The sequence below is a fragment of the Schistocerca americana genome, unplaced genomic scaffold (assembly GCF_021461395.2).
Source record: "Schistocerca americana isolate TAMUIC-IGC-003095 unplaced genomic scaffold, iqSchAmer2.1 HiC_scaffold_13, whole genome shotgun sequence".
NCBI classification, from domain to species: domain Eukaryota; kingdom Metazoa; phylum Arthropoda; class Insecta; order Orthoptera; family Acrididae; genus Schistocerca; species Schistocerca americana.
The window spans coordinates 22141765-22213853 of record NW_025725371.1 but is presented as its reverse complement, the minus strand read 5'-3'; positions in this window follow the sequence as shown (position 1 = coordinate 22213853).

The following is a 72089-nucleotide window of genomic DNA, read 5'->3' as shown; positions in this document are numbered from 1 at the left end:
TCGGTGCTTTGAGCATTCCCTGTGAGACCAGTATTAGTTTCCGATATACCACTGCAGGTTCAATGTATTTCTTGGACATACGCATTGACGATGAAACACAGAAATCACATCGGAATTAAATACAAAAGGCACAATGCCGCCTTACGTACATGAATAGAGACTCTTCTTACAGACGGTGCTTTGAGCATTCCCTGTGAGACCAGTATTAGTTTCCGATACACCACTGCAGGATCAATGTATTCCTTAGACATACACACTGACGAAGAAACACTGAAATTACATTGGAATTAAATACAAAAGGCACAATGCCACCATAAGTGCAAGAATAGAGACTCCTCTTACAGTCGGTGCTTTGAGCATTCCCTGTGAGACCAGTATTAGTTTCCGATACACCACTGCAGGTACAATGTATTCCTTGTACCTTCACATTGACGATGAAACACAGAAATCGCATCGGAATTAAATGCAAAAGGCACAATTCCGCCTTATGTACAAGAATAGAGACCCTTCTTACAGTAGGTGCTTTGAGCATTGCCTAAGAGACCAGTATTAGTTTCCGATACACCACTGCAGGTTCAGTGTATTCCTTGGACATACACATTGACGATGAAACACAGAAATCGCATCGGAATGAAATACAAAATGCACAATGCCGCCTTATGTACAAGAATAGAGACTTTTCTTACAGTCGGTGCTTTGAGCATTCCCTGTGAGACCAGTATTAGTTTCTGATGCACCACTGCAGGTTCAATGTATTCCTTAGACATACACATTGACGATGAATCACTGAAATTACATCGGAATTAAATACAAAAGTCACAATGCCGCCATACGTGCATGAATAGAGTCTCTTCTTACAGTCGGTGCTTTGAGCATTCCCTGTGAGACCAGTATTAGTTTCCGATATACCACTGCTGGTTCAATGTATTCCTTGGAACTTCACATTGACGATGAAACACAGAAATCGAATCGGAATTAAATACAAAAGGCACAATGCCGCTTTAAGTACAAGAATAGAGACGCTTCTTACAGTCGGTTCTTTGAGCAATCCCTGTGAGACCGGTATTAGTTTCCGATACACCACTGCAGGTGCAATGTATTCCTTAGACATACACATTGACAATGAAACACAGAAATCGCATCGGAATTAAACACAAAAGGCACAATGCCGCCATAAGTGCCAGAATAGAGACCCTTCTTACAGTCGGTGCTTTGAGCATTCCCTGTGAGACCAGTATTAGATTCCGATACACCTCAGCAGGTACAATGTATTCCTTGGAACTTCACATTGACGATGAAACACAGAAATCGCATCGGAATTAAATACAAAAGGCACAATGCCGCTTTAAGTACAAGAATAGAGACTCTTCTTACAGTCGGTGCTTTGAGCATTCTCTTTGAGACCAGTATTGGTTTCCGATACACCACTGCAGGTTCAATGTATTCCTTGGAACATCACATTGACGATGAAACACAGAAATCGCATCGGAATTAAATACAAAAGGCACAATGCCGCTTTAAGTACAAGAATTGAGACTCTTCCTACAGTCGATGCTTTGAGCATTCCCTGTGAGACCAGTATTAGCTTCCGATACACCACTGCAGGTTCATTGGATTCCTTGGACATACGCATTGACGATGAAACGCAGAAATCGCCTCGGAATTAATACAAAAGGGACAATGCCGCCTTACGTACAAGAATAAAGACTCTTCTTACAGACGGTGCTTTGAGCATTCCCTGTGAGACCAGTATTAGTTTCCGATACACCACTGCAGGATCAATGTATTCCTTATACATACACATTGACGAAGAAACACTGAAATTACATTGGAATTAAATACAAAAGGCACAATGCCACCATAAGTGCAAGAATAGAGACTCCTCTTACAGTCGGTGCTTTGAGCATTCCCTGTGATACCAGTATTAGTTTCCGATACACCACTGCTGGTACAATGAATTCCTTGTACCTTCACATTGACGATGAAACACAGAAATCGCATCGGAATTAAATGCAAAAGGCACAATGCCGCCTTAAGTACAAGAATAGAGACTCTTCTTACAGTCGGTGCTTTGAGCATTGCCTAAGAGACCAGTATTAGTTTCCGATACACCACTGCATGTTCAGTGTATTCCTTGGACATACACATTGACGATGAAACACAGAAATCGCATCGGAATGAAATACAAAAGGCACAATGCCGCCTTACGTACAAGAATAGAGACTTTTCTTACAGTCGGTGCTTTGAGCAGTCCCTGTGAGACCAGTATTAGTTTCTGATGCACCACTGCAGGTTCAATGTATTCCTTAGACATACACATTGAAAATGAAACACTGAAATTACATCGGAATTAAATACAAAAGTCACAATGCCGCCATAAGTGCAAGAACATAGACTCTTCTTACAGTCGGTGCTTTGAGCATTCCCTGCGAGACCAGTACTAGTTTCCGATACACCACTGCAGGTACAATGTATTCCTTGGTCCTTCACATTGACGATGGAACACAGAAATGGCATCGGAATTAGATACAAATGGCACAATGCCGCCTTAAGTACAAGAATAGAGACTCTTCTTACAGTCGGTGCTTTGAGCATTCCCTGTGAAACCAGTATTAGCTTCCGATACACCACTGCAGATTCCATGTATTCCTAGGACATACACATTGACGATGAAACACTGAAATTACATCGGAATTTAATACAAAAGGAACAATGCCGCCGTAAGTGCAAGAAGAATGAGACTTCTTAGAGTCTGTGCTTTGATCCTTTCCTGTGAGACCAGTATTAGTTTCCGATACACCACTGCAGGTGCAATGTATTCCTTGGACCTTCACATTGATAATGAAACACAGAAATCGCATTGGAATTAAATACAAAAGGCATAATGCCGCCTTAAGTACAAGAATAGTGACTCTTCTTACAGTCGGTGTTTTGAGCTTTCCCTGTGAGACCAGTACTAGTTTCCGACACACCACTGCAGGTTCAATGTATTCCTTAGACATACACATTGACGATGAATCACTGAAATTACACCGGAATTAAATACAAAAGGCACAATGCCGCCATACGTGCATGAATAGAGACTCTTCTTACAGCCGGTGCTTTGAGCTTTCCCTGTGAGACCAGTTTTAGTTTCCGATACACCACTCCAGGTTCAATGTATTCCTTGGACATACTCATTGACGATGAAACACCGAAATTACATCGGAATTAAATACAAAAGGAACAATGCCGCCTTAACTGCAAGATGAGTGAGACATCTTAGAGTCTGTGCTTTGATCCTTTCCTGTGAGACCAGTATTAGTTTCCGATACACCACTGCAGGTTCAATGTATTCCTTGGACCTTCGCATTGACGGTGAAACACAGAAATCGCATCGGTATTAAATACAAAAGGCACAATGCCGCCTTAAGTACAGGAATAGAATCTCTTCTTACAGTCGGTGCTTTGAGCATTCCCTGTGAGACCAGTAATAGTTTCCGATATACCACTGCAGGTTCGAAGTATTCCTTGGAACTTCACATTGACGATGAAACACAGAAATCGCATCGGAATTAAATACAAAAGGCACAATGCCGCTTTAAGTACAAGAATAGAGACTCTTCTTACAGTCGGTGCTTTGAGCAATCCCTGTGAGACCGGTATTAGTTTCCGATACACCACTGCAGGTGCAATGTATTCCTTAGACATACACATTGACAATGAAACACAGAAATCGCATCGGAATTAAACACAAAAGGCACAATGCCGCCATAAGTGCCAGAATAGAGACCCTTCTTACAGTCGGTGCTTTGAGCATTCCCTGTGAGACCAGTATTAGATTCCGATACACCTCAGCAGGTACAATGTATTCCTTGGAACTTCACATTGACGATGAAACACAGAAATCGCATCAGAATTAAATACAAAAGGCACAATGCCGCCTTTCGTACAAGAATAGAGACTCTTCTTACAGTCGGTGCTTTGAGCATTCCCTGTGAGACCAGTATTAGTTTCCGATACACCACTCCAGGTTCAATGTATTCCTTGGACATACTCATTGACGATGAAACACTGAAATTACATCGGAATTAAATACAAAAGGAACAATGCCGCCTTAACTGCAAGATGAGTGAGACTTCTTAGAGTCTGTGCTTTGATCCTTTCCTGTGAGCCCAGTATTAGTTTCCGATACACCACTGCAGATTCAATGTATTCCTTGGACCTTCGCATTGACGATGAAACACAGAAATCGCATCGGAATTAAATACAAAAGGCACAATGCCGCCTTAAGTACAGGAATAGAGACTCTTCTTACAGTCGGTGCTTTGAGCATTCCCTGTGAGACCAGTATTAGTTTCCGATACACCACACCAATTTCAAAGTATTCCTTGGACATACTCATTGACGATGGAACACTGAAATTACATCGGAATTAAATTCAAAAGGAACAATGCCGCCTTAACGGCAAGATAAGTGAGACTTCTTAGAGTCTGTGCTTTGATCCTTTCCTGTGAGACCAGTATTAGTTTCCGATACACCACTGCAGGTTCAATGTATTCCTTGGACCTTCGCGTTGACGATGAAACACAGAAATTGCATCGGAATTAAATACAAAAGGCACAATGCCGCCTTAAGTACAGGAATAGAGACTCTTCTTACAGTCGGTGCTTTGAGCATTCCCTGTGAGACCAGTATTAGTTTCCGATATACCACTGCAGGTTCAATGTATTCCTTGGACATACGCATTGACGATGAAACACAGGAATCGCATCGGAATTAAATACAAAAGGCACAATGCCGCCTTAAGTACAAGAATTGAGACTCTTCCTACAGTCGATGCTTTGAGCATTCCCTGTGAGACCAGTATTAGTTTCCGATACACCACTGCAGGTTCAATGGATTCCTTGGACATACGCATTGACGATGAAACACAGAAATCGCCTCGGAATTAATACAAAAGCCACAATGCCGCAATAAGCACAAGAATTGAGACACTTCTTACAGTCGGTGCTTTGAGCATTTCCTGTGAGACCAGTATTAGTTTCCGATACACCACTGCAGGTTCAATGTATTCCTTAGACACACACATTGACGATGAAACACTGAAATTACATTGGAATTAAATACAAAAGGCACAATGCCACCATAAGTGCAAGTATAGAGACTCCTCTTACAGTCGGTGCTTTGAGCATTCCCTGTGAGATCAGTATTAGTTTCCGATACACCACTGCAGGTACAATGTATTCCTTGTACCTTCACATTGACGATGAAACACAGAAATCGCATCGGAATTAAATACAAAAGGCACAATGCCGCCTTAAGTACAGGAATAGAGACTCTTCTTACAGTCGGTGCTTTGAGCATTCCCTGTGAGACCAGTATTAGTTTCCGATACACCACACCAATTTCAAAGTATTCCTTGGACATACTCATTGACGATGGAACACTGAAATTACATCGGAATTAAATTCAAAAGGAACAATGCCGCCTTAACGGCAAGATAAGTGAGGCTTCTTAGAGACTGTGCTTTGATCCTTTCCTGTGAGACCAGTATTAGTTTCCGATACACCACTCAAGGTTCAATGTATTCCTTAGACATACACATTGACGATGAAACACTGATATTACATCGGAATTAAATACAAATGGCACAATGCCGCCATAAGTGCAAGAATAGAGACTCCTCTTACAGTCGGTGCTTTGAGCATTCCCTGTGAGACCAATATTAGTTTCCGATACACCACTGCAGGTACAATGTATTCCTTGTACCTACGCATTGACGATGAAACACAGAATTTGCATCGGAATTAAATACTAAAGGCATAATGCAGCCTTCAGTACAAGAATAGAGTCTCTTCTTACAGTCGGTGCTATGAGCATTTCCTGTGAGACCAGTTTCAGTTTCCGATACACAACTGCAGGTTCAATGTATTGCTTGGACATACAAATTGACGATGAAACACAGAAATCGCATCGGAATTAAATACAAAAGGCACAATGCCGCCTTAAGTACAAGAATAGAGACTCTTCTTACAGTCGGTGCTTTGAGCATTCCCTGTGAGACCAGTATTAGTTTCTGATACACCACTGCTGGTTCAATGTATTCCTTGGACATACGCATTGCCGATGACACACATAAATCGCATCTGAATTAAATACAAAAGGCACAATGCCGCCTTACGTACAAGAATAGAGACTCTTCTTACAGTCGGTGCTTTGAGCATTCCCTGTGAGACCAGTATTAGTTTCCGATACACCACTGCAGGTTCAATGTATTCCTTAGACATTCACATTGGCGATGAAACATTGAAATTACATCGGAATTAAATACAAATATCACAATGCCGCCATAAGTGCAAGAATAGAGACTCCTCTTACGGTCGGTGCTTTGAGCATTTCCTGTGAGACCAGTATTAGTTTCCGATACTCCACTGCAGGTACAATGTATTCCTTGTACCTTCACATTCACGAGGAAACACAGAAATCGCATCGGAATTAAATACAAAAGGCACAATGCCGCCTTTCGTACAAGAATAGAGACTCTTCTTACAGTCGGTGCTTTGAGCATTCCCTGTGAGACCAGTATTAGTTTCCGATACACCACTCCAGGTTCAATGTATTCCTTGGACATACTCATTGACGATGAAACACTGAAATTACATCGGAATTAAATACAAAAGGAACAATGCCGCCTTAACTGCAAGATGAGTGAGACTTCTTAGAGTCTGTGCTTTGATCCTTTCCTGTGAGACCAGTATTAGTTTCCGATACACCACTGCAGCTTCAATGTATTCCTTGGACCTTCGCGTTGACGATGAAACACAGAAATTGCATCGGAATTAAATACAAAAGGCACAATGCCGCCTTAAGTACAGGAATAGAGACTCTTCTTACAGTCGGTGCTTTGAGCATTCCCTGTGAGACCAGTATTAGTTTCCGATATACCACTGCAGGTTCAATGTATTCCTTGGACATACGCATTGACGATGAAACACAGGAATCGCATCGGAATTAAATACAAAAGGCACAATGCCGCCTTAAGTACAAGAATTGAGACTCTTCCTACAGTCGATGCTTTGAGCATTCCCTGTGAGACCAGTATTAGTTTCCGATACACCACTGCAGGTTCAATGGATTCCTTGGACATACGCATTGACGATGAAACACAGATATCGCCTCGGAATTAATACAAAAGCCACAATGCCGCAATAAGCACAAGAATTGAGACACTTCTTACAGTCGGTGCTTTGAGCATTTCCTGTGAGACCAGTATTAGTTTCCGATACACCACTGCAGGTTCAATGTATTCCTTAGACACACACATTGACGATGAAACACTGAAATTACATTGGAATTAAATACAAAAGGCACAATGCCACCATAAGTGCAAGAATAGAGACTCCTCTTACAGTCGGTGCTTTGAGCATTCCTTGTGAGACCAATATTAGTTTCCGATACACCACTGCAGGTACAATGTATTCCTTGTACCTTCACATTGAGGATGAAACACAGAATTTGCATCGGAATTAAATACTAAAGGCATAATGCCGCCTTCAGTACAAGAATAGAGTCTCTTCTTACAGTCGGTGCTTAGAGCATTTCCTGTGAGACCAGTATTAGTTTCCGATACACCACTGCAGGTTCAATGCATTGCTTGGACATACTCATTGACGATGAAACACTGAAATTACATCGGAATTAAATACAAAAGGAACAATGCCGCCTTAACGGCAAGATGAGTAAGACTTCTTAAGGTGTGTGCTTTGATCCTTTCCTGTGAGACCAGTATTAGTTTCCGATACACCACTGCAGGTTCAATGTATTCCTTGGACCTTCGCATTGACAATGAAACACAGAAATCGAATCGGAACTAAATACAAAAGGCACAATGCCGCAATAAGTACAAGAATAGAGACTCTTCTTACAGTCGGTGCTTTGAGCATTCCCTGTGAGACCAGTATTAGATTCCGATACACCTCAGCAGGTACAATGTATTCCTTGGAACTTCACATTGACGATGAAACACAGAAATCGCATCGCAATTAAATACAAAAGGCACAATGCCGCCTTCAGTACAAGAATTGAGACTCTTCCTACAGTCGATGCTTTGAGCATTCCCTGTGAGACCAGTATTAGCTTCGGATACACCACTGCAGGTTCAATGGATTCCTTGGACATACGCATTGACGATGGAACACAGAAATCGCTTCGGAATTAATACAAAAGGGACAATGCCGCCTTACGTACAAGAATAAAGACTCTTCTTACAGACGGTGCTTTGAGCATTCCCTGTGAGACCAGTATTAGTTTCCGATACACCACTGCAGGATCAATGTATTCCTTATACATACCCATTGACGAAGAAACACTGAAATAACATTGGAATTAAATAAAAAAGGCACAATGCCACCATAAGTGCAAGAATAGAGACTCCTCTTACAGTCGGTGCTTTGAGCATTCCTGTGAGACCAGTATTAGTTTCCGATACACCACTACTGGTACAATGTATTCCTTGTACCTTCACATTGACGATGAAACACAGAAATCGCATCGGAATTAAATGCAAAAGGCACAATGCCGCCTTAAGTACAAGAATAGAGACTCTTCTTACAGTCGGTGCTTTGAGCATTGCCTAAGAGACCAGTATTAGTTTCCGATACACCACTGAAGGTTCAGTGTATTCCTTGGACATACACATTGACGATGAAACACAGAAATAGCATCGGAATGAAATACAAAATGCACAATGCCGCCTTACGTACAAGAATAGAGACTTTTCTTACAGTCGGTGCTTTGAGCATTCCCTGTGAGACCAGTATTAGTTTCTGATGCACCACTGCAGGTTCAATGTATTCCTTAGACATACACATTGAAAATGAAACACTGAAATTACATCGGAATTAAATACAAAAGACACAATGCCGCCATAAGTGCAAGAACATAGACTCTTCTTACAGTCGGTGCTTTGAGCATTCCCTGCGAGAACAGTACTAGTTTCCGATACACCACTGCAGGTACAATGTATTCCTTGGACCTTCACATTGACGATGGAACACAGAAATGGCATCGGAATTAGATACAAACGGCACAATGCCGCCTTAAGTACAAGAATAGAGACTCTTCTTACAGTCGGTGCTTTGAGCATTCCCTGTGAAACCAGTATTAGCTTCCGATACACCACTGCAGATTCCATGTATTCCTAGGACATACACTTTGACGATAAAGCACTGAAATTACATCGGAATTTAATACAAAAGGAACAATGCCGCCGTAAGTGCAAGAAGAATGAGACTTCTTAGAGTCTGTGCTTTGATCCTTTCCTGTGAGACCAGTATTAGTTTCCGATACACTGCTGCAGGTGCAATGTATTCCTTGGACCTTCACATTGATGATGAAACACAGAAATCGCATTGGAATTAAATACAAAAGGCATAATGCCGCCTTAAGTACAAGAATAGTGACTCCTCTTACAGTCGGTGTTTTGAGCTTTCCCTGTGAGACCAGTACTAGTTTCCGACACACCACTGCAGGTTCAATGTATTCCTTAGACATACACATTGACGATGAATCACTGAAATTACATCGGAATTAAATACAAAAGGAACAATGCCGCCTTAACTGCAAGATGAGTGAGACATCTTAGAGTCTGTGCTTTGATCCTTTCCTGTGAGACCAGAATTAGTTTCCGATACACCACTGCAGGTTCAATGTATTCCTTGGACCTTCGCATTGACGGTGAAACACAGAAATCGCATCGGAATTAAATACAAAAGGCACAATGCCGCCTTAAGTACAGGAATAGAGACTCTTCTTACAGTCGGTGCTTTGAGCATTCCCTGTGAGACCAGTATTAGTTTCCGATATACCACTGCAGGTTCGATGTATTCCTTGGAACTTCACATTGACGATGAAAAACAGAAATCGCATCGGAATTAAATACAAAAGGCACAATGCCGCTTTAAGTACAAGAATAGAGGCTCTTCTTACATTCGGTGCTTTGAGCATTCCCTGTGAGACCAGTATTAGTTTCCGATATACCACTGCAGGATCAATGTATTCCTTGGACATACGCATTGACGATGAAACACAGAAATCGAATCGGAATTAAACTCAAAAGGCACAATGCCGCCATAAGTGCCAGAATAGTGACCCTTCTTACAGTCGGTGCTTTGAGCATTCCCTGTGATACCAGTATTCGTTTCCGATACACCTCAGCAGGTACAATGTATTCCTTGGAACTTCACATTGACGATGAAACACAGAAATCGCATCGGAATTAAATACAAAAGGCACAATGCCGCCTTAAGTACAAGAATTGAGACTCTTCCTACAGTCGATGCTTTGAGCATTCCCTGTGAGACCAGTATTAGTTTCCGATACACCACTGCAGGTTCACTGGATTCCTTGGACATACGCATTGACGATGAAACACAGAAATCGCCTCGGAATTAATACAAAAGGCACAATGCCGCAATAAGCACAAGAATAGAGACTCTTCTTACAGTCGGTGCTTTGAGCATTTCCTGTGAGACCAGTATTAGTTTCCGATACACCACTGCAGGTTTAATGTATTCCTTAGACATACACATTAACGATGAAACACTGAAATTACATTGGAATTAAATACAAAAGACACAATGCCACCATAAGTGCAAGTATTGAGACTCCTCTTACAGTCGGTGCTTTGAGCATTCCCTGTGAGATCAGTATTAGTTTCCGATACACCACTGCAGGTACAATGTATTCCTTGTACCTTCACATTGACGATGAAACACAGAAATCGCATCGGAATTAAATGCAAAAGGCACAATGCCGCCTTAAGTACAAGAATAGAGACTCTTCTTACAGTCGGTGCTTTGAGCATTGCCTGTGAGACCAGTAATAGTATCCGATACACCACTGCAGGTTCAATGTATTCCTTCGACCTTCACATTGACGATGAAACACAGAAATCGCATCGGAATCAAATACAAAAGGCACAATGCCGCCTTAAGTACAAGAATAGAGACTCTTCTTACAGTCGGTTCTTTGAGCTTTCCCTGTGAGACCAGTATTAGTTTCCGATACACCACTGCTGGTTCAATGTATTCCTTGGACCTTCACATTGACGATGAAACACAGAATTCGCATCGGAATTAAATACTAAAGGCCTAATGCCGCCTTCAGTACAAGAATAGAGACTCTTCTTACAGTCGGTGCTTTGAGCATTTCCTGTGAGACCAGTATTAGTTTCCTATACACCACTGCAGGTTCAATGTATTGCTTGGACATACACACTGACGATGAAACATACAAATCGCATCGGAATTAAATACAAAAGGCACAATGCCGCCTTACGTACAAGAATAGAGACTCATTTTACAGTCGGTGCTTTGAGCATTCCCTGTGAGACCAGTATTAGTTTCCGATACACCACACCAGGTTCAATGTATTCCTTGGACATACTCATTGACGATGGAACACGTAAATTACATCGGAATTAAATTCAAAAGGAACAATGCCGCCTTAACGGCAAGATAAGTGAGGCTTCTTAGAGACTGTGCTTTGATCTTTTCCTGTGAGACCAGTATTAGTTTCCGATACACTATTGCAGGTTCAATGTATTCCTTGGACCATCGCATTGACGATGAAACACAGAGATCGAATCGGAACTAAATACAAAAGGCACAATGCCGCAATAAGTACAAGAATAGAGACTCTTCTTACAGTCGGTGCTTTGAGCATTCCCCGTGAGACCAGTATTAGTTTCCGATACACCACTCAAGGTTCAATGTATTCCTTAGACATACACATTGACGATGAAACACTGATATTACATCGGAATTAAATACAAATGGTACAATGCCGCCATAAGTGCAAGAATAGAGACTCCTCTTACAGTCGGTGCTTTGAGCATTCCCTGTGAGACCAATATTAGTTTCCGATACACCACTGCAGGTACAATGTATTCCTTGTACCTTCACATTGACGATGAAACACAGAATTTGCATCGGAATTAAATACTAAAGGCATAATGCAGCCTTCAGTACAAGAATAGAGTCTCTTCTTACAGTCGGTGCTTTGAGCATTTCCTGTGAGACCAGTATTAGTTTCCGATACACAACTGCAGGTTCAATGTATTGCTTGGACATACACATTGACGATGAAACACTGAAATTACATCGGAATTAAATACAAAAGGCACAATGCCGCCTTAACTGCAAGATGAGTGAGACATCTTAGAGTCTGTGCTTTGATCCTTTCCTGTGAGACCAAAATTAGTTTCCGATACACCACTGCAGGTTCAATGTATTCCTTGAACCTTCGCATTGACGGTGAAACACAGAAATCGCATCGGAATTAAATACAAAAGGCACAATGATGCCTTAAGTACAGGAATAGAGACTCTTCTTACAGTCGGTGCTTTGAGCATTCCCTGTGAGACCAGTATTAGTTTCCGATATACCACTGCAGGTTCGATGTATTCCTTGGAACTTCACATTGACGATGAAAAACAGAAATCGCATCGGAATTAAATACAAAAGGCACAATGCCGCCTTAAGTACAGGAATAGAGACTCTTCTTACAGTCGGTGCTTTGAGCATTCCCTGTGAGACCAGTATTAGTTTCCGATATACCACTGCAGGATCAATGTATTCCTTGGACATACGCATTGACGATGAAACACAGAAATCGAATCGGAATTAAACTCAAAAGGCACAATGCCGCCATAAGTGCCAGAATAGTGACCCTTCTTACAGTCGGTGTTTTGAGCATTCCCTGTGATACCAGTATTCGTTTCCGATACACCTCAGCAGGTACAATGTATTCCTTGGAACTTCACATTGACGATGAAACACAGAAATCGCATCGGAATTAAATACAAAAGGCACAATGCCGCCTTAAGTACAAGAATTGAGACTCTTCCTAAAGTCGATGCTTTGAGCATTCCCTGTGAGACCAGTATTAGTTTCCGATACACCACTGCAGGTTCACTGGATTCCTTGGACATACGCATTGACGATGAAACACAGAAATCGCCTCGGAATTAATACAAAAGGCACAATGCCGCAATAAGCACAAGAATAGAGACTCTTCTTACAGTCGGTGCTTTGAGCATTTCCTGTGAGACCAGTATTAGTTTCCGATACACCACTGCAGGTTTAATGTATTCCTTAGACATACACATTAACGATGAAACACTGAAATTACATTGGAATTAAATACAAAAGACACAATGCCACCATAAGTGCAAGTATTGAGACTCCTCTTACAGTCGGTGCTTTGAGCATTCCCTGTGAGATCAGTATTAGTTTCCGATACACCACTGCAGGTACAATGTATTCCTTGTACCTTCACATTGACGATGAAACACAGAAATCGCATCGGAATTAAATGCAAAAGGCACAATGCCGCCTTAAGTACAAGAATAGAGACTCTTCTTACAGTCGGTGCTTTGAGCATTGCCTGTGAGACCAGTAATAGTATCCGATACACCACTGCAGGTTCAATGTATTCCTTCGACCTTCACATTGACGATGAAACACAGAAATCGCATCGGAATCAAATACAAAAGGCACAATGCCGCCTTAAGTACAAGAATAGAGACTCTTCTTACAGTCGGTTCTTTGAGCTTTCCCTGTGAGACCAGTATTAGTTTCCAATACACCACTGCTGGTTCAATGTATTCCTTGGACCTTCACATTGACGATGAAACACAGAATTCGCATCGGAATTAAATACTAAAGGCCTAATGCCGCCTTCAGTACAAGAATAGAGACTCTTCTTACAGTCGGTGCTTTGAGGATTTCCTGTGAGACCAGTATTAGTTTCCGATACACCACTGCAGGTTCAATGTATTGCTTGGACATACACACTGACGATGAAACATAGAAATCGCATCGGAATTAAATACAAAAGGCACAATGCCGCCTTACGTACAAGAATAGAGACTCATTTTACAGTCGGTGCTATGAGCATTCCCTGTGAGACCAGTATTAGTTTCCGATACACCACACCAGGTTCAATGTATTCCTTGGACATTCTCATTGACGATGGAACACGTAAATTACATCGGAATTAAATTCAAAAGGAACAATGCCGCCTTAACGGCAAGATAAGTGAGGCTTCTTAGAGACTGTGCTTTGATCTTTTCCTGTGAGACCAGTATTAGTTTCCGATACACTATTGCAGGTTCAATGTATTCCTTGGACCATCGCATTGACGATGAAACACAGAGATCGAATCGGAACTAAATACGAAAGGCACAATGACGCAATAAGTACAAGAATAGAGACTCTTCTTACAGTCGGTGGTTTGAGCATTCCCTGTGAGACCAGTATTAGTTTCCGATACACCACTCAAGGTTCAATGTATTCCTTAGACATACACATTGACGATGAAACACTGATATTACATCGGAATTAAATACAAATGGCACAATGCCGCCATACGTGCAAGAATAGAGACTCCTCTTACAGTCGGTGCTTTGAGCATTCCCTGTGAGACCAATATTAGTTTCCGATTCACCACTGCAGGTACAATGTATTCCTTGTACCTTCACATTGACGATGAAACACAGAATTTGCATCGGAATTAAATACTAAAGGCATAATGCAGCCTTCAGTACAAGAGTAGAGTCTCTTCTTACAGTCGGTGCTTTGAGCATTCCCTGTGAGACCAGTATTAGTTTCTGATACACCACTGCAGGTTCAATGTATTCCTTGGACATACACATTGACGATGGAACACAGAAATCGCATCGGAATTAAATACAAAAGGCACAATGCCGCCTTTCGTACAAGAATAGAGACTCTTCTCACAGTCGGGGCTTTGAGCATTTCCTGTGAGACCAGTATTAGTTTCCGATACACCACTGCAGGTTCAATGTATTCCTTAGACATACACATTGACGATGAAACACTGAAATTACATTGGAATTAAATACAAAAGGCACAATGCCACCATAAGTGCAAGTATAGAGACTCTTCTTACAGTCGGTGCTTTGAGCATTGCCTGTGAGACCAGTATTAGTTTCCGATACACCACTGCAGGATCAATGTATTCCTTGGACCTTCACATTGACGATAAAACACAGAATTCGCATCGGAATTAAATACTAAAGGCATAATGCCGCCTTCAGTACAAGAATAGAGTCTCTTCTTACAGTCGGTGCTTTGAGCATTTCCTGTGAGACCAGTATTAGTTTCCGATACACCACTGCAGGTTCAATGTATTGCTTGGACATACACACTGACGATGAAACATAGAAATCGCATCGGAATTAAATACAAAAGGCACAATGCCGCCTTATGTGCAAGAATAGAGACTCATCGTACAGTCGGTGCTTTGAGCATTCCCTGTGAGACCAGTATTAGTTTCCGATACACCACACCAGGTTCAATGTATTCCTTGGACATACTCATTGACGATGAAACACTGAAATTACATCGGAATTAAATTCAAAAGGAACAATGCCGCCTTAACGGCAAGATAAGTGAGGCTTCTTAGAGTCTGTGCATTGATCCTTTCCTGTGAGACCAGTATTAGTTTCCGATACACCATTGCAGGTTCAATGTATTCCTTGGACTATCGCATTGACGATGAAACACAGAGATCGAATCGGAACTAAATACAAAAAGCACAATGCCGCAGTAAGTACAAGAATAGAGACTCTTCCTGCAGTCGGTGCTTTGAGCATTCCCTGTGAGACCAGTATTAGTTTCCGATACACCACTGCAGGTTCATTGTATTCCTTAGACATACACATTGACGATGAAACACTGAATTTGCATCGGAATTAAATACTAAAGGCATAATGCCGCCTTCAGTACAAGAATAGAGTCTCTTCTTACAGTCGGTGCTTTGAGCATTTCCTGTGAGACCAGTATTAGTTTCCGATACACCACTGCAGGTTCAATGTATTGCTTGGACATAATCATTGACGATGAAACAATGAAATTACATCGGAATTAAATACAAAAGGAACAATGCCGCCTTAACTGCAAGATGAGTGAGACTTCTTAGAGTCTGTGCTTTGATCCTTTCCTGTGGGACCAGTATTAGTTTCCGATACACCACTCCAGGTTCAATGTATTCCTTGGACATACTCATTGACGATGAAACACTGAAATTACATCGGAATTAAATACAAAAGGAACAATGCCGCCTTAACGGCAAGATGAGTAAGACTTCTTAAGGTCTGTGCTTTGATCCTTTCGTGTGAGACCAGTATTAGTTTCCGATACACCACTGCAGGTTCAATGTATTCCTTGGACCTTCGCATTGACAATGAAACACAGAAATCGAAACGGAACTAAATACAAAAGGCACAATGCCGCAATAAGTACAAGAATAGGGACTCCTCTTACAGTCGGTTCTTTGAGCATTCCCTGTGAGACCAGTATTAGATTCCGATACACCTCAGCAGGTACAATGTATCCCTTGGAACTTCACATTGACGACGAGACACAGAAATCGCCTCGGAATTAATACAAAAGGCACAATGCCGCAATAAGCACAAGAATAGAGACTCTTCTTACAATGGGTGCTTTGAGCATTTCCTGTGAGACCAGTATTAGTTTCCGATACACCACTGCAGGTTCAATGTATTCCTTAGACATACACATTGACGATGAAACACTGAAATTACATTGGAATTAAATACAAAAGGCACAATGCCACCATAAGTGCAAGTATAGAGACTCCTCTTACAGTCGGTGCTTTGAGCATTCCCTGTGAGATCAGTATTAGTTTCCGATACACCACTGCAGGTACAATGTATGCCTTGTACCTTCACATTGACGATGAAACACAGAAATCGCATCGGAATCAAATACAAAAGGCACAATGCCGCCTTAAGTACAAGAATAGAGACTCTTCTTACAGTCGGTTATTTGAGCTTTCCTAGTGAGACCAGTATTAGTTTCCGATACACCACTGCAGGATCAATGTATTCCTTGGACCTTCACATTGACGATGAAACACAGAATTCGCATCGGAATTAAATACTAAAGGCATAATGCCGCCTTCAGTTTAAGAATAGAGTCTCTTCTTACAGTTGGTGCTTTGAGCATTTCCTGTGAGACCAGTATTAGTTTCCGATACACCACTGCAGGTTCAATGTATTGCTTGGACATACACACTAACGATGAAACATAGAAATCGCATCGGAATTAAATACAAAAGGCACAATGCCGCCTTACGTACAAGAATAGAGACACATCTTACAGTCGGTGCTTTGAGCATTGCCTGTGAGACCAGTATTAGTTTCCGATACACCACTGCAGGTTCAATGTATTGCTTGGACATACTCATTGACGATGAAACACTGAAATTACATCGGAATTAAATACAAAATGAACAATGCCGCCTTAACTGCAAGATGAGTGAGACTTCTTAGAGTCTGTGCTTTGATCCTTTCCTGTGGGACCAGTATTAGTTTCCGATACACCACTCCAGGTTCAATGTATTCCTTGGACATACTCATTGACGATGAAACACTGAAATTACATCGGAATTAAATACAAAAGGAACAATGCCGCCTTAACGGCAAGATGAGTAAGACTTCTTAAGGTCTGTGCTTTGATCCTTTCCTGTAAGACCAGTATTAGTTTCCGATAATCCACTACAGGTTCAATGTATTCCTTGGACCTTCGCATTGACAATGAAGCACAGAAATCGAATCGGAACTAAATACAGAAGGCACAATGCCGCAATAAGTACAAGAATAGAGACTCTTCTTACAGTCGGTGTTTTGAGCATTCCCTGTGAGACCAGTATTAGATTCCGATACACCTCAGCAGGTACAATGTATTCCTTGGAACTTCACATTGACGATGAAACACAGAAATCGCCTCGGAATTAATACAAAAGGCACAATGCCGCAATAAGCACAAGAATAGAGACTCTTCTTACAGTCGCTGCTTTGAGCATTTCCTGTGGGACCAGTATTAGTTTCCGATACACCACTGCAGGTTCAATGTATTCCTTAGACATACACATTGACGATGAAACACTGAAATTACATTGGAATTAAATACAAAAGGCACAATGCCACCATAAGTGCAAGTATAGAGACTCCTCTTACAGTCGGTGCTTTGAGCATTCCCTGTGAGATCAGTATTAGTTTCCGATACACCACTGCAGGTACAATGTATTCCTTGTACCTTCACATTGACGATGAAACACAGAAATCGCATCGGAATTAAATGCAAAAGGCACAATGCCGCCTTAAGTACAAGAATAGAGACTCTTCTTACAGTCGGTGCTTTGAGCATTGCCTGTGAGACCAGTAATAGTATCCGATACACCACTGCAGGTTCAATGTATTCCTTGGACCTTCACATTGACGATGAAACACAGAAATCGCATCGGAATCAAATACAAAAGGCACAATGCCGCCTTAAGTACAAGAATAGAGACTCTTCTTACAGTCGGTTCTTTGAGCTTTCCCTGTGGAACCAGTATTAGTTTCCGATACACCACTGCAGGATCAATCCTTCCTTGGACCTTAACATTGACGATGAAACACAGAATTCGCATCGGAATTAAATACTAAAGGCATAATGCCGCCTTCAGTACAAGAATAGAGTCTCTTCTTACAGTTGGTGCTTTGAGCATTTCCTGTTAGACCAGTATTAGTTTCCGATACACCACTGCAGGTTCAATGTATTGCTTGGACATACACACTGACGATGAAACATAGAAATCGCATCGGAATTAAATACAAAAGGCACAATGCCGCCTTACGTACAAGAATAGAGGCTCATCTTACAGTCGGTGCTTTGAGCATTCCCTGTGAGACCAGTATTAGTTTCCGATAAACCACACCAGGTTCAATGTATTCCTTGGACATACTCATTGACGATGGAACACTGAAATTACATCGGAATTAAATTCAAAAGGAACAATGCCGCCTTAACGGCAAGATAAGTGAGGCTTCTTAGAGTCTGTGCTTTGATCCTTTCCTGTGAGACCAGTATTAGTTTCCGATACACCATTGCAGGTTCAATGTATTCCTTGTACCATCGCATTGACGATGAAACACAGAGATCGAATCGGAACTAAATACAAAAGGCACAATGCCGCAGTAAGTACAAGAATAGAGACTCTTCTTACAGTCGGTGCTTTGAGCATTCCCTGTGAGACCAGTATTAGTTTCCGATACACCACTGCAGGTTCAATGTATTCCTTAGACATACACATTGACGATGAAACACTGATATTACATCGGAATTAAATACAAATGGCACAATGCCGCCATAAGTGCAAGAATAGAGACTCCTCTTACAGTCGGTGCTTTGATCATTCCGTGTGAGACCAATATTAGTTTCCGATACACCACTGCAGGTACAATGTATTCCTTGTACCTTCACATTGACGATGAAACACAGAATTTGCAACGGAATTAAATACTAAAGGCATAATGCCGCCTTCAGTACAAGAATAGAGTCTCTTCTTACAGTCGGTGCTTTGAACATTTCCTGTGAGACCAGTATTAGTTTCCGATACACCACTGCAGGTTCAATGTATTCCTTGGACATACTCATTGACGATGAAACACTGAAATTACATCGGAATTAAATACAAAAGGAACAATGCCGCCTTAACGGCAAGATGAGTAAGACATCTTAAGGTCTAAGCTTTGATCCTTTCCTGTGAGACCAGTATTAGTTTCCGATACACCACTGCAGGTTCAATGTATTCCTTGGACCTTCGCATTGACAATGAAACACAGAAATCGAATCGGAACTAAATACAAAAGGCACAATGCCGCAATAAGGACAAGAATAGAGACTCTTCTTACAGTCGGTGCTTTGAGCATTCCCTGTGAGACCAGTATTAGATTCCGATACACCTCAGCAGGTACAATGTATTCCTTGGAACTTCACATTGACGATGAAACACAGATATCGCCTCGGAATTAATACAAAAGGCACAATGCCGCAATAAGCACAAGAATAGAGACTCTTCTTACAGTCGGTGCTTTGAGCATTTCCTGTGAGACCAGTATTAGTTTCCGATACACCACTGCAGGTTCAATGTATTCCTTAGACATACACATTGACGATGAAACACTGAAATTACATTGGAATTAAATACAAAAGGCACAATGCCACCATAAGTGCAAGTATAGAGACTCCTCTTACAGTCGGTGCTTTGAGCAATCCCTGTGAGATCAATATTAGTTTCCGATACACCACTGCAGGTACAATGTATTCCATGTACCTTCACATTGACGATGAAACACAGAAATCGCATCGGAATTAAATACAAAAGGCACAATGCCGCCTTAAGTACAAGAATAGAGACTCTTCTTACAGTCGGTGCTTTGAGCATTTCCTGTGAGACCAGTATTAGTGTCCGATACACCACTGCAGGTTCAAAGTATTGCTTGGACATACACACTGACGATGAAACATAGAAATCGCATCGGAATTAAATACAAAAGGCACAATGCCGCCTTACGTACAAGAATAGAGACTCATCTTACAGTCGGTGCTTTGAGCATTCCCTGTGAGACCAGTATTAGTTTCCGATACACCACACCAGGTTCAATGTATTCCTTGGACATACTCATTGACGATGGAACACTGAAATTACATCGGAATTAAATTCAAAAGGAACAATGCCGCCTTAACGGCAAGATAAGTGAGGCTTCTTAGAGTCTGTGCTTTGATCCTTTCCTGTGAGACGAGTATTAGTTTCCGATACACCATTGCAGGTTCAATGTATTCCTTGGACCATCGCATTGACGATGGAACACAGAGATCGAATCGGAACTAAATACAAAATGCACAATGCCACAGTAAGTACAAGAATAGTGACTCTTCTGACAGTCGGTGCTTTGAGCATTCCCTGTGAGACCAGTATTAGTTTCCGATACACCACTGCAGGTTCAATGTATTCCTTAGACATACACATTGACGATGAAACACTGATATTACATCGGAATTAAATACAAATGGCACAATGCCGCCATAAGTGCAAGAATAGAGACTGCTCTTACAGTCGGTGCTTTGAGCATTCCGTGTGAGACCAATATTAGTTTCCGATACACCACTGCAGGTACAATGTATTCCTTGTAGCTTCACATTGACGATGAAACACAGAATTTGCATCGGAATTAAATACTAAAGGCATAATGCCGCCTTCAGTACAAGAATAGAGTCTCTTCTTACAGTCGGTGCTTTGAGCATTTCCTGTGAGACCAGTATTAGTTTCCGATACACCACTGCAGGTTCAATGTATTCCTTGGACATACTCATTGACGATGAAACACTGAAATTACATCGGAATTAAATACAAAAGGAACAATGATGCCTTAACGGCAAGATGAGTAAGACTTCTTAAGGTCTGTGCTTTGATCCTTTCCTGTGAGACCAGTATTAGTTTCCGATACACCACTGCAGGTTCAATGTATTCCTTGGACCTTCGCATTGACAATGAAACACAGAAATCGAATCGGTACTAAATACAAAAGGCACAATGCCGCAATAAGTACAAGAATAGAGACTCTTCTTACAGTCGGTGCTTTGAGCATTCCCTGTGAGACCAGTATTAGATTCCGATACACCTCAGCAGGTACAATATATTCCTTGGAACTTCACATTGACGATGAAACACAGAAATCGCCTCGGATTTAATACAAAAGGCACAATGCCGCAATATGCACAAGAATAGAGACTCTTCTTACAGTCGGTGCTTTGAGCATTTCCTGTGAGACCAGTATTAGTTTCCGATACACCACTGCAGGTTCAATGTATTCCTTAGACATACACATTGACGATGAAACACTGAAATTACATTGGAATTAAATACAAAAGGCACAATGCCACCATAAGTGCAAGTATAGAGACTCCTCTTACAGTCGGTGCTTTGAGCATTCCCTGTGAGATCAGTATTAGTTTCCGATACACCACTGGAGGTACAATGTATTCCTTGTACCTTCACATTGACGATGAAACACAGAAATCCCATCGGAAATTAATGCAAAAGGCACAATGCCGACTTAAGTACAAGAATAGAGACTCTTCTTACAGTCGGTGCTTTGAGCATTGCCTGTGAGACCAGTAATAGTATCCGATACACCACTGCAGGTTCAATGTATTCCTTGGACCTTCACATTGACGATGAAACACAGAAATCGCATCGGAATCAAATACAAAAGGCACAATGCCGCCTTAAGTACAACAATAGAGACTCTTCTTACAGTCGGTTCTTTGAGTTTCCCTGTGAGACCAGTATTAGTTTCCGATACACCACTGCAGGATCAATGTATTCCTTGGACCTTCACATTGACGATGAAACACAGAATTCGCATCGGAATTAAATACTGAAGGCATAATGCTGCCTTCAGTACAAGAATAGAGTCTCTTCTTACAGTCGGTGCTTTGAGAATTTCCTGTGAGACCAGTATTAGTTTCCGATACACCACTGCAGGTTCAATGTATTGCTTGGACATACACACTGACGATGAAACATAGAAATCGCATCGGAATTAAATACAAAAGGCACAATGCCGCCTTTTGAACAAGAATAGAGACTCATCTTACAGTCGGTGCTTTGAGCATTCCCTGGGAGACCAGTATTAGTTTCCGATACACCACACTAGGTTCAATGTATTCCTTGGACATACTCATTGACGATGGAACACTGAAATTACATCGGAATTAAATTCAAAAGGAACAATGTCGCCTTAACGGCAAGATAAGTGAGGCTTCTTAGAGTCTGTGCTTTGATCCTTTCCTGTGAGACGAGTATTAGTTTCCGATACACCATTGCAGGTTCAATGTATTCCTTGGACCATCGCATTGACGATGAAACACAGAGATCGAATCGGAACTAACTACAAAAGGCACAATGCCGCAGTAAGTACAAGAATAGAGATTCTTCTTACAGTCGGTGCTTTGAGCATTCCCTGTGAGACCAGTATTAGTTTCCGATACACCACTGCAGGTTCAATGCATTCCTTAGACATACACATTGACGATGAAACACTGATATTACATCGGAATTAAATACAATTGGCACAATGCCGCCATAAGTGCAAGAATAGAGACTCCTCTTACAGTCGGTGCTTTGAGCATTCCGTGTGAGACCAATATTAGTTTCCGATACACCACTGCAGGTACAATGTATTCCTTGTACCTTCACATTGACGATGAAACACAGAATTTGCATCGGAATTAAATACTAAAGGCATAATGCCGCCTTCAGTACAAGATTAGAGTCTCTTCTTACAGTCGGTGCTTTGAGCATTTCCTGTGAGACCAGTATTAGTTTCCGATACACCACTGCAGGTTCAATGTATTCCTTGGACATACTCTTTGACGATGAAACACTGAAATTACATCGGAATTAAATACAAAAGGAACAATGCCGCCTTAACGGCAAGATGAGTAAGACTTCTTAAGGTCTGTGCTTTGATCCTTTCCTGTGAGACCAGTATTAGTTTCCGATACACCTCAGCAGGTACAATATATTCCTTGGAACTTCACATTGACGATGAAACACAGAAATCGCCTCGGAATTAATACAAAAGGCACAATGCCGCAATAATCACAAGAATAGAGACTCTTCTTACAGTCGGTGCTTTGAGCATTTCCTGTGAGACCAGTATTAGTTTCCGATACACCACTGCAGGTTCAATGTATTCCTTAGACATACACATTGACGATGAAACACTGAAATTACATTGGAATTAAATACAAAAGGCACAATGCCACCATAAGTGCAAGTATAGAGACTCCTCTTACAGTCGGTGCTTTGAGCATTCCCTGTGAGATCAGTATTAGTTTCCGATACACCACTGCAGGTACAATGTATTCCTTGTACCTTCACATTGACGATGAAACACAGAAATCGCATCGGAATTTAATGCAAAAGGCACAATGCCGCCTTAAGTACAAGAATAGAGACTCTTCTTACAGTCGGTGCTTTGAGCATTGCCTGTGAGACAAGTAATAGTATCCGATACACCACTGCAGGATCAATGTATTCCTTGGACCTTCACATTGACGATGAAACACAGAAATCGCATCGGAATCAAATACAAAAGGCACAATGCCGCCTTAAGTACAAGAATAGAGACTCTTCTTACAGTCGGTTCTTTGAGCTTTCCCTGTGAGACAAGTATTAGTTTCCGATACACCACTGCAGGGTCAATGTATTCCTTGGACCTTCACATTGACGATGAAACACAGAATTCGCATCGGAATTAAATACTGAAGGCATAATGCTGCCTTCAGTACAAGAATAGAGTCTCTTCTTACAGTCGGTGCTTTGAGCATTTCCTGTGAGACCAGTATTAGTTTCCGATACACCACTGCAGGTTCAATGTCTTGCTTGGACATACACACTGACGATGAAACATAGAAATCGCATCGGAATCAAATACAAAAGGCACAATGCCGCCTTACGTACAAGAATAGAGACTCATCTTACAGTCGGTGCTTTGAGCATTCCCTGGGAGACCAGTATTAGTTTGCGATACACCACACCAGGTTCAATGTATTCCTTGGACGTACTCATTGACGATGGAACACTGAAATTACATCGGAATTATATTCAAAAGGAACAATGTCGCCTTAACGGCAAGATAAGTGAGGCTTCTTAGAGTCTGTGCTTTGATCCTTTCCTGTGAGACGAGTATTAGTTTCCGATACACCATTGCAGGTTCAATGTATTCCTTGGACCAACGCATTGACGATGAAACACAGAGATCGAATCGGAACTAACTACAAAAGGCACAATGCCCCAGTAAGTACAAGAATAGAGACTCTTCTTACAGTCGGTGCTTTGAGCATTCCCTGTGAGACCAGTATTAGTTTCCGATACACCACTGCAGGTTCAATGTATTCCTTAGACATACACATTGACGATGAAACACTGATATTACATCGGAATTAAATACAAATGGCACAATGCCGCCATAAGTGCAAGAATAGAGACTCCTCTTACAGTCGGTGCTTTGAGCATTCCGTGTGAGACCAATATTAGTTTCCGATACACCACTGCAGGTACAATGTATTCCTTGTACCTTCACATTGACGATGAAACACAGAATTTGCATCGGAATTAAATACTAAAGGCATAATGCCGCCTTCAGTACAAGAATAGAGTCTCTTCTTACAGTCGGTGCTTTGAGCATTTCCTGTGAGACCAGTATTTTTTCCGATACACCACTGCAGGTTCAATGTATTGCTTGGACATACTCATTGACGATGAAACACTGAAATGACATCGGAATTAAATACAAAAGGAACAATGCCGCCTTAACTGCAAGATGAGTGAGACTTCTTAGAGTCTGTGCTTTGATCCTTTCCTGTGGGACCAGTGTTAGTTTCCGATACGCCACTCCAGGTTCAATGTATTCCTTGGACATACTCATTGACGATGAAACACTGAAATTACATCGGAATTAAATACAAAAGAAACAATGCCGCCTTAACGGCAAGATGAGTAAGACTTCTTAAGGTCTGTGCTTTGATCCTTTCCTGTGAGACCAGTATTAGTTTCCGATACACCACTGCAGATTCAATGTATTCCTTGGACCTTCGCATTGACAATGAAACACAGAAATCGAATCGGAACTAAATACAAAAGGCTCAATGCCGCAATAAGTACAAGAATAGAGATTCTTCCTACAGTCGGTGCTTTGAGCATTCCCCGTGAGACCAGTATTAGATTCCGATACACCTCAGCAGGTACAATGTATTCCTTGGAACTTCAATTTGACGATGAAACACAGAAATCGCATCGGAATTAAATACAAAAGGCACAATGCCGCTTTATGTACAAGAATAGAGACTCTTCTTACAGTCGGTGCTTTGAGCATTCCCTGTGAGACCAGTATTAGTTTCTGATACACCACTGCAGGTTCAATGTATTCCTTGGACATACACATTGACGATGAAACACAGAAATCGCATCGGAATTAAATACAAAAGGCACAATGCCGCGTTTCGTACAAGAATAGAGACTCTTCTTACAGTCAGTGCTTTGAGCATTCCCTGTGAGACCAGTATTAGTTTCCGATACACCACTCCAGGTTCAATGTATAACTCGGACATTCTCATTGACGATGAAACACTGAAATTACATCGGAATTAAATACAAAAGGAACAATGCCGCCTTAACTGCAAGATGGGTGAGACTTCTTAGAGTCTGTGCTTTGAACCTTTCCTGTGAGACCAATATTAGTTTCCGATACACTACTGCAGGTTCAATGTATTCCTTGGACCTTCGCATTGACGATGAAACACAGAAATCGCATCGGAATTAAACACAAAAGGCACAATGCCGCCTTAAGTACAGGAATAGAGACTCTTCTTACAGTCGGTGCTTTGAGCATTCCCTGTGAGACCAGTATTAGTTTCCGATACACCACTCCAGGTTCAATGTATAACTCGGACATACTCATTGACGATGAAACACTGAAATTACATCGGAATTAAATACAAAAGGAACAATGCCGCCTTAACTGCAAGATGGGTGAGACTTCTTAGAGTCTGTGCTTTGATCCTTTCCTGTGAGACCAGTATTAGTTTCCGATACACCACTGCAGGTTCAATGTATTCCTTAGACATACACATTGACGATGAAACACTGAAATTACATTGGAATTAAATACAAAAGGCACAATGCCACCATAAGTGCAAGTATAGAGACTCCTCTTACTGGCGGTGCATTGAGCATTCCCTGTGAGATCAGTATTAGTTTCCGATACACCACTGCAGGTACAATGTATTCCTTGTACCTTCACATTGACGATGAAACACAGAAATCGCATCGGAATTTAATGCAAAAGGCACAATGCCGCCTTAAGTACAAGAATAGAGACTCTTCTTACAGTCGGTGCTTTGAGCATTGCCTGTGAGACAAGTAATAGTATCCGATACACCACTGCAGGATCAATGTATTCCTTGGACCTTCACATTGACGATGAAACACCGAAATCGCATCGGAATCAAATACAAAAGGCACAATGCCGCCTTAAGTACAAGAATAGAGACTCTTCTTACAGTCGGTTCTTTGAGCTTTCCCTGTGAGACCAGTATTAGTTTCCGATACACCACTGCAGGGTCAATGTATTCCTTGGACCTTCACATTGACGATGAAACACAGAATTCGCATCGGAATTAAATACAGAAGGCATAATGCTGCCTTCAGTACAAGAATAGAGTCTCTTCTTACAGTCGGTGCTTTGAGCATTTCCTGTGAGACCAGTATTAGTTTCCGATACACCACTGCAGGTTCAATGTATTGCTTGGACATACACACTGACGATGAAACATAGAAATCGCATCGGAATTAAATACAAAAGGCACAATGCCGCCTTACGTACAAGAATAGAGACTCATCTTACAGTCGGTGCTTTGAGCATTCCCTGGGAGACCAGTATTAGTTTGCGATACACCACACCAGGTTCAATGTATTCCTTGGACATACTCATTGACGATGGAACACTGAAATTACATCGGAATTAAATTCAAAAGGAACAATGTCGCCTTAACGGCAAGATAAGTGAGGCTTCTTAGAGTCTGTGCTTTGATCCTTTCCTGTGAGACGAGTATTAGTTTCCGATACACCATTGCAGGTTCAATGTATTCCTTGGACCATCGCATTGACGATGAAACACAGAGATCGAATCGGAACTAACTACAAAAGGCACAATGCCGCAGTAAGTACAAGAACAGAGACTCTTCTTACAGTCGGTGCTTTGAGCATTCCCTGTGAGACCAGTATTAGTTTCCGATACACCACTGCAGGTTCAATGTATTCCTTAGACATACACATTGACGATGAAACACTGATATTACATCGGAATTAAATACAAATGGCACAATGCCGCCATAAGTGCAAGAATAGAGACTCCTCTTACAGTCGGTGCTTTGAGCATTCCGTGTGAGACCAATATTAGTTTCCGATACACCACTGCAGGTACAATGTATTCCTTGTACCTTCACACTGACGATGAAACACAGAATTTGCATTGGAATTAAATACTAAAGGCATAATGCCGCCTTCAGTACAAGAATAGAGTCTCTTCTTACAGTCGGTGCTTTGAGCATTTCCTGTGAGACCAGTATTAGTTTCCGATACACCACTGCAGGTTCAATGTATTGCTTGGACATACTCATTGACGATGAAACACTGAAATTACATCGGAATTAAATACAAAAGGAACAATGCCGCCTTAACGGCAAGATGAGTAAGACTTCTTAAGGTCTGAGCTTTGATCCTTTCCTGTGAGACAAGTATTAGTTTCCGATACACCACTCCAGGTTCAATGTATTCCTTGGACATACTCATTGACGATGAAACACAGAAATCGAATCGGAATTAAACTCAAAAGGCACAATGCCGCCATAAGTGCCAGAATAGAGACCCTTCTTACAGTCGGTGCTTTGAGCATTGCCTGTGAGACCAGTAATAGTATCCGATACACCACTGCAGGTTCAATGTATTCCTTGGACCTTCACATTGACGATGAAACATAGAAATCGCATCGGAATCAAATACAAAAGGCACAATGCCGCCTTAAGTACTAGAATAGCGATTCTTCTTACAGTCGGTGCTTTGAGCATTCCCTGTGAGACCAGTATTAGATTCCGATACACCTCAGCAGGTACAATGTATTCCTTGGAACTTCACATTGACGATGAAACACAGAAATCGCATCGGAATTAAATACAAAAGGCACAATGCCGCTTTAAGTACAAGAATAGAGACTCTTCTTACAGTCGGTGCTTTGAGCATTCCCTGTGAGACCAGTATTAGTTTCTGATACACCACTGCAGGTTCAATGTATTCCTTGGACATACACATTGACGATGGAACACAGAAATCGCATCGGAATTAAATACAAAAGGCACAATGCCGCCTTTCGTACAAGAATAGAGACTCTTCTTAGAGTCGGTGCTTTGAGCATTCCCTGTGAGACCAGTATTAGTTTCCGATACACCACTCCAGGTTCAATGTATTCCTTGGGCATACTCATTGACGATGAAACACTGAAATTACATCGGAATTAAATACAAAAAGAACAATGCCGCCTTAACTGCAAGATGGGTGAGACTTCTTAGAGTCTGTGCTTTGATCCTTTCCTGTGAGACCAATATTAGTTTCCGATACACTACTGCAGGTTCAATGTATTCCTTGGACCTTCGCATTGACGATGAAACACAGAAATCGCATCGGAATTAAATACAAAAGGCACAATGCCGCCTTAAGTACAGGAATAGAGACTCTTCTTACAGTCGGTGCTTTGAGCATTCCCTGTGAGACCAGTATTAGTTTCCGATACACCACTCCAGGTTCAATGTATAACTCGGACATACTCATTGACGATGAAACACTGAAATTACATCGGAATTAAATACAAAAGGAACAATGCCGCCTTAACTGCAAGATGGGTGAGACTTCTTAGAGTCTGTGCTTTGATCCTTTCCTGTGAGACCAGTATTAGTTTCCGATACACCACTGCAGGTTCAATGTATTCCTTAGACATACACATTGACGATGAAACACTGAAATTACATTGGAATTAAATACAAAAGGCACAATGCCACCATAAGTGCAAGTATAGAGACTCCTCTTACTGGCGGTGCATTGAGCATTCCCTGTGAGATCAGTATTAGTTTCCGATACACCACTGCAGGTACAATGTATTCCTTGTACCTTCACATTGACGATGAAACACAGAAATCGCATCGGAATTTAATGCAAAAGGCACAATGCCGCCTTAAGTACAAGAATAGAGACTCTTCTTACAGTCGGTGCTTTGAGCATTGCCTGTGAGACAAGTAATAGTATCCGATACACCACTGCAGGATCAATGTATTCCTTGGACCTTCACATTGACGATGAAACACCGAAATCGCATCGGAATCAAATACAAAAGGCACAATGCCGCCTTAAGTACAAGAATAGAGACTCTTCTTACAGTCGGTTCTTTGAGCTTTCCCTGTGAGACCAGTATTAGTTTCCGATACACCACTGCAGGGTCAATGTATTCCTTGGACCTTCACATTGACGATGAAACACAGAATTCGCATCGGAATTAAATACAGAAGGCATAATGCTGCCTTCAGTACAAGAATAGAGTCTCTTCTTACAGTCGGTGCTTTGAGCATTTCCTGTGAGACCAGTATTAGTTTCCGATACACCACTGCAGGTTCAATGTATTGCTTGGACATACACACTGACGATGAAACATAGAAATCGCATCGGAATTAAATACAAAAGGCACAATGCCGCCTTACGTACAAGAATAGAGACTCATCTTACAGTCGGTGCTTTGAGCATTCCCTGGGAGACCAGTATTAGTTTGCGATACACCACACCAGGTTCAATGTATTCCTTGGACATACTCATTGACGATGGAACACTGAAATTACATCGGAATTAAATTCAAAAGGAACAATGTCGCCTTAACGGCAAGATAAGTGAGGCTTCTTAGAGTCTGTGCTTTGATCCTTTCCTGTGAGACGAGTATTAGTTTCCGATACACCATTGCAGGTTCAATGTATTCCTTGGACCATCGCATTGACGATGAAACACAGAGATCGAATCGGAACTAACTACAAAAGGCACAATGCCGCAGTAAGTACAAGAACAGAGACTCTTCTTACAGTCGGTGCTTTGAGCATTCCCTGTGAGACCAGTATTAGTTTCCGATACACCACTGCAGGTTCAATGTATTCCTTAGACATACACATTGACGATGAAACACTGATATTACATCGGAATTAAATACAAATGGCACAATGCCGCCATAAGTGCAAGAATAGAGACTCCTCTTACAGTCGGTGCTTTGAGCATTCCGTGTGAGACCAATATTAGTTTCCGATACACCACTGCAGGTACAATGTATTCCTTGTACCTTCACACTGACGATGAAACACAGAATTTGCATTGGAATTAAATACTAAAGGCATAATGCCGCCTTCAGTACAAGAATAGAGTCTCTTCTTACAGTCGGTGCTTTGAGCATTCCCTGTGAGACCAGTATTAGTTTCCGATACACCACTGCAGGTTCAATGTATTGCTTGGACATACTCATTGACGATGAAACACTGAAATTACATCGGAATTAAATACAAAAGGAACAATGCCGCCTTAACGGCAAGATGAGTAAGACTTCTTAAGGTCTGAGCTTTGATCCTTTCCTGTGAGACAAGTATTAGTTTCCGATACACCACTCCAGGTTCAATGTATTCCTTGGACATACTCATTGACGATGAAACACAGAAATCGAATCGGAATTAAACTCAAAAGGCACAATGCCGCCATAAGTGCCAGAATAGAGACCCTTCTTACAGTCGGTGCTTTGAGCATTGCCTGTGAGACCAGTAATAGTATCCGATACACCACTGCAGGTTCAATGTATTCCTTGGACCTTCACATTGACGATGAAACATAGAAATCGCATCGGAATCAAATACAAAAGGCACAATGCCGCCTTAAGTACTAGAATAGCGATTCTTCTTACAGTCGGTGCTTTGAGCATTCCCTGTGAGACCAGTATTAGATTCCGATACACCTCAGCAGGTACAATGTATTCCTTGGAACTTCACATTGACGATGAAACACAGAAATCGCATCGGAATTAAATACAAAAGGCACAATGCCGCTTTAAGTACAAGAATAGAGACTCTTCTTACAGTCGGTGCTTTGAGCATTCCCTGTGAGACCAGTATTAGTTTCTGATACACCACTGCAGGTTCAATGTATTCCTTGGACATACACATTGACGATGGAACACAGAAATCGCATCGGAATTAAATACAAAAGGCACAATGCCGCCTTTCGTACAAGAATAGAGACTCTTCTTAGAGTCGGTGCTTTGAGCATTCCCTGTGAGACCAGTATTAGTTTCCGATACACCACTCCAGGTTCAATGTATTCCTTGGGCATACTCATTGACGATGAAACACTGAAATTACATCGGAATTAAATACAAAAAGAACAATGCCGCCTTAACTGCAAGATGGGTGAGACTTCTTAGAGTCTGTGCTTTGATCCTTTCCTGTGAGACCAATATTAGTTTCCGATACACTACTGCAGGTTCAATGTATTCCTTGGACCTTCGCATTGACGATGAAACACAGAAATCGCATCGGAATTAAATACAAAAGGCACAATGCCGCCTTAAGTACAGGAATAGAGACTCTTCTCACAGTCGGTGCTTTGAGCATTCCCTGAGAGACCAGTATTAGTTTCCGATATACCACTGCAGGTTCAATGTATTCCTTGGACATACGCATTGACGATGAAACACAGAAATCGCATCGGAATTAAATACAAATGGCACAATGCCGCCCTACGTACAAGAATAGAGGCTCTTCTTACATTCGATGCTTTGAGCATTACCTGTGAGACCGGTATTAGTTTCCGATACACCACTGCAGGTTCAATGTATTCCTTAGACATACACATTGACAATGAAACACAGAAATCGCATCGGAATTAAACACAAAAGGCACAATGCCGCCATAAGTGCCAGAATAGAGACCCTTCTTACAGTCGGTGCTTTGAGCATTGCCTGTGAGACCAGTAATAGTATCCGATACACCACTGCAGGTTCAATGTATTCCTTGGACCTTCACATTGACGATGAAACACAGAAATCGCATCGGAATCAAATACAAAAGGCACAATGCCGCCTTAAGTACAAGAATAGAGACTCTTCTTACAGTCGGTTCTTTGAGCTTTCCCTGTGAGACCAGTATTAGTTTCCGATACACCACTGCTGGTTCAATGTATTCCTTGGACCTTCACATTGACGATGAAACACAGAATTCGCATCGGAATTAAATACTAAAGGCATAATGCCGCCTTCAGTACAAGAATAGAGTCTCTTCTTACAGTCGGTGTTTTGAGCATTTCCTGTGAGACCAGTATTAGTTTCCGATACACCACTGCAGGTTCAATGTATTGCTTGGACATACACACTGACGATGAAACATAGAAATCGCATCGGAATTAAATACAAAAAGCACAATGCCGCCTTACGTACAAGAATAGAGGCTCATCTTACAGTCGGTGTTTTGAGCATTCCCTGTGAGACCAGTATTAGTTTCTGATACACCACTGCAGGTTCAATGTATTCCTTGGACATACACATTGACGATGAAACACAGAAATCGCATCGGAATTAAATACAAAAGGCACAATGCCGCGTTTCGTACAAGAATAGAGACTCTTCTTACAGTCAGTGCTTTGAGCATTCCCTGTGAGACCAGTATTAGTTTCCGATACACCACTCCAGGTTCAATGTATAACTCGGACATACTCATTGACGATGAAACACTGAAATTACATCGGAATTAAATACAAAAGGAACAATGCCGCCTTAACTGCAAGATGGGTGAGACTTCTTAAAGTCTGTGCTTTGAACCTTTCCTGTGAGACCAATATTAGTTTCCGATACACTACTGCAGGTTCAATGTATTCCTTGGACCTTCGCATTGACGATGAAACACAGAAATCGCATCGGAATTAAACACAAAAGGCACAATGCCGCCTTAAGTACAGGAATAGAGACTCTTCTTACAGTCGGTGCTTTGAGCATTCCCTGTGAGACCAGTATTAGTTTCCGATACACCACTCCAGGTTCAATGTATAACTCGGACATACTCATTGACGATGAAACACTGAAATTACATCGGAATTAAATACAAAAGGAACAATGCCGCCTTAACTGCAAGATGGGTGAGACTTCTTAGAGTCTGTGCTTTGATCCTTTCCTGTGAGACCAGTATTAGTTTCCGATACACCACTGCAGGTTCAATGTATTCCTTAGACATACACATTGACGATGAAACACTGAAATTACATTGGAATTAAATACAAAAGGCACAATGCCACCATAAGTGCAAGTATAGAGACTCCTCTTACAGTCGGTGCTTTGAGCATTCCCTGTGAGATCAGTATTAGTTTCCGATACACCACTGCAGGTACAATGTATTCCTTGTACCTTCACATTGACGATGAAACACAGAAATCGCATCGGAATTTAATGCAAAAGGCACAATGCCGCCTTAAGTACAAGAATAGAGACTCTTCTTACAGTCGGTGCTTTGAGCATTGCCTGTGAGACAAGTAATAGTATCCGATACACCACTGCAGGATCAATGTATTCCTTGGACCTTCACATTGTCGATGAAACACAGAAATCGCATCGGAATCAAATACAAAAGGCACAATGCCGCCTTAAGTACAAGAATAGAGACTCTTCTTACAGTCGGTTCTTTGAGCTTTCCCTGTGAGACCAGTATTAGTTTCCGATACACCACTGCAGGGTCAATGTATTCCTTGGACCTTCACATTGACGATGAAACACAGAATTCGCATCGGAATTAAATACTGAAGGCATAATGCTGCCTTCAGTACAAGAATAGAGTCTCTTCTTACAGTCGGTGCTTTGAGCATTTCCTGTGAGACCAGTATTAGTTTCCGATACACCACTGCAGGTTCAATGTATTGCTTGGACATACACACTGACGATGAAACACAGAATTCGCATCGGAATTAAATACTAAAGGCATAATGCCGCCTTCAGTACAAGAATAGAGTCTCTTCTTACAGTCGGTGCTTTGAGCATTTCCTGTGAGACCAGTATTAGTTTCCGATACACCACTGCAGGTTCAATGTATTCCTTGGACATACTCATTGACGATGGAACACTGAAATTACATCGGAATTAAATTCAAAAGGAACAATGTCGCCTTAACGGCAAGATAAGTGAGGCTTCTTAGAGTCTGTGCTTTGATCCTTTCCTGTGAGACGAGTATTAGTTTCCGATACACCATTGCAGGTTCAATGTATTCCTTGGACCATCGCATTGACGATGAAACACAGAGATCGAATCGGAACTAACTACAAAAGGCACAATGCCGCAGTAAGTACAAGAACAGAGACTCTTCTTACAGTCGGTGCTTTGAGCATTCCCTGTGAGACCAGTATTAGTTTCCGATACACCACTGCAGGTTCAGTGTATTCCTTAGACATACACATTGACGATGAAACACTGATATTACATCGGAATTAAATACAAATGGCACAATGCCGCCATAAGTGCAAGAATAGAGACTCCTCTTACAGTCGGTGCTTTGAGCATTCCGTGTGAGACCAATATTAGTTTCCGATACACCACTGCAGGTACAATGTATTCCTTGTACCTTCACATTGACGATGAAACACAGAATTTGCATTGGAATTAAATACTAAAGGCATAATGCCGCCTTCAGTACAAGAATAGAGTCTCTTCTTACAGTCGGTGCTTTGAGCATTTCCTGTGAGACCAGTATTAGTTTCCGATACACCACTGCAGGTTCAATGTATTGCTTGGACATACTCATTGACGATGAAACACTGAAATTACATCGGAATTAAATACAAAAGGAACAATGCCGCCTTAACGGCAAGATGAGTAAGACTTCTTAAGGTCTGAGCTTTGATCCTTTCCTGTGAGACAAGTATTAGATTCCGATACACCACTCCAGGTTCAATGTATTCCTTGGACATACTCATTGACGATGAAACACAGAAATCGAATCGGAATTAAACTCAAAAGGCACAATGCCGCCATAAGTGCCAGAATAGAGACCCTTCTTACAGTCGGTGCTTTGAGCATTGCCTGTGAGACCAGTAATCGTATCCGATACACCACTGCAGGTTCAATGTATTCCTTGGACCTTCACATTGACGATGAAACATAGAAATCGCATCGGAATCAAATACAAAAGGCACAATGCCGCCTTAAGTACTAGAATTTAGACTCTTCTTACAGTCGGTTCTTTGAGCTTTCCCTGTGAGACCAGTATTAGTTTCCGATACACCACTACAGGTTCAATGTATTCCTTGGACCTTCGCATTGACAATGATACACAGAAATCGAATCGGAACTAAATACAAAAGGCTCAATGCCGCAATAAGTACAAGAATAGCGATTCTTCTTACAGTCGGTGCTTTGAGCATTCCCTGTGAGACCAGTATTGGATTCCGATACACCTCAGCAGGTACAATGTATTCCTTGGAACTTCACATTGACGATGAAACACAGAAATCGCATCGGAATTAAATACAAAAGGCACAATGCCGCTTTAAGTACAAGAATAGAGACTCTTCTTACAGTCGGTGCTTTGAGCATTCCCTGTGAGACCAGTATTAGTTTCTGATACACCACTGCAGGTTCAATGTATTCCTTGGACATACACATTGACGATGGAACACAGAAATCGCATCGGAATTAAATACAAAAGGCACAATGCCGCCTTTCGTACAAGAATAGAGACTCTTCTTAGAGTCGGTGCTTTGAGCATTCCCTGTGAGACCAGTATTAGTTTCCGATACACCACTCCAGGTTCAATGTATTCCTTGGACATACTCATTGACGATGAAACACTGAAATTACATCGGAATTAAATACAAAAAGAACAATGCCGCCTTAACTGCAAGATGGGTGAGACTTCTTAGAGTCTGTGCTTTGATCCTTTCCTGTGAGACCAATATTAGTTTCCGATACACTACTGCAGGTTCAATGTATTCCTTGGACCTTCGCATTGACGATGAAACACAGAAATCGCATCGGAATTAAATACAAAAGGCACAATGCCGCCTTAAGTACAGGAATAGAGACTCTTCTCACAGTCGGTGCTTTGAGCATTCCCTGAGAGACCAGTATTAGTTTCCGATATACCACTGCAGGTTCAATGTATTCCTTGGACATACGCATTGACGATGAAACACAGAAATCGCATCGGAATTAAATACAAATGGCACAATGCCGCCCTACGTACAAGAATAGAGGCTCTTCTTACATTCGGTGCTTTGAGCATTCCCTGTGAGACCGGTATTAGTTTCCGATACACCACTGCAGGTTCAATGTATTCCTTAGACATACACATTGACAATGAAACACAGAAATCGCATCGGAATTAAACTCAAAAGGCACAATGCCGCCATAAGTGCCAGAATAGAGACCCTTCTTACAGTCGGTGCTTTGAGCATTGCCTGTGAGACCAGTAATAGTATCCGATACACCACTGCAGGTTCAATGTATTCCTTGGACCTTCACATTGACGATGAAACACAGAAATCGCATCGGAATCAAATACAAAAGGCACAATGCCGCCTTAAGTACAAGAATAGAGACTCTTCTTACAGTCGGTTCTTTGAGCTTTCCCTGTGAGACCAGTTTTAGTTTCCGATACACCACTGCTGGTTCAATGTATTCCTTGGACCTTCACATTGACGATGAAACACAGAATTCGCATCGGAATTAAATACTAAAGGCATAATGCCGCCTTCAGTACAAGAATAGAGTCTCTTCTTACAGTCGGTGCTTTGAGCATTTCCTGTGAGACCAGTATTAGTTTCCGATACACCACTGCAGGTTCAATGTATTGCTTGGACATACACACTGACGATGAAACATAGAAATCGCATCGGAATTAAATACAAAAGGCACAATGCCGCCTTACGTACAAGAATAGAGGCTCATCTTACAGTCGGTGCTTTGAGCATTCCCTGTGAGACCAGTATTAGTTTCCGATACACCATACCAGGTTCAATGTATTCCTTGGACATACTCATTGACGATGGAACAATGAAATTACATCGGAATTAAATTCAAAAGGAACAATGCCGCTTTAACGGCAAGATAAGTGAGGCTTCTTAGAGTCTGTGCTTTGATCCTTTCCTGTGAGACCAGTATTAGTTTCCGATACACCATTGCAGGTTCAATGTATTCCTTGGACCATCGCATTGACGATGAAACACAGAGATCGAATCGGAACTAAATGCAAAATGCACAATGCCGCAATAAGTACAAGAATAGAGACTCTTCTTACAGTCGGTGCTTTGAGCATTCCCTGTGAGACCAGTATTAGTTTCCGATACACCACTGCTGGTTTAATGTATTCCTTAGACATACACATTGACGATGAAACACTGATATAACATCGGAATTAAATACAAATGGCACAATGCCCACATAAGTGCAAGAATAGAGACTCCTCTTACAGTCGGTGCTTTGAGCATTCCCTGTGAGACCAATATTAGTTTCCGATACACCACTGCAGGTACAATATATTCCTTGTACCTTCACATTGACGATGAAACACAGAATTTGCATCGGAATTAAATACTAAAGGCATAATGCCGCCTTCAGTACAAGAATAGAGTCTCTTCTTACAGTCGGTGCTTTGAGCATTCCCTGTGAGACCAGTATTAGATTCCGATACACCTCAGCAGGTACAATGTATTCCTTGGAACTTCACATTGACGATGAAACACAGAAATCGCATCGGAATTAAATACAAAAGGCACAATGCCGCTTTAAGTAAAAGAATAGAGACTCTTCTTACCGTCGGTGCTTTGAGCATTCCCTGTGAGACCAGTATTAGTTTCTGATACACCACTGCAGGTTCAAAGTATTCCTTGGACATACACATTGACGATGGAACACAGAAATCGCATCGGTATTAAATACAAAAGGCACAATGCCGCCTTTCGTACAAGAATAGAGACTCTTCTTAGAGTCGGTGCTTTGAGCATTCCCTGTGAGACCAGTATTAGTTTCCGATACACCACTCCAGGTTCAATGTATTCCTTGGACATACTCATTGACGATGAAACACTGAAATTACATCGGAATTAAATACAAAAAGAACAATGCCGCTTTAACTGCAAGATGAGTGAGACTTCTTAGAGTCTGTGCTTTGATCCTTTCCTGTGAGACCAATATTAGTTTCCGATACACTACTGCAGATTCAATGTATTCCTTGGACCTTCGCATTGACGATGAAACACAGAAATCGCATCGGAATTAAATACAAAAGGCACAATGCCGCCTTAAGTACAGGAATAGAGACTCTTCTCACAGTCGGTGCTTTGAGCATTCCCTGTGAGACCAGTATTAGTTTCCGATATACCACTGCGGGTTCAATGTATTCCTTGGACATACGCATTGACGATGAAACACAGAAATCGCATCGGAATTAAATACAAATGGCACAATGCCGCCCTACGTACAAGAATAGAGACTCTTCTTACATTCGGTGCTTTGAGCATTCCCTGTGAGACCGGTATTAGTTTCCGATACACCACTGCAGGTTCAATGTATTCCTTAGACATACACATTGACAATGAAACACAGAAATCGCATCGGAATTAAACTCAAAAGGCACAATGCCGCCATAAGTGCCAGAATAGAGACCCTTCTTACAGTCGGTGCTTTGAGCATTGCCTGTGAGACCAGTAATAGTATCCGATACACCACTGCAGGTTCAATGTATTCCTTGGACCTTCACATTGACGATGAAACACAGAAATCGCATCGGAATCAAATACAAGAGGCACAATGCCGCCTTAAGTACAAAAATAGAGACTCTTCTTACAGTCGGTTCTTTGAGCTTTCCCTGTGAGACCAGTATTAGTTTCCGATACACCACTGCTGGTTCAATGTATTCCTTGGACCTTCACATTGACGATGAAACTCAGAATTCGCATCGGAATTAAATACTAAAGGCATAATGCCGCCTTCAGTACAAGAATAGAGTCTCTTCTTACAGTCGGTGCTTTGAGCATTTCCTGTGAGACCAGTATTAGTTTCCGATACATCACTGCAGGTTCAATGTATTGCTTGGACATACACACTGACGATGAAACATAGAAATCGCATCGGAATTAAATACAAAAGGCACAATGCCGCCTTACGTACAAGAATAGAGGCTCATCTTACAGTCGGTGCTTTGAGCATTCCCTGTGAGACCAGTATTAGATTCCGATACACCTCAGCAGGTACAATGTATTCCTTGGAACTTCACATTGACGATGAAACACAGAAATCGCATCGGAATTAAGTACAAAAGGCACAATGCCGCCATAAGTACAAGAATAGAGACTCTTCTTACAGTCGGTGCTTTGAGCATTCCCTGTGAGACCAGTATTAGTTTCTGATACACCACTGCTGGTTCAATGTATTCCTTGGACATACTCATTGACGATGAAACACAGAAATCGCATCGGAATTAAATACAAAAGGCACAATGCCGCCTTTCGTACAAGAATAGAGACTCTTCTTACAGTCGGTGCTTTGAGCATTCCCTGTGAGACCAGTATTAGTTTCCGATACACCACTCCAGGTTCAATGTATTCCTTGGACATACTCATTGACGATGAAACACTGAAATTACATCGGAATTAAATACAAAAGGAACAACGCCGCCTTAACTGCAAGATAAGTGAGACTTCTTAGAGTCTGTTCTTTGATCCTTTCCTGTAAGACCTGTATTAGTTTCCGATACACCACTGCAGGTCAATGTATTCCTTGGACCTTCGCATTGACGATGAAACACAGAAATCACATCGGAACTAAATGCAAAATGCACAATACCGCAATAAGTACAAGAGTAGAGACTCTTCTTACAGTCGGTGCCTTGAGCATTCCCTGTGAGACCAGTATTAGTTTCCGATACACCACTGCAGGTTCAATGAATTCCTTAGACATACACATTGACGATGAAACACTGAAATTACATCGGAATTAAATACAAAAGGCACAATGCCGCTATAAGTGCAAGAATAGAGACTCTTCTTACAGTCGGTGCTTTGAGCTTTCCCTGTGAGACCAGTAATAGTTTCCGATACACCACTCCAGGTTCAATGTATTCCTTGGACATACTCATTGACGATGAAACACTGAAATTACATCGGAATTAAATACAAAAGGAACAATGCCGCCTTAACGGCAAGATGAGTAAGACTTCTTAAGGTCTGTGCTTTGATCATTTCCTGTGAGACCAGTATTAGTTTCCGATACACCACTGCAGGTTCCATGTATTCCTTGGACCTTAGCATTGACAATGAAGCACAGAAATCGAATCGGAACTAAATACAAAAGGCACAATGCCGCAATAAGTACAAGAATAGAGACTCTTCTTACAGTCGGTGAGTTGAGCATTCCCTGTGAGACCAGTATTACTTTCCGATACACCACTGCAGTTACAATGTATTCCTTGTACCTTCACATTGACAATGAAACACAGAAATCGCATCGGAATTAAATACAAGAGGCACAATGCCGCTTTAAGTACAAGAATAGAGACTCTTCTTACAGTCGGTGCTTTGAGCATTCCCTGTGAGACCAGTATTAGTTTCTGATACACCACTGCAGGTTCAATGTATTCCTTGGACATACACATTGACGATGAAACACAGAATTGGCATCGGAATTAAATACAAAAGGCACAATGCCGCCTTTCGTACAAGAATAGAGACTCTTCTTACAGTCGGTGATTTGAGCATTCCCTGTGAGACCAGTATTAGTTTCCGATACACCACTCCAGGTTCAATGTATTCCTTGGACATACTCATTGACGATGATACACTGAAATTACATCGGAATTAAATACAAAAGGAACAATGCCGCCTTAACTGCAAGATGAGTGAGACTTCTTAGAGTCTGTGCTTTGATCCTTTCCTGTGAGACCAGTATTAGTTTCCGATACACCACTGCAGGTTCAATGTATTCCTTGGACCTTCGCATTAACGATGAAACACAGAAATCGCATCGGAATTAAATACAAAAGGCACAATGCCGCCTCAAGTACAGGAATAGAGACTCTCCTTACAGTCGGTGCTTTGAGCATTCCCTGTGAGACCAGTATTAGTTTCCGATATACCACTGCAGGTTCAATGTATTCCTTGGACATACGCATTGACGATGAAACACAGAAATCGCATCGGAATTAAATACAAAAGGCACAATGACGCCCTACGTACAAGAATAGAGACTCTTCTTACATTCGGTGCTTTGAGCATTAACTGTGAGACCAGTATTATTTTCCGATACACCTCAGCATGTACAATGTATTCCTTGGAACTTCACATTGACGATGAAACACAGAAATCGCATCGGAATTAAATACAAAAGGCACAATGCCGCCTTAAGTACAAGAATTGAGACTCTTCCTACAGTCGATGCTTTGAGCATTCCATGTGAGACCAGTATTAGTTTCCGATACACCACTGCAGGTTCAATGGATTCCTTGGACATACGCATTGACGATGAAACACAGAAATCGCCTCGGAATTAATACAAAATGCACAATGCCGCAATAAGCACAAGAATAGAGACACTTCTTACAGTCGGTGCTTTGAGCATTTCCTGTGAGACCAGTATTAGTTTCCGATACACCACTGCAGGTTCAATGTATTCCTTAGACATACACATTGACGATGAAACACTGAAATTACATTGGAATTAAATACAAAAGGCACAATGCCACCATAAGTGCAAGTATAGAGACTCCTCTTACAGTCGGTGCTTTGAGCATTCCCTGTGAGATCAGTAGTAGTATCCGATACACCACTGCAGGTTCAATGTATTCCTTGGACCTTCACATTGACGATGAAACACAGAAATCGCATCGGAGTCAAATACAAAAGGCACAATGCCGCCTAAAGTACAAGAATAGAGACTCTTCTTACAGTCGGTGCTTTGAGCATTGCCTGTGAGACCAGTAATAGTATCCGATACACCACTGCAGGTTCAATGTATTCCTTGGACCTTCACATTGACGATGAAACACAGAAATCGCATCGGAGTCAAATACAAAAGGCACAATGCCGCCTTAAGTACAGGAATAGAGACTCTTCTTACAGTCGGTGCTTTGAGCATTCCCTGTGAGACCAGTATTAGTTTCCGATATACCACTGCAGGTTCAATGTATTCCTTGCACATACGCATTGACGATGAAACACAGAAATCGCATCGGAATTAAATACAAAAGGCACAATGCCGCCCTACGTACAAGAATAGAGACTCTTCTTACATTCGGTGCTTTGAGCATTCCCTGTGAGACCGGTATTAGTTTCCGATACACCACTGCAGGTTCAATGTATTCCTTAGACATACACATTGACAATGAAACACAGAAATCGCATCGGAATTAAACTCAAAAGGCACAATGCCGCCATAAGTGCCAGAATAGAGACCCTTCTTACAGTCGGTGCTTTGAGCATTCCCTGTGAGACCAGTATTAGTTTCCGATACACCACTGCAGGTACAATGTATTCCTTGTACCTTCACATTGACGATGAAACACAGAAATCGCATCGGAATTAAATACAAAAGGCACAACGCCGCCTTAAGTACAAGAATAGAGACTCTTCTTACAGTCGGTGCTTTGAGCATTCCATGTGAGACCAGTATTAGTTTCTGATACACCACTGCAGGTTCATTGTATTCCTTGGACATACACATTGACGATGAAACACAGAAATCGCATCGGAATTAAATACAAAAGGCACAATGCCGCCTTTCGTACAAGAATAGAGACTCTTCTTACAGTCGGTGCTTTGAGCATTCCCTGTGAGACTAGTATTAGTTTCCGATACACCACTCCAGGTTCAATGTATTCCTTGGACATACTCATTGACGATGAAACACTGAAATTACATCGGAATTAAATACTAAAGGAACAATACCGCCTTAACTGCAAGATGAGTGAGACTTCTTAGAGTCTGTGTTTGATCCTTTCCTGTGAGACCTGTATTAGTTTCCGATACACCACTGCAGGTTCAATGTATTCCTTGGACCTTCGCATTGACGATGAAACACAGAAATCACATCGGAACTAAATACAAAATGCACAATACCGCAATAAGTACAAGACTAGAGACTCTTCTAACAGTCGGTGCCTTGAGCATTCCCTGTGAGACCAGTATTAGTTTCCGATACACCACTGCAGGTTCAATGAATTCCTTAGACATACACATTGACGATGAAACACTGAAATTACATCGGAATTAAATACAAAAGGCACAATGCCGCCATAAGTGCAAGAATAGAGACTCTTCTTACAGTCGGTGCTTTGAGATTTCCCTGTGAGACCAGTATTAGTTTCCGATACACCACTCCAGGTTCAATGTATTCCTTGGACATACTCATTGACGATGAAACACTGAAATTACATCGGAATTAAATACAAAAGGAACAATGCCGCCTTAACGGCAAGATGAGTAAGACTTCTTAAGGTCTGTTCTTTGATCCTTTCCTGTGAGACCAGTAATAGTTTCCGATACACCACTCCAGGTTCAATGCATTCCTTGGACCTTCGCATTGACAATGAAACACAGAAATGGAATCGGAACTAAATACAAAAAGCACAATGCCGCAATAAGTACAAGAATAGAGACTCTTCTTACAGTCGGTGCTTTGAGCATTCCTCGTGAGACCAGTATTAGTTTCCGATACACCACTGCAGATTCAATGTATTCCTTAGACATACACATTGGCGATGAAACATTGAAATTACATCGGAATTAAATACAAATGGCACAATGCCGCCATAAGTGCAAGAATAGAGACTCCTCTTACAGTCGGTGCTTTGAGCATTCCCTGTGAGACCAGTATTAGTTTCCGATACATTACTGCAGGTACAATGTATTCCTTGTACCTTCACATTGACGATGAAACACAGAAATCGCATCGGAATTAAATACAAAAGGCACAATGCCGCCTTAAGTACAAGAATAGAGACTCTTCTAACAGTCGGTGTTTTGAGCATTCCCTGTGAGACCAGTATTAGTTTCTGATACACCACTGCAGGTTCAATGTATTCCTTGGACATACACATTGACGTTGAAACACAGAAATCGCATCGGAATTAAATACAAAAGGCACAATGCCGCCTTTCATACAAGAATAGAGACTCTTCTTACAGTCCGTGCTTTGAGCATTCCCTGTGAGACCAGTATTAGTTTCCGATACACCACTCCAGGTTCAATGTATTCCTTGGACAAACACATTGACGATGAAACCCTGAAATTACATCGGAATTAAATACAAAAGGCACAATGCCGCCATAAGTGCAAGAATAGAGTCTCTTCTTACAGTCGGTGCTTTGAGCTTTCCTTGTGAGACCAGTATTAGTTTCCGATACACCACTACAGGTTCAATGTATTCCTTGGACATACTCAATGACGATGAAACACTGAAATTACATCGGAATTAAATACAAAAGGAACAATGCCGCCTTAACGGCAAGATGAGTAAGACTTCTTAAGTTCTGTGCTTTGATCCTTTCCTGTGAGACCAGTATTAGTTTCCGATACACCACTGCAGGTTCAATGTATTCCTTGGACCTTCGCATTGACAGTGAAACACAGAAATCGAATCGGAACTAAATACAAAAGGCACAATGCCGCAATAAGTACAAGAATAGAGACTCTTCTTACAGTCGGTGCTTTGAGCATTCCCTGTGAGACCTGTATTAGTTTCCGATACACCACTGCAGGTTCAATTTATTCCTTAGACTTACACGTTGGCGATGAAACATTGAAATTACATCGGAATTAAATACAAATGGCACAATGCCGCCATAAGTGCAAGAATAGAGACTCCTCTTACAGTTGGTGCTTTGAGCATTCCCTGTGAGACCAGTGTTAGTTTCCGATACACCACTGCAGGTACAATGTATTCCTTGTACCTTCACATTGACGATGAAACACAGAAATCGCATCGGAATTAAATACAAAAGGCACAATGCCGCTTTAAGTACAAGAATAGAGACTCTTCTTACAGTCGGTGCTTTGAGCATTCCCTGTGAGACCAGTATTAGTTTCTGATACACCACTGCTGGTTCAATGTATTCCTTGGACATACACATTGACGATGAAACACAGAAATCGCATCGGAATTAAATACAAAAGGCACAATGCCGCCTTTCGTACAAGAATAGAGACTCTTCTTACAGTCGGTGCTTTGAGCATTCCCTGTGAGACCAGTATTAGTTTCCGATACACCACTCCAGGTTCAATGTATTCCTTGGACATACTCATTGACGATGAAACACTGAAATTACATCGGAATTAAATACAAAAGGAACAATGCCCCCTTAACTGCAAGATGAGTGAGACTTCTTAGAGTCTGTGCTTTGATACTTTCCTGTGAGACCAGTATTAGTTTCCGATACACCACTGCAGGTTCAATGTATTCCTTGGACCTTCGCATTGACGATGAAACACAGAAATCGCATCGGAATTAAATACAAAAGGCACAATGCCGCCTTAAGTACAGGAATAGAGACTCTTCTTACAGTCGGTGCTTTGAGCATTCCCTGTGAGACCAGTATTAGTTTCCGATATACCACTGCAGGTTCAATGTATTCCTTGGACATACGCATTGACGATGAAACACAGAAATCGCATCGGAATTAAATACAAAAGGCACAATGCCGCCCTACGTACAAGAATAGAAACTCTTCTTACATTCGCCGGCCGAAGTGGCCGAGCGGTTAAAAGCGCTCCAGTCTGGAACCGCACGACCGCGACGGTCGCAGGTTCGAATCCTGCCTCGGGCATGGATGTGTGTGATGTCCTTAGGTTAGTTAGTTTTAAGTAGTTCTAAGTTCTAGGGGACTTATGACCACAGCAGTTGAGTCCCATAGTGCTCAGAGCCATTTGAACCATTTTTCTTCTTACATTCGGTGCTTTGAGCAATCCCTGTGAGACCGGTATTAGTTTCCGATACACCACTGCAGGTTCAATGTATTCCTTAGACATACACATTGACAATGAAACACAGAAATCGCATCGGAATTAAACTCAAAAGGCATAAAGCCGCCATAAGTGCCAGAATAGAGACACTTCTTACAGTCGGTGCTTTGAGCATTCCCTGTGAGACCAGTATTATTTTCCGATACACCTCAGCATGTACAATGTATTCCTTGGAACTTCACATTGACGATGAAACACAGAAATCGCATCGGAATTAAATACAAAAGGCACAATGCCGCCTTAAGTACAAGAATTGAGACTCTTCCTACAGTCGATGCTTTGAGCATTCCCTGTGAGACCAGTATTAGTTTCCGATACACCACTGCAGGTTCAATGGATTCCTTGGACATACGCATTGACGATGAAACACAGAAATCGCCTCGGAATTAATGCAAAATGCACAATGCCGCAATAAGCACAAGAATAGAGACACTTCTTACAGTCGGTGCTTTGAGCATTTCCTGTGAGACCAGTATTAGTTTCCGATACACCACTGCAGGTTCAATGTATTCCTTAGACATACACATTGACGATGAAACACTGAAATTACATTGGAATTAAATACAAAAGGCACAATGCCACCATAAGTGCAAGTATAGAGACTCCTCTTACAGTCGGTGCTTTGAGCATTCCCTGTGAGATCAGTAATAGTATCCGATACACCACTGCAGGTTCAATGTATTCCTTGGACCTTCACATTGACGATGAAACACAGAAATCGCATCGGAGTCAAATACAAAAGGCACAATGCCGCCTAAAGTACAAGAATAGAGACTCTTCTTACAGTCGGTGCTTTGGGCATTGCCTGTGAGACCAGTAATAGTATCCGATACACCACTGCAGGTTCAATGTATTCCTTGGACCTTCACATTGACGATGAAACACAGAAATCGCATCGGAGTCAAATACAAAAGGCACAATGCCGCCTAAAGTACAAGAATAGAGACTCTTCTTACAGTCGGTTCTATGAGCTTTCCCTGTGAGAACAGTATTAGTTTCCGATACACCACTGCAGGTTCAATGTATTCCTTGGACCTTCACATTGACGATGAAAGACAGAATTCGCATCGGAATTAAATACTAAAGGCATAATGCCGCCTTCAGTACAAGAATAGAGTCTCTTCTTACAGTCGGTGCTTTGAGCATTTCCTGTGAGACCAGTATTAGTTTCCGATTCACCACTGCAGGTTCAATGTATTGCTTGGAAATACACACTGACGATGAAACATAGAAATCGCATCGGAATTAAATACAAAAGGCACAATGCCGCCTAACGTACAAGAATAGAGGCTCATCTTACAGTCGGTGCTTTGAGCATTCCCTGTGAGACCAGTATTAGTTTCCGATACACCACACCAGGTTCAATGTATTCCTTGGACATACTCATTGACGATGGAACACTGAAATTACATCGGAATTAAATTCAAAAGGAACAATGCCGCCTTAACGGCAAGATAAGTGAGGCTTTTTAGAGTCTGTGCTTTGATCCTTTCCTGTGAGACCAGTATTAGTTTCCAATACACCATTGCAGGTACAATGTATTCCTTGGGCCATCGCATTGACGATGAAACACAGAGATCGAATCGGAAATAAATACAAAAGGCACAATGCCGCAATAAGTACAAGAATAGAGACTCTTCTTACAGTCGGTGCTTTGAGCATTCCCTGTGAGACCAGTATTAGTTTCCGATACATCACTGCAGGTTCAATGTATTCCTTAGACATACACATTGACGATGAAACGCTGATATTACATCGGAGTTAAATACAAATGGCACAATGCCGCCATAAGTGCAAGAATAGAGACTCCTATTACAGTCGGTGCTTTGAGCATTCCCTGTGATACCAATATTAGTTTAAGATACACCACTGCAGGTATAATGTATTCCTTGTACCTTCACGTTGACGATGAAACACAGAATTTGCATCGGAATTAAATACTAAAGGCATAATGCCGCCTTCAGTACAAGAATAGAGTCTCTTCTTAGTCGGTGCTTTGAGCATTTCCTGTGGGACCAGTATTAGTTTCCGATACACCACTGCAGGTTCAATGTATTGTTTGGACATACACATTGACGATGAAACACAGATATCGCATCGGAATTAAATACAAAAGGCACAATGCCGCCTTACATACAAGAATAGAGACTCTTCTTACAGTCGGTGCTTTGAGCTTTCCCTGTGAGACCAGTATTAGTTTCCGATACACCACTCCAGGTTCAATGTATTCCTTGGACATACTCATTGACGATGAAACACTGAAATTACATCGGAATTAAATACAAAAGGAACAATGCCGCCTTAACGGCAAGATGAGTAAGACTTCTTAAGGTCTGTGCTTTGATCCTTTCCTGTGAGACCAGTATTAGTTTCCGATACTCCACTGCAGGTTCAATTTATTCCTTGGACCTTCGCATTGGCAATGAAACACAGAAATCGAATCGGAACTAAATACAAAAGACACAATGCCGCAATAAGTACAAGAATAGAGACTCTTCTTACAGTCGGTGCTTTGAGCATTCCCTGTGAGACCAGTATTAGTTTCCGATACACCACTGCAGGTTCAATGTCTTCCTTAGACATACACATTGGCGATGAAACATTGAAATTACATCGGAATTAAATACAAATGGCACAATGCCGCCATAAGTGCAAGAATAGAGACGCCTCTTACAGTCGGTGCTTTGAGCATTCCCTGTGAGACCAGTATTAGTTTCCGATACACCACTCCAAGTTCAATGTATTCCTTGGACATACTCATTGACGATGAAACACTGAAATTACATCGGAATTAAATACAAAAGGAACAATGAAGCCTTAACAGCAAGATGAGTGAGACTTCTTAGAGTCTGTGCTTTGATCCCTTCCTGTGAGACCAGTATTAGTTTCCGATACACCACTGCAGGTTCAATGTATTCCTTGGACCTTCGCATTGACGATGAAACACAGAAATCGCATCGGAATTAAATACAAAAGGCACAATGCCGCCTTAAGTACAGGAATAGAGACCCTTCTTACAGTCGGTGCTTTGAGCATTCCCTGTGAGACCAGTATTAGTTTCCGATATACCACTGCAGGTTCAATGTATTCCTTGGACATACGCATTGACGATGAAACACAGAAATCGCATCGGAATTAAATACAAAAGGCACAATGAAGCCCTACGTACAAGAATAGAGACTCTTCTTACATTCGGTGCTTTGAGCATTCCCTGTGAGACCGGTGTTAGTTTCCGATACACCACTGCAGGTTCAATGTATTCCTTAGACATACACATTGACAATGAAACACAGAAATCGCATCGGAATTAAACTCAAATGGCACAATGCCGCCATAAGTGCCAGAATAGAGACCCTTCTTACAGTCGGTGCTTTGAGCATTCCCTGTGAGACCAGTATTAGTTTCTGATACACCTCAGCAGGTACAATGTATTCCTTGTAACTTCACATTCACGATGAAACACAGAAATCGCATCGGAATTAAATACAAAAGGCACAATGCCGCCTTAAGTACAAGAATTGAGACTCTTCCTACAGTCGATGCTTTGAGCATTCCCTGTGAGACCAGTATTAGTTTCCGATACACCACTGCAGGTTCAATGGATTCCTTGGACATACGCATTGACGATGAAACACAGAAATCGCCTCGGAATTAATACAAAAGGCACAATGCCGCAATAAGCACAAGAATAGAGACTCTTCTTACAGTCAGTGCTATGAGCATTTCCTGTGAGACCAGTATTAGTTTCCGATACACCACTGAAGGTTCAATGTATTCCTTAGACATACACATTGACGATGAAACACTGAAATTACATTGGAATTAAATACAAAAGGCACTATGCCACCATAAGTGCAAGTATAGAGACTCCTCTTACAGTCGGTGCTTTGAGCATTCCCTGTGAGATCAGTATTAGTTTCCGATACACCAAAGCAGGTACAATAATTCCTTGTACCTTCACATTGACGATGAAACACAGAAATCGCATCGGAATTAAATGCAAAAGGCACAATGCCGCCTTAAGTACAAGAATAGAGACTCTTCTTACAGTCGGTGCTTTGAGCGTTTCCTGTGAGACCAGTATTAGTTTCCGATATACCACTGCAGGTTCAATGCATTGCTTGGACATACTCATTGACGATTAAACACTGAAATTACATCGGAATTAAATACAAAAGGAACAATGCCGCCTTAACTGCAAGATGATTGAGACTTCTTAGAGTCTTTGCTTTGATCCTTTCCTGTGAGACCAGTATTAGTTTCCGATACACCACTCCAGGTTCAATGTATTCCTTGGACATACTCATTGACGATGAAACACTGAAATTACATCGGAATTAAATACAAAAGGAACAATGCCGCCTTAACGGCAAGATGAGTAAGACTTCTTAAGGTCTGTGCTTTGATCCTTTCCTATGAGACCAGTATTAGTTTCCGATACATCACTGCAGGTTCAATGTATTCCTTGGACCTTCGCATTGACAATGAAACACAGAAATCGAATCGGAAATAAATGCAAAAGGCGCAATGCCGCAATAAGTACAAGAATAGAGACTCTTCTTACAGTCGGTGCTTTGAGCATTGCCTGTGAGACCAGTAATAGTTTCCGATACACCACACCAGGTTCAATGTATTCCTTGGACATACTCATTGACGATGGAACACTGAAATTACATCGGAATTAAATTCAAACGGAACAATGCCGCCTTAACGGCAAGATAAGTGAGGCTTCTTAGAGTCTGTGCTTTGATCCTTTCCTGTGAGACCAGAATTAGTTTCCGATACACCATTGCAGGATCAATGTATTCCTTGGACCATCGCATTGACGATGAAACACAGAGATCGAATCGGAACTAAATACAAAAAGCACAATGCCGCAATAAGTACAAGAATAGAGACTCTTCTTACAGTCGGTGCTTTGAGCATTCCCTGTGAGACCAGTATTAGTTGCCGATACACTACTGCAGGTTCAATGTATTCCTTAGACATACACATTGACGATGAAACACTGATATTACATCGGAATTAAATACAAATGGCACAATGCCGCCATAAGTGCAAGAATGGAGACTCCTCTTACAGTCGGTGCTTTGAGCATTCCCTGTGAGGCCAATATTAGTTTCCGATACACCACTGCAGGTACAATGTATTCCTTGTACCTTCACATTGACGATGAAACACAGAATTTGCATCGGAATTAAATACTAAAGGCATAATGCCGCCTTCAGTACAAGAATAGAGTCTCTTCTTACAGTCGGTGCTTTGAGCATTTCCTGTGAGACCAGTATTAGTTTCCGATATACCACTGCAGGTTCAATGTATTGCTTGGACATACTCATTGACGATAAAACACTGAAATTACATCGGAATTAAATACAAAAGGAACAATGCCGCCTTAACTGCAAGATGAGTGAGACTTCTTAGAGTCTTTGCTTTGATCCTTTCCTGTGAGACCAGTATTAGTTTCCGATACACCACTCCAGGTTCAATGTATTCCTTGGACATACTCATTGACGATGAAACACTGAAATTACATCGGAATTAAATACAAAAGGAACAATGGCGCCTTAACGCCAAGATGAGTAAGACTTCTTAAGGTCTGTGCTTTGATCCTTTCCTGTGAGACCAGTATTAGTTTCCGATACACCACTGCAGGTTCAATGTATTCCTTGGACATACACATTGACAATGAAACACAGAAATCGCATCGGAATTAAATGCAAAAGGCACAATGCCGCCATAAGTGCCAGAATAGAGACCCTTCTTACAGTCGGTGCTTTGAGCATTCCCTGTGAGACCAGTATTAGTTTCCGATACACCTCAGCATGTACAATGTATTCCTTGGAACTTCACATTGACGATGAAACACAGAAATCGCATCGGAATTAAATACAAAAGGCACAATGCCGCCTTAAGTACAAGAATTGAGACACTTCCTACAGTCGATGCTTTGAGCATTCCCTGTGAGACCAGTATTTGTTTCCGATACACCACTGCAGGTTCAATGGATTCCTTGGACATACGCATTGACGATGAAACACAGAAATCGCCTCGGAATTAATACAAAAGGCACAATGCCGCAATAAGCACAAGAATAGAGACTCTTCTTACAGTCGGTGCTTTGAGCATTTCCTGTGAGACCAGTATTAGTTTCCGATACACCACTGCAGGTTCAATGTATTACTTAGACACACACATTGACGATGAAACACTGAAATTACGTTGGAATTAAATACAAAAGGCACAATGCCACCATAAGTGCAAGTATAGAGACTCCTCTTACAGTCGGTGCTTTGAGCATTCCCTGTGAGATCAGTATTAGTTTCCGATACACCACTGCAGGTACAATGTATTCCTTGTACCTTCACATTGACGATGATACACAGAAATCGCATCGGAATTAAATGCAAAAGGCACAATGCCGCCTTTAGTACAAGAATAGAGACTCTTCTTACAGTCGGTGCTTTGAGCATTGCCTGTGAGACCAGTAATAGTATCCGATACACCACTGCAGGTTCAATGTATTCCTTGGACTTTCACATTGACGATGAAACTAAGAAATCGCATCGGAATCAAATACAAAAGGCACAATGCCGCCTTAAGTACAAGAATAGGGACTCTTCTTACAGCCGGTTCTTTGAGCTTTCCCTGTGAGACCAGTATTAGTTTCCGATACACCACTGCAGGTTCAATGTATTCCTTGGACCTTCACATTGACGATGAAACACAGAATTCGCATCGGATTTAATTTCTAAAGGCATAATGCCGCCTTCAGTACAAGAATAGAGTCTCTTCTTACAGTCGGTGCTTTGAGCAATTCCTGTGAGACCAGTATTAGTTTCCGATACACCACTGCAGGTTCAATGTATTCCTTGGACCTTCACATTGACGATGAAACACAGAATTCGCATCGGAATTAAATACTAAAGGCATAATGCCGCCTTCAGTACAAGAATAGAGTCTCTTCTTACAGTCGCTGCTTTGAGCATTTCCTGTGAGACCAGTATTAGTTTCCGATACACCACTGCAGGTTCAATGGATTCCTTGGACCTTCACATTGACGATGAAACACAGAGATCGAATCGGAACTAAATGCAAAAGGCATAATGCCGTAATAAGTACAAGAATATAGACTCTTCTTACAGTCGGTGCTTTGAGCATTCCCTGTGAGGCCAGTATTAGTTTCCGATGCACCACTGCAGGTTCAATGTGTTCCTTAGACATTCACATTGACTATGAAACACTGATATTACATCGGAATTAAACACAAATGGCACAATGCCGCCATAAGTGCAAGAATAGAGACTCCTCTTACAGTCGGTGCTTTGAGCATTCCCTGTGAGACCAGTATTAGTTTCCTATACACCACTGCAGGTACAAAGTATTCCTTGTACCTTCACATTGACGATGAAACACAGGAATCGCATCGGAATGAAATACAAAAGGCACAATGCCGCCTTAAATACAAGAATAGAGACTCTTTTTACAGTCGGTGCTTTGAGCATTCCCTGTGAGACCAGTATTAGTTTCCGATACACCACTGCAGGTTCAATGTATTCCTTAGACATACACATTGGCGGTGAAACATTGAAATTACATCGGAATTAAATACAAATGGCACAATGCCGCCATAAGTGCAAGAATAGAGACTCCTCTTACAGTCGGTGCTTTGAGCATTCCCTGTGAGACCAGTATTAGTTTCCGATACACCACTGCAGGTACAATGTATTCCTTGTACCTTCACATTGACGATGAAACACAAAAATCGCATCGGAATTAAATACAAAATGCACAATGCCGCCTTAAGTACAAGAATAGAGACTCTTCTTACAGTCGGTGCTTTGAGCATTCCCTGTGAGACCAGTATTAGTTTCTGATACACCACTGCAGGTTCAATGTATTCCTTGGACATACACATTGACGATGAAACACAGAAATCGCATCGGAATTAAATACAAAAGGCACAATGCCGCCTTAGGTACAAGAATAGAGGCTCTTCTTACAGTCGGTGCTTTGAGCATTCCCTGTGAGACCAGTATTAGTTTCCGATACACCACTCCCGGTTCAATGTATTCCTTAGACCTTCACATTGACGATGGAACACAGATATGGCATCGGAATTAGATACAAATGGCACAATGCCGCCTTAAGTACAAGAATGTGGACTCTACTTACAGTCGGTGCTTTGAGCATTCCCTGTGAGACCAGTATTAGTTTCCGATACACCACTGCAGATTCCATGTATTCCTAGGACATACACATTGACGATGAAACACTGAAATGACATCGGAATTAAATACAAAAGGCACAATGCCGCCATAAGTGCAAGAATAGAGACTCTTCTTACAGTCGGTGCTTTGACCTTTCCCAGTGAGACCAGTATTAGTTTCCGATACACCACTGCAGGTTCAATGTATTCCTTAGACATACACACTGCCGAAGAAACACTGAAATTACATTGGAATTAGATACAAACGTCACAATGCCGCCATAAGTGCAAGAATAGAGACTCTTCTTACAGTCGGTGCTTTGAGCTTTCCCTGTGAGACCAGTATTAGTTTCCGATACACCACTGCAGGTTCAATGAATTCCTTAGACATACATATTGACGATGAAACATTGAAATTACATCGGAATTAAATACAAAAGGCACAATGCCGCCATAAGTGCAAGAATAGAGACTCTTCTTACAGTCGGTGCTTTGAGCTTTCCCTGTGAGACCAGTATTAGTTTCCGATACACCACTGCAGGTTCAATGAATTCCTTAGACATACATATTGACGATGAAACATTGAAATTACATCGGAATTAAATACAAAAGGCACAATGCCGCCATAAGTGCAAGAATAGAGACTCTTCTTACAGTCGGTGCTTTGAGCTTTCAATGTGAGACCAGTATTAGTTTCCGATACACCACTCCAGGTTCAATGTATTCCTTGGACATACTCATTGACGATGAAACACTGAAATTACATCGGAATTTAATACAAAAGGAACAATGCCGCCTTAACGGCAAGATGAGTAAGACTTCTTAGAGTCTGTGCTTTGATCCTTTCCTGTGAGACCAGTATTAGTTTCCGATACACCACTGCAGGTTCAATGTATTCCTTGGACCTTCGCATTGACGATGAAACACAGAAATCGAATCGGAACTAAATACAAAAGGCACAATGCCGCAATAAGTACAAGAATAGAGCCTCTTCTTACAGTCGGTGATTTGAGCATTCCCTGTGTGACCAGTATTAGTTTCCGATACACCACTGCAGGTTCAATTTATTCCTTAGACATACGCATTGACGATGAAACACTGAAATTACATCGGAATTAAATACAAATGGCACAATGCCGCCATAAGTGCAAGAATAGAGACTCCTCTTACAGTCGGTGCTTTGAGCATTCCCTGTGAGACCAGTATTAGTTTCCGATACACCACTGCAGGTACAATGTATTCCTTGTACCTTCACATTGACGATGAAACACAGAAATCGCATCGGAATTAAATACAAAAGGCACAATGCCGCCTTAAGTACAAGAATAGAGACTCTTCTTACAGTCGGTGCCTTGAGCATTCCCTGTGAGACCAGTATTAGTTTCTGATACACCACTGAAGGTTCAATGTATTCCTTGGACATACACATTGACGATGAAACACAGAAATCGCATCGTAATTAATTACGAAAGGCACAATGCCGCCTTACGTACAAGAATAGAGACTCTTCTTACAGTCGGTGCTTTGAGCATTCCCTGTGAGACCAGTATTAGTTTCCGATACACCACTTGTGATGTTACAAAATAGAAGTGATGTTGCTATTCAATGGAAAGTTGGAAATTGAGATTTAACTAACTATTTTATCAATCACAATTGGCGTAAGAATCATGGATTGACCATTGTCATAAAATATTGCATTATGAGATGTGAATAGTTTTTACTTGCGGTTTCGCGTGGCTTGAGGCAGTCACAACTAGCGTGCTATTGATTAAGAAGTTGCGTTATCGTCTTTCTAATTACTTCATGATCGTAGATACGATCATACCCGGTTGTGAAGTTATTGTTATGACAAAAAATATTTCCTAAGGGACCAGAAAGTTCTTAAGGGCGCAAAAACAACTGTAACATCACACAAAAGAGAAATTCAATATTAAAGCTGATGCAAGAAGACGATAAAACAATTTTCTTTTTATCAATGTAACACGCACATTGGACTGCTTATCTTGGAGTCTGTAATATTAGCAAAATGCATAATTAAAATGAAAATAATACTGAGGAGATAATAGAAATGAGCACTGCTAAATGATTCAGTATTCCCAGAACAAATATTTATTATAACTAAAACATATATCGTACCTTAAGCTTAATACTACAATGACGGTAGATTTTTATGTCCATATCATGTCCATTGAGCGCTCTTTTATATAGCCATTGTCCTCTTGAGTCGCTCGTGCTTCGTCTCGGTAAGTTACAACAGTTCTTCTTCCTTCACTTCACTCAAAACTTAGACGGAACACGTTTTTATTTATTTAGTAAAAATAATTAGATCAGACCGCCACAAATCTGCGTCCGTCTTACTCGAGAAAAACAGTAAAAGTCTTTTTAGCGCTCAAGGCTTCATTTGTTCTCCAGCGAACAAAATAGTGAAGGATCGCATATCCATCCGTACTTTTCTGTTTATATTGCCGCTCAAAGACGACGAATTACATTATCTAGAAAATTCCACCGTCGCCATGCGACGCCTTATTATATATTAATCATTCTTTATAAACAAGTATTTGCCTTCTGGCTGAATTTGCTGTTTTAATTAAGCCAAAAATAGCGAATATCACATTGCCTCCCATGAGGAGAGAGGGAATGCCGAAGGATTACCTCGATCCTCATGTCCTCATGAGATATTCGTGATTTTTGGTGTGACATTTACATAACGTTACTGGCGTACAAAGTACATAAATTGAAATCACATTTATAAACATATATCCGATATTTATCATTTTTCAAAATAAAGTTTTTCATTCTTTGTTCATCAGTCACTTCATTCCATAATACCAAGATTAACATTTATGTGCATATTTAAGTTTGGTCCATATTTGCTTATAACAATAAGTGAACGTTCATTTCGCACTTCAGGGGATAGAATTCAGGAATTACTTTCTCTTGAGCTTAACAACTAATACATGAGTACAGTGAGTGCTTATTTTCACTAAACTAGAGTGGACAATGTTCGAGCATCTGTTGACTCATTGTGGTTCAATTACAGTTTAATAACGTAGCACTACACTTCATGATGCTTTCACTTTCTGTGTTAGCTGTCTACGGCGTTCATCATGCAGTACATCTGTCCTTTCCGCTGTGGTGCCAGGAATTCATGCGGCTTCCCCAGTTTTTATTTACAATATGAAACAGAAGAAGTGGAAAATTATTAGTATAACTTATAACCTATTGGATACATTTGTTAAGGATCGGGACTGGTCTGGAGTTTAGGGTCTTCCTATAGTGCACATTCATTTTCTTTGTCCATCAAGAGACAGGTTTATAATTCATTTTAGCAGTGTTCAGGAGTGCCGGTATTAATGGCTTTAAGGTCTCAGTAATCTAACAATTTACTTCTCACTCATCTTAACTTCAACTCAAGAAAATCGCTTAATTTACATATGAAAATGTAGTCACACAAGTGTACAAATGTCTTTCCTCCAGTATGTACGATTGAAGTCATGGCGGTTAGCAGTTTAAAGTTTGGATTGTTTCGTCACCCACACGTCAGCCACTCACAGCGGCTGCACAGTGTTGCGTGAGCTCCAATACTTAGTATCCGTTCGCGCTCAGGCTGTAACAGAGCTGCTCGTCGTCGATTGCTCCCTTTTTTTTTTTTTTTTTTTGTGCATCGCTACAAACACCACGCGCGCGTTTTCCACCGGAGGAGCCGGACACTGAAGCTGCCTCCATACTTCTCTGTCAACTGCCTCCCATGAGGCTCACAGGTAAGTGACGAAGAATGTTTTAGCTGTCGCTGCACTTAGAACAACACTGAACTTTGCGTTGCACCTGTTGTCGTAGCCTTGACTTCCTTTTTTACACTTGCAGTACAACACTACCACTAGTATACAGTGAACAGTTATTTTTATTATGCACGTCGCACTTTAGTGTGCATCTTCACACAGCATTCGTGCTTAGTTCCTTCGCCGATAGAGTTCATTTACAAAACAATCAATTTTGCACGTTTCCTCCACTGGTATAGAAAGACTTATATTCTACTATTTACAAAATATCACTTACGAGCTAATATTTACAATTAATGGTCACTCCTTTTGTTAAGTCCAGTGAACAACTGCTTTATGAATGGACTCTTTATATCTCAAGATTTGCTTTCACTAGTGAACCTAAAAATATTCTTTCAAACTTTCTTTTAAGGGCTCATCTCCTCATTATGAAAACTACAGGTTTCGCAACACTCGTTGCATTTATTCTTTAGTGCACCCAAGATCATTTTCTACTGCCACGCAGCATATCTACTACTTAACGAGTACACATTTAACGCTGAATCTTTTTTTTTGTGCTTGCCAAATCTTTTTTTTATATTTGAGGGCAGACTGGATAACAATAGGTCTCCCTCTTCGCTTCATGTACTCAGCAATCGTTCTCTGTTAAAAAAAAATAGGGTAACGCGTGTCTACTATTTTTCGCATGAATGGAATTACCGACAGTTCACTGGGTTTACACAACCGGTCCATAACAAACATTACCAAAGCTAGCGAAGTTCATCACGCTACGTGTCTCATTTCTCATAAGCACTGCTTTGCCCCGAAGCACATGTGCCTTTTACAAGTCGACCCTTGGTGTGGGTTAATGAACCAAGATCAAAAGGAACGGGCACAAGGAAAATGGATTTCATAAGAGGAGTGTCTTAGGAGACATTTTTGCAATAAAATCTTCATGTAAATCAAATTATCATAATAAACATAGGCACATATATAAATTTCAACCTCTTTCATTACAGCATGCTTTGCTACTTCTACGTCTTACTCTGGTTATAGTCAGTATTATGTTTAAATATCACTGCATTGCTTGTTCTTTAGATTAGCCTTCAATTAGGGTATTGAATGGTCGCTAGATTACACTACAAATTTCTGAAGATCTTTACTTGGACTTATTTATGATACAGGGGGCTTGCTGTGTGGTTATTTAGTACCTTTATTCTACTGAAATCAATTCGTCAGCTAACATTCCTCATATACTCTTTACATTGGGCACAGATCGCAGGGAAATAATTTACTTTCATAGCAATTAATGGCCTCGTGGAGTACTTACGCTACATTATTGATGCTTCATGGTTTGCCTCTATTTGTACTGTATTTCACCTAACTTAGTTTACTACAGCTTATTGTCTCCTTGCGTGAACACATGCGGGTTACCACTTGTTTTTCCATTTAACAGCACGCTTTAACTGAACTTTAAGCTATTTCTTCTACTCCTGTCCACTGTCTGGACTGTTTGACCATGTACCTTTTTTTTTTTTTTTTTTTTTTTTTTTAAGCAGGTAATTTGGGCTTTTACAACAGAACTTCAAGTACTTACATTACTAAAAATAAATCTATAAATCTTCTTGTACCGTGAGAGAAGTGCTTATTTACGCATCCTTCTCCATTTCTCACCTTTACATATTTATTTAGCTCCGGGCAATCACCTCGCAAGCACTTTTTTTCTTATTACTAACTTAAAATTAAATTGAAATTATTGGTGCAACCCCTATTTCCTGCTTCAGCTTGTTGAAGAAATATCAGTTCAATGTCCATCACTACAAACAATTTTTCCATACATAGCATTTAATACTTAAAGTTTACATGTAGTAGCCGTTACCATGTAATCAGTGCGCTGTTCAACACAATACTTATTATTAACAGTTCACACAAGGAAATTTCCAGTAAGCAAGAGGCAGGAAACCGAAACAGATTCTATCTGCAGTTGAAGCTGCGTCTGTAAACTAACTCTCTGTTTCAATGGACCAATCGCTCCCGATATGGAGCACCCCTGAATCGGCAATGATAAAACTTTTGAAACAGAAGACACCTGTCTGAAGAGACATGGTGACATGACATTGATGTTTGTTCCTGTATCAACAACGGCTGTGACAGGAATGTTAGTAATAGAAATCTTAATCGAAGCCTGGACCTGTTCATCATAAATGTCGTTAATGTCTTGAGCTTTGTCAGGTGCAAGGTCATCTCGTAAGTCGGTCTCATGGTCGTACCGTATCGCATTAACATACTCAGAATCAGAGGATTCCTTAGTGCCCCCACTCAAAATTCGCAGCGACCTCTTTGAGGCTGAGAGGCGCTGCCTCTAATTTTCCGCAGGATGTTTAACCTGTTTGTTATTCATGGCCTTAAGTGTTTGTTCCGTTTCATATTGGTGCTGGTTATGTGGTACAAATGCCGGTGTAGAGGGGTAAAATCCACTGGGTGCATTCACTTGTGAATAAAATACTTGAGACGGCTGCTGTCGCCCGATCTTTTGGTTGCCGGCAAAACCATTTCCTTGTGAAGGAAAGTTCGCATTTGGTGCCATTTGAAAATTGTTCCGCGGTCCTCTATTATGTGAAAAGTTGTTCTGATGTGCTGGGTGGCCTCCGCCTGGCCCATGCCACTTACTATATTTCGACCTATAACTTTGATTGTACACTGGCCCATTTGAAAAATTACCAATCGTTTGTGGAGAATTTCCATACTGCTCAGGCGCAGAATTAAAGGGTGGGTTTCCGTACTGATGTTGTACCTGGTGGTTGTAAATTGGGTGGTATCTCTGCTGATTACTGTAATTGGTTTTCTGCTTCCCTTTAAAGTTATTGCCGTTTGCGTTTTGATAACCGCTGGCAGGTTGGTAACAGCGGTCGCAGTAGCTCGCTCTCTCCTTGGGCGCATTGTTGTCCGCGTGCGATGCATTCTGCTGGCTGCCAGGGAAGAATTTGCCGCTGCCAACCTTGGAGCGCACATCCTCGCTAATTAAATCCAAGGAATCCAGCGCAGAAAGGAATGCATTCGTGTCTTCTTCGGACACATTTACTAGTTTCTCTCTAATAGACACAGGGAGTTTGCTTTTGAGAATCATAATTACGTCCTTGGAAGAAATCGGAGAATCCCAGAATTTAATTTTTGCTAGATACTTCTCAAAGTATCGCCGGAGACTTCCATGCTTCTCATTGAAAATTTCCGCACCATACACCTCCTTCCTTAATCTTTGCTGTACCCCATTACTCCAAAATTTTGCCAAGAACATTTTCTCAAACTCTTCATAATTCCTACACGTGTCTACCATTTCCGTTCCCCATAATGCTGCATCACCAGAAATAAAGCCAGTGACGAACTGAATACGCTGTCTGTCTGTCCAGCTCCTGGGAAATATGCCGGAAAAATTCTTTAGGAACACGATGGGGTGTATTTCTCGCTTCTGCGGATGAAAAACAGGAAAAGTGCGATGCTTAATCACACTTTCCTCTTGCATTAAACTCACAATTGTGGGCGGATCATTTATTTTCCCTACTCGGGACTCAACATGACTGTCGTTTTGCATGTAATCAGGCGGTGAACGATAAGGAGTTGACTGACATTCGTCAACGTCTAAAGAGTTGTTCCCTATAGTTTGCGTATGTGTGTGCGGATTTTCTACCCAGTTTCTCAGCATTCTGACTTCGTCCACTACTTGCTGCTTCCACTCGGGAAGATCCCGTGTAAGTGTCCTCCGAATCTGTCCCAATTCAGAAACTACTGTGTCTCCCGACTTACCAGGAGCAGCTAAGATTTCATAAGTTACATCCTTGACAGTCTCCCTAAGCTCCTCCCTGACCTTCTTTTCGATAAAAATATCTTTACCCTTTATCCATTCACTGTTGTGTTCCGACAATGCCTCCGCGTGTGCTTTCACGGTGCTCTTAACCTGTTCCTCGATATTGATTGAGTCTATCTGCCTCGACAGATCCTCTACTACACCTTCAATGTGAGATACTGCATTTCTAACTGAGTTTATTTCTTTGGTAGCTGCCTGAATTTTTGTGTTTAATGTTCCAGATACTTCAGCTATTTCACTTTTCACCTGTTTCTGCATTTTCTGAATTTGATCACTGATCTTAGTTTGCACCTCACCCAAATGGGTATTTAATTCAGCCGTAATTTCTTTATGCAGATCTGTTTTGATTGTGCCTAGCTCTGTTTTTAATGATTCGCTTACAGCATCTAGTCGGGCGTTAACAATCTCATTTTGTGTTTTTATAGTCTCATTTTGTGTTTTTATATTCTCATTTACTGCGTCAAACTGTTGTTTCAGCATTTCCATTAACGCACCGAGGTCATTTGTAGCTGCAGCGGGACGAGTTTGGACTTCAGGGTCACTTTCCCCTGATACAGACATGGTTAGTTCAGTTTCCACACGGGAACCTACCATTCGCGATCGTAAAGGGTATGGAATACTATTAACGTCTTCACTCCCGTCTCCTGTTGTCACCTGTCTCTGTTTACTATCTGCCATTTTCGTCAGTAAATCAGGTGCTACGCAAGGCTTTCGTCGTTTGTCAGTGACGTGGTGAGTCCGCTAAGAGCACCGCTCTCGCGTGAGCAACAAATGAAACTCTATCTGGCGAGAAGACAAGATGGAACCTAACCGTTTCAGACAAATGAATGAAGATGCTCTTCACTGCAAATTGCGCACACTATCCACCATGTTGAAAATGCAATACAGGTATACTAACAATGGGGAGAAATAATTTCTATTATCAGACTACGAAGAATTTTACTTTGAAAGATAAAATAAAGCAGATTTTCTATAGCGGGAAGGAGATAGAAAGGATGTGGATCGACTTGGAAAAGCAACGTTGCTACTGAAGCACTACACTGCGTATGCAAAATTCTGACTTACTTTTTGATGGCTTGTTACCGCTATGTTGTCTCAGCAAATTCGCATCTCTTTTCTTTTCCTTTCTCTCGATAATTAAACTGCGTTATCGACCAGCGTATTTTCTGGCATTCTCACAGAGAGATGATGTGTACATGAAACGACAGAACATATATTAACACAAGCACATAGAAATTTTCCAAGAATTTGAACTAATTTTTGGTCAAGTCCCTGTTCGGGCGCCAAGTGTGATGGTACAAAATAGAAGTGATGTTGCTATTCAATGGAAAGTTGGAAATGGAGATTTAACTAACTGTTTTATCAATCACAATTGGCGTAAGAATCATGGATTGACCATTATCATAAAATATTGCATTATGAGATGTGAATAGTTTTACTTGCGGTTTCGCGTGGCTTGAGGCAGTCACAACTAGCGTGCTATTGATTAAGAAGTTGCGTTATCGTCTTTCTAATTACTTCATGATCGTAGATACGATCATACCCGGTTGTGAAGTTATTGCTATGACAAAAAAAATTTCCTAAGGGACCAGAAAGATCTTAAGGGCGCAAAAACAACCGTAACATCACACAAAAGAGAAATTCAATATTAAAGCTGATGCAAGAAGACGATAAAACAGTTTTCTTTTTATCAATGTAACACGCACATTGGACTGCTGATCTTGGAGTCTGTAATATTAGCAAATTGCATAATTAAAATGAAAATAATACTGAGGAGATAATAGAAATGAGCACTGCTAAATGATTCAGTATTCCCAGAACAAATATTTATTATAACTAAAACATATAGCGTACCTTAAGCTTAATACTACAATGACGGTAGATTTTTATGTCCATATCATGTCCATTGAGCGCTCTTTTATGTAGCCATTGTCCTCTTGAGTCGCTCGTGCTTCGTCACGGTAAGTTACAACAGTCCTTCTTCCTACACTTCACTCAAAACTTAGACGGAACACGTTTTTATTTATTTAGTAAAAATAATTAGATCAGACCGCCACAAATCTGCGTCCGTCTAACTCGAGAAAATCAGTAAAAGTCTTTTTAGCGCTCAAGGCTTCATTTGTTCTCCAGCGAACAAAATAGTGAAGGATCGCATATCCATCCGTACTTTTCTGTTTATATTGCCGCCCAAAGACAACGAATTACATTATCTAGAAAATTCCACCGTCGCCATGCGACGCCTTATTATATATTAATCATTCTTTATAAACAAGTATTTGCCTTCTGCCTGAATTTGCTGTTTTAATTAAGCCAAAAATAGCGAATATCACACACTCCAGGTTCAATGTATTCCTTGGACATACTCATTGACGATGAAACACTGAAATTACATCGGAATTAAATACAAAAGGAACAATACCGCCTTCACTGCAAGATGAGTGAGACTTCTTTGAGTCTGTGCTTTGACCCTTTCCTGTGAGACCAGTATTAGTTTCCGATAAACCACTGCAGGTTCAATGTATTCCATGGACCTTCGCATTGACGATGAAACACAGATATCGCATCGGAACTAAATACAAAATGCACAATGCCGCAATAAGTACAAGAATAGAGACTCTTCTTACAGTCGGTGCTTTGAGCATTCCCTGTGAGACCAGTATTAGTTTCCGATACACCACTGCAGGTTCAATGAATTCCTTAGACATACATATTGACGATGAAACACTGAAATTACATCGGAATTAAATACAAAAGGCACAATGCCGCCATAAGTGCAAGAATAGAGACTCTTCTTACAGTCGGTGCTTTGAGCTTTCCCAGTGAAACCAGTATTAGGTTCCGATACACCACTGCAGGTTCAATGTATTCCTTAGACATACACATTGCCGAAGAAACACTGAAATTACATCGGAATTAAATACAAATGGCACAATGCCGCCATAAGTGCAAGAATAGAGACTCCTCTTACAGTCGGTGCTTTGAGCATTCCCTGTGAGACCAGTATTAGTTTCCGATACACCACTGCAGGTACAATGTATTCCTTGTACCTTCACATTGACGATGAAACACAGAAATCGCATCGGAATTAAATACAAAAGGCACAATGCCGCCTTAAGTACAAGAATAGAGACTCTTCTAACAGTCGGTGCTTTGAGCATTCCCTGTGAGTCCAGTATTAGTTTCTGATACAGCACTGCAGGTTCAATGTATTCCTTGGACATACACATTGACGATGAAACACAGAAATCGCATCGGAAAGAAATACAAATGGCACAATGCCGCCTTACGTACAAGAATAGAGAGTCTTCTTACAGACGGTGCTTTGAGCATTCCCTGTGAGACCAGTATTAGTTTCCGATACGCCACTCCAGGTTCAATGTATTCCTTGGACATACTCATTGACGATGAAACACTGAAATTACATCGGAATTAAATACAAAAGGAACAATACCGCCCTAACTGCAAGATGAGTGAGACTTCTTTGAGTCTGTGCTTTGATCCTTTCCTGTGAGACCAGTATTAGTTTCCGATACACCACTGCATGTTCAATGTATTCCATGGACCTTGGCATCGACGATGAAACACAGAAATCGCATCGGAACTAAATACAAAATGCACAATGCCGCAATAAGTACAAGAATAGAGACTCTTCTTACAGTCGGTGATTTGAGCATTCCCTGTGAGACCAGTATTAGTTTCCGATACACCACTGCAGGTTTAATGAATTCCTTAGACATACACATCGACGATGAAACACTGAAATTACATCGGAAGTAAATACAAAAGGCACAATGCCGCCATAAGTGCAAGAATAGAGACTCTCCTTACAGTCGGTGCTTTGAGCTTTCCCAGTGAGACCAGTATTAGTTTCCGATACACCATTGCAGGTTCAATGTATTCCTTAGACATACACATTGCCGAAGAAACACTGAAATTACATTGGAATTAAATACAAAAGCCACAATGCCGCCATAAGTGCAAGAATAGAGACACTTCTTACAGTGGGTGCTTTGAGCATTCCCTGTGAGACCAGTATTAGTTTCCGATACACCACTGCAGGTACAATGTATTCCCTGGACCTTCACATAGACGATGAAACACAGAAATCGCATCGGAATTAAATGCAAAAGGCACAATGCCGCCTTAAGTACAAGAATAGAGACTCTTCTTATAGTCGGTGATTTGAGCATTCCCTATGAGACCAGTATTATTTTCCGATACACCACCGCAGGTTCAATGCATTCCTTGGACATACACATTGACGATGAAACACAGAACTCGCATCGGAATTAAATACAAAAGGCACAATGCCGCCTTTCGTACAAGAATAGAGACCCTTCTTACAGTCGGTGCTTTGAGCATTCCCTGTGAGACCAGTATTAGTTTCCGATACACCACTCCAGGTTCAATGTTTTCCCTGGACATACTCATTAACGATGAAACACTGAAATTACATCGGAATTAAATACAAAAGGAACAATGCCGATATAACTGCAAGGTGAGTGAGACTTCTTTGAGTCTGTGCTTTGATCCTTTCCTGTGAGACCAGTATTAGTTTCCGATACACCACTGCAGGTTCAATGTATTCCATGGACCTTCGCATTGACGATGAAACACAGAAATCGCATCGGAACTAAATACAATATGCACAATGCCGCAATAAGTACAAGAATAGAGACTCTTCTTACAGTCGGTGCTTTGAGCATTCCCTGTGAGACCAGTATTAGTTTCCGATACACCACTGCAGGTTCAATGAATTCCTTAGACATACACATTGACGATGAAACACTGAAATTACATCGGAATTAATTACAAAAGGCACAATGCCGCCATAAGTGCAAGAATAGAGACTCTTCTTACAGTCGGTGCTTTGAGCTTTCCCAGTGAGACCAGTATTAGTTTCCGATACACCACTGCAGGTACAATGTATTCCTTAGACATACACATTGCCGAAGAAACACTGAAATTACATTGGAATTAAATACAAAAGTCACAATGCCGCCATAAGTGCAAGAATAGAGAATTTTCTTACAGTCGGTGCTTTGAGCATTCCCTGTGAGACCAGTTTTAGTTTCCGATACACCACTCCAGGTTCAATGTTTTCCCTGGACATACTCATTGACGATGAAACACTGAAATTACATCGGAATTAAATACAAATGGCACAATGTCGCCATAGGTGCAAGAATAGAGACTTCTCTTACAGTCGGTGCTTTGAGCATTCCCGGTGAGACCAGTATTAGTTTCCGATACACCACAGCAGGTACAGTGTATTCCTTGTACCTTCACATCGACGATGAAACACAGAAATCGCATCGGAATTAAATACAAAAGGCACAATGCCGCCTTAAGTACAAGAATAGAGACTCTTCTAACAGTCGGTGCTTTGAGCATTCCCTGTGAGACCAGTATTAGTTTCTGATACACCACTGCAGGTTCAATGTATTCCTTGGACATACACATTGACGATGAAACACAGATATCGCATCGGAATTAAATACAAAAGGCACAATGCCGCCTTACGTACAAGAATAGAGACTCTTCTTACAGTCGGTGCTTTGAGCATTACCTGTGAGACCAGTATTAGTTTCCGATACACCACTCAAGGTTCAATGTATTCCTTGGACATACTCATTGACGATGAAACACTGAAATTACATCGGAATTAAATACAAAAGGAACAATCCGCCTTAACTGCAAGATGAGTGAGACTTCTTAGAGTCTGTGCTTTGATCCTTTCTACTGTGAGACCAGTATTAGTTTCCGATACACCACAGCAGGTACAATGTATTCCTTGGACCTTCACATTGACGATGAAACACACACATCGCATCGGAATTAAATACAAAAGGCACAATGCCGCTTTAAGTACAAGAATAGAGACCCTTCCCAACGTCGGTGCTTTGAGCATTCCCTGTGAGACCAGTATTAGTTTCCGATACACCACTGCAAGTTCAATGTATTCCTTGGACATACACATTGACGATGAAACACAGAAATCGCATCGGAATTAAATACAAAACGCACAATGCCGCATTACGTACAAGAATAGAGACTCTTCTTACAGTCGGTGCTTTGAGCATTCCCTGTGAGACCAGTATTAGTTTCCGATACACCACTCCAAGTTCAATGTATTCCTTGGACATACTCATTGACGATGAAACACTGAAATTACATCGCTATTAAATACAGAAGGAACAATGCCGCCTTAACTGAAAGATGAGTGAGACATCTTAGAGTCTGTGATTTGATCCTCTCCTGTGAGACCAGTATTAGTTTCCGATACACCACTGCAGGTTCAATGTATTCCTTGGACCTTCGCATTGACGATGAAACACAGAAATCGCATCGGAACTAAATACAAAAGGCACAATGCCGCAATAAGTACAAGAATAGAGACTCTTCCTACAGTCGGTGCTTTGAGCATTCCCTGCGAGACCAGTATTAGATTCCGATACACCACTGCAGGTACAATGTATTCCTTGGACCTTCACATTGACGATGAAACACAGAAATCGCATCGGAATTAAATACAAAAGGCACAATGCCGCTTCAGTACATGAATAGAGACTCTTCTTACAGTCGGTGCTTTGAGCATTTCCTGTGAGACCAGTATTAGTTTCCGATGCACCACTGCAGGTTCAATGTATTCCTTGGACCTTCGCATTGACGATGAAACACAGAAATCGCATCGGAACTAAATACAAAAGGCAGAATGCCGCAATAAGTACAAGAATAGAGACTCTTCTTACAGTCGGTGCTTTGAGCATTCCCTGTGAGACCAGTATTAGTTACCGATACACCACTGCAGGTTCAATGAATTCCTTAGACATACACATTGACGATGAAACACTGAAATTACATCGCAATTAAATACAAAAGGAACAATGCCGATATAACTGCAAGGTGAGTGAGACTTCTTAGAGTCTGTGCTTTGATCCTTTCCTGTGAGACCAGTGTTAGTTTCCGATACACCACTGCAGGTTCAATGTATTCCTTGGACCTTCGCATTGACGATGAAACCCAGAAATCATATCGGAATGAAATACAAAAGGCACAATGCCGCCTTAAGTACAAGAATAGAGACTCTTCTTACAATCGGTGTTTGAGCATTCCCTGTGAGACCAGTATTTGTTTCCGATACACCACTGCACATTCAATGTATTCCTTGGACATACACATTGACGATGAAACACAGAAATCACATCGGAATTATATACAAAAGGCACAATGCCGCCTTACGTACAAGAATAGAGACTCTTCTTACGGTCGGTGCTTTGAGCATTACCTGTGAGACCAGTATTAGTTTCCGATACACCACACCAGGTTCAATGTATTCCTTGGACATACTCATTGACGATGAAACACTGAAATTACATCGGAATTAAATACAAAAGGAACAATGCCACCTTAACTGCAAGATGAGTGAGACATCATAGAGTCTGTGCTATGATCCTTTCCTGTGAGACCAGTATTAGTTTCCGATACACCACTGCAGGTTCAATGTATTCCTTGGACCTTCGCATTGACGATGAAACACAGAAATCGCATCGGAACTAAATACAAAAGCACAATGCCGCAATAAGTACAAGAATAGGGACTCTTCTTACAGATGGTACTTTGAGCATTCCCTTTGGGACCAGTATTAGTTTCCGATACACCACTGCAGGTTCAATGTATTCCTTAGACATACACATTGACGATGAAACACTGATATTACATCGGAATTAAATACAAAAGGCAAAATGCCGCCATACGTGCGAGAATAGAGAATCTTCTTCCAGTCGGTGCTTTGACCATTCCCTGTGAGACCAGTATTAGTTTCCGATACACCACAGCAGGTACAATGTATTCCTTGGACCTTCACATTGACGATGAAACACACACATCGCATCGGAATTAAATACAAAAGGCACAATGCCGCTTTAAGTACAAGAATAGAGACCCTTCCCAACGTCGGTGCTTTGAGCATTCCCTGTGAGACCAGTATTAGTTTCCGATACACCACTGCAAGTTCAATGTATTCCTTGGACATACACATTGACGATGAAACACAGAAATCGCATCGGAATTAAATACAAAACGCACAATGCCGCATTACGTACAAGAATAGAGACTCTTCTTACAGTCGGTGCTTTGAGCATTCCCTGTGAGACCAGTATTAGTTTCCGATACACCACTCCAAGTTCAATGTATTCCTTGGACATACTCATTGACGATGAAACACTGAAATTACATCGCTATTAAATACAGAAGGAACAATGCCGCCTTAACTGAAAGATGAGTGAGACATCTTAGAGTCTGTGATTTGATCCTCTCCTGTGAGACCAGTATTAGTTTCCGATACACCACTGCAGGTTCAATGTATTCCTTGGACCTTCGCATTGACGATGAAACACAGAAATCGCATCGGAACTAAATACAAAAGGCACAATGCCGCAATAAGTACAAGAATAGAGACTCTTCCTACAGTCGGTGCTTTGAGCATTCCCTGCGAGACCAGTATTAGATTCCGACACACCACTGCAGGTACAATGTATTCCTTGGACCTTCACATTGACGATGAAACACAGAAATCGCATCGGAAATAAATACAAAAGGCACAATGCCGCTTCAGTACATGAATAGAGACTCTTCTTACAGTCGGTGCTTTGAGCATTTCCTGTGAGACCAGTATTAGTTTCCGATGCACCACTGCAGGTTCAATGTATTCCTTGGACCTTCGCATTGACGATGAAACACAGAAATCGCATCGGAACTAAATACAAAAGGCAGAATGCCGCAATAAGTACAAGAATAGAGACTCTTCTTACAGTCGGTGCTTTGAGCATTCCCTGTGAGACCAGTATTAGTTACCGATACACCACTGCAGGTTCAATGAATTCCTTAGACATACACATTGACGATGATACACTGAAATTACATCGCAATTAAATACAAAAGGAACAATGCCGATATAACTGCAAGGTGAGTGAGACTTCTTAGAGTCTGTGCTTTGATCCTTTCCTGTGAGACCAGTGTTAGTTTCCGATACACCACTGCAGGTTCAATGTATTCCTTGGACCTTCGCATTGACGATGAAACCCAGAAATCATATCGGAATGAAATACAAAAGGCACAATGCCGCCTTAAGTACAAGAATAGAGACTCTTCTTACAATCGGTGTTTGAGCATTCCCTGTGAGACCAGTATTTGTTTCCGATACACCACTGCACATTCAATGTATTCCTTGGACATACACATTGACGATGAAACACAGAAATCACATCGGAATTATATACAAAAGGCACAATGCCGCCTTACGTACAAGAATAGAGACTCTTCTTACGGTCGGTGCTTTGAGCATTACCTGTGAGACCAGTATTAGTTTCCGATACACCACACCAGGTTCAATGTATTCCTTGGACATACTCATTGACGATGAAACACTGAAATTACATCGGAATTAAATACAAAAGGAACAATGCCACCTTAACTGCAAGATGAGTGAGACATCATAGAGTCTGTGCTATGATCCTTTCCTGTGAGACCAGTATTAGTTTCCGATACACCACTGCAGGTTCAATGTATTCCTTGGACCTTCGCATTGACGATGAAACACAGAAATCGCATCGGAACTAAATACAAAAGCACAATGCCGCAATAAGTACAAGAATAGGGACTCTTCTTACAGATGGTACTTTGAGCATTCCCTTTGGGACCAATATTAGTTTCCGATACACCA